At 49.0% G+C, this 70946-nt stretch overlaps 3 protein-coding genes across 16 annotated transcripts in view; 1 reads left to right on the forward strand and 2 right to left on the reverse strand.

The window, feature by feature from the left end:
• Positions 1 to 1492: 1492 nt before the first annotated feature.
• On the forward strand, positions 1493 to 3628 carry MYOG (myogenin; the record flags this gene model as incomplete). Its single annotated transcript, XM_082615544.1, has 3 exons — positions 1493 to 2038; positions 2812 to 2893; positions 3507 to 3628. The coding sequence occupies 3 exons, from the start codon at positions 1493 to 1495 to the stop codon at positions 3626 to 3628; spliced, it is 750 nt and encodes a 249-aa protein (XP_082471670.1).
• Positions 3629 to 11432: 7804 nt separating this feature from the next.
• On the reverse strand, positions 11433 to 47468 carry PPFIA4 (PTPRF interacting protein alpha 4; the record flags this gene model as incomplete). Of its 11 annotated transcripts, none has more annotated exons than XM_082613906.1 (29): positions 11433 to 11482; positions 12083 to 12260; positions 15799 to 15867; positions 18543 to 18718; positions 19468 to 19565; positions 23772 to 23947; positions 26115 to 26141; positions 26744 to 26806; positions 27511 to 27711; positions 28244 to 28325; positions 28819 to 28912; positions 30804 to 30970; positions 31273 to 31406; positions 31624 to 31659; positions 32128 to 32368; positions 34397 to 34605; positions 36165 to 36273; positions 38371 to 38462; positions 39153 to 39215; positions 39585 to 39716; positions 40026 to 40109; positions 41982 to 42089; positions 42386 to 42532; positions 42832 to 43023; positions 43822 to 43911; positions 44143 to 44217; positions 44532 to 44696; positions 45090 to 45191; positions 47235 to 47468. In XM_082613906.1, 29 exons carry the CDS (start codon positions 47466 to 47468, stop codon positions 11433 to 11435), a joined length of 3594 nt encoding a protein of 1197 aa, XP_082470032.1. The 11 variants fall into 11 exon arrangements, with proteins under 11 accessions (XP_082470032.1, XP_082470028.1, XP_082470037.1 ...); XM_082613902.1 differs by having other exon boundaries at positions 41982 to 42116; XM_082613911.1 differs by lacking the exon at positions 41982 to 42089.
• A 13203-nt stretch (positions 47469 to 60671) lies between these two features.
• Positions 60672 to 70946, reverse strand: part of TMEM183A (transmembrane protein 183A) — a 15132-nt gene continuing 4857 nt past the window's right edge. The window contains exons 4-8 of one of the 4 annotated variants that reach the window (XM_082616045.1): positions 69351 to 69507; positions 68282 to 68462; positions 65789 to 65869; positions 64027 to 64174; positions 60672 to 62677 (exon numbers count right to left, since the gene is read on the reverse strand). In XM_082616045.1, the coding sequence (XP_082472171.1) occupies positions 62583 to 62677; positions 64027 to 64174; positions 65789 to 65869; positions 68282 to 68462; positions 69351 to 69507 (662 nt within the window). In that variant the 3' untranslated portion in view covers positions 60672 to 62582. Of the gene's footprint in view, positions 62678 to 64026; positions 64183 to 65788; positions 65870 to 68281; positions 68463 to 69350; positions 69511 to 70946 lie in introns of all 4 variants that reach the window. The other 3 variants (XM_082616044.1, XM_082616042.1, XM_082616043.1) reach the window with 3 other exon arrangements.

The raw sequence follows: 70946 nt of genomic DNA on the forward strand, positions 1-70946 counted from the left end.
AGCCTCATCTGTCTTAGGAAGAGGAATCAGACACAGTCCAGAGTGCCCTAGGGAAAAAACTGGGACCACAGGATAGAAGATAGTAGAGGGAGCAGATCGCAGTTCAAAACCCAGAAGGCCTCCCTGCACATCAGTGGAATGGGCTGCCTTGTGAGGACAACAGATGTCAGACAATGGCCACCTGGGAAGGGGACTCGGGCATCAGGGGTTGGGTAGAACCAGGTGACCAGCAGGGTCTACCAGATGGTAAGGTCCTCAAGGGTAGAGACCCTGCCCTGAGCATCCCTGTAATCCTTCAGTCCCAAGACTGAGCCTTGTTCACTGCTGATTTCTGAGGCCCCCCTACTATATTGGGACCACTGTCCTCTCAGACCCCAAATCTTCTGCTGAGAGATGTCCGTGGACTAAGAAGCCCGAAGATTAAGTAGTTCCTTCTCCACCTGATATTTGAGATCTGCATGATATATATAAAGCTGATGGCTCAGAAGGGAAGACCAGAACAACCAAGCCAAGTGGTCAAGGAGAGGGCATATTTCAACTGAGTTTGAAGGTCTCTGCTTTCTCTCCTTTCTACCCCACCCACAGTGAGGAGCCAGGAAGATCCTGGTGTCTAAATGGGGCAGGAAACAAAGTTGAAGAGGTGACATGGGAGGACAGATAAATGATTCAGAGTGAGAAAGGGAGGAGACAAAGGGCTTAATAGGTCTTGACCTTGCCTCTGTGGGGAAGGTGGAGACATGTAGACTGTAAGTTCTCATCTCTGCTCTGACCCTGGCCAGCTGTATTAAAGAGAAAACTTCCACTGACACATACCAAAAAAGAAAAATAAGACCACAAGATTCCTTTTGCCTCAATGTATCCCCAATCACATGAGACTTAAGCGACATATGATGTCAAAGCTTCTTTGAAAACCCAGAAGTTGAATCCATCTGCCAATCCTTGTCACCTCGGACACTGAGTATCAATATATGCCCCCAATTTAAAGCACTCTCACCCTCTGGGAGGGGAATCTTTCTAAGAGTTTCATCTGACTGATACAGTCTGGGTAAGGTGTTGTGAGGAAGCAGGGGGATGAATCAGTTGACTTCTTAAGGCCCCTTCCAGCCTAAACCTACCCCCTCCATACTCCTCCCTCCACCCCCATCCCGCCTCTGTGGGACTAGAAGCAGGCAGGCCGCCCAGCTAGGAGTAATTGAAAGGAGCAGATGAGAGGAGAATGTGTCCTCCCCCACCTCCCCAGCCCCCATGGAGGCTGTTGAGAAATGAAAACTAGTCAAATTACACCCTATGGCCTCCCTACCCGTGCACAAGAGCCGGATGGGGGTAGGCTGGCTGGGGGCAGGGGTGGGGGTGTGCAGGGGGAGAGGGAAGGGGAATCACATCTAATCCACTGTAAACGTCTTGATGTGCAGCAACAGCTTAGAGGGGGGCTCAGGTTTCTGTGGCGTTGGCTATATTTATCTCTGGTTCCATGCCAGCGGGGAGGGTTTAAATGGCACCCAGCAGTTGGCGTGAGGGGCTGCAGGAGCTTGGGGGCTGGTGGCAGGAACAAGTCTTTTCTGACCCCATGGAGCTGTATGAGACATCCCCCTACTTCTACCAGGAACCCCACTTCTATGACGGGGAAAACTACCTGCCCGTCCACCTCCAGGGCTTCGAGCCACCGGGCTATGAGCGGACTGAGCTCAGCCTGAGCCCCGAGGCCCGAGTGCCCCTCGAAGACAAGGGGCTAGGGACCCCCGAGCACTGCCCAGGCCAGTGCCTGCCGTGGGCGTGTAAGGTGTGCAAGAGGAAGTCGGTGTCTGTGGACCGGCGGCGGGCAGCCACGCTGAGGGAGAAGCGCAGGCTCAAGAAGGTGAATGAGGCCTTTGAGGCCCTGAAGAGGAGCACCCTGCTCAACCCCAACCAGCGGCTGCCCAAGGTGGAGATCCTGCGCAGTGCCATCCAGTACATCGAGCGCCTGCAGGCCCTGCTCAGCTCCCTCAACCAGGAGGAGCGCGATCTCCGCTACCGAGGCGGGGGTGGACCCCAACCAGGGGTAAGTGGCCATCCCACCCACCTGCCCCAGGGGGAGGGGGGACAGGAGGCACCTGGACAGCCTTGGAGGACCCCGCGGTGGGGCTCAGTCAGATGGCTAGAGTAGGAGCCAGACAGGGTCTTAGGAGGCTGCAGGATGCCTTCCTTTGTTAGAGCTAGGCTGCCCAGCTGACCTCCTGTGTCTCTGTGTCCTTTCCAGACAATACAAAGGCAGTGGGGAGAAGAAGCATGTGGAGGGGGGTGGAACAGGACTGAAGGAGGGATCCAGGAGCGAGTCCAAAGTCAGCTGGATGAGGGGGAAGACAGGGCCTAAAAGTCAAGGCCAAGTGTACCTGAGAAGACTGCTTTGCCCCTCACCCGACCCCCTTCCTGGATATGGCTGAGCAGAGAGCAAACCCACTCAGTCTCTCTCAGGGAACCCCAACAGGCCTGCACAAAAGTGGCCCTGGTTGGGCCAGACCTTCTGCCTCCTTCACCCTTATCCCAGGGTCAAGAAAACCACAGACCCCCTTAGGCTGGGTGTCCTATGAGGGCAGAATCACCACGCAGGATGGATGCTAGGAATAGCCCTGAAGCAGGGGCTCTGTGGCCAGAGAAAGGCATGAAAGGAGGTGATTTTGAAGATTCTGGAACAGGGGGTGGGCCAGGCTGGAGGGCTGCAGCTTGTGGCCCACCCTCCAACCCCACCACAGGTACTTCTGCCCATTGGGACTGGACAGAGACACCACCAAGAATGGCGGTGCCCTGACCTTGGGCCTTTGCCCTGTCTTGCAGGTGCCCAGTGAATGCAGCTCCCATAGTACCTCCTGCAGTCCAGAGTGGGGCAGTGCACTGGAGTTTGGCCCCAACCCAGGGGGTAAGTGAGACCAGGACCCTGGTTACTTTGACTCAAATCCCACGGGCTATCTCTAAGCCCAGTTCTCCCCTCTTATCTTACTCCCTGCTCTAGTCCTCTTCCCTTGGCCTCTCTAGGGACCTTTTGAACCCAGGGCCCCAAACGGTGGGCTAGAAGGCCATGTGCCTCCCTGAAGTCTTGACCAGCTAAAGAGTTGTCTAGGCCTCCTGCAACTCCCCAGTTGGTGCCTGGTAGATGACCTTCCCCACGGAGAGGACAATGTCCCTGCCCCAAGGGTCCCTGGGAATTGCTGAGTCAGTGCTGCAAAACTGGGCCAGCAAAGGGCAGTTCTAGTCTCCCAGGATACACCATTCTGGCTCCACTTCGGAATAACTGCTTCCAAATTCTAACCCCACCAGGGGATATCAGAGAGGACACACTGGCGTTCACACACACATACGTACACACACGTGCACATAGCACTAGGAAAGGCATGGGCTGGGGAGTAGGACCCTGAGCTTTTCTCACCCATCTGTCCAGGAAAACCTGTGCCACTCCAAAGGGCTCAGCCCCTGTCTTGGGTCTTAAGACACTTTTATCACCCAGGTAACATCCTCCTACCTTCTTCTTACAGATCATCTGCTCACAGCTGACCCTACGGATGCCCACAATCTGCACTCCCTCACCTCCATCGTGGACAGCATCACAGTGGAGGATGTCGCTGTGGCCTTCCCAGATGAAACCATGCCCAATTGAGATTGTCTGCCAAAATGGGCAACCATGAGAGCCCCCCAAGCTGGCCACAGATGCCACCACTTCTGCAGCAGGGCTCTCCTAAGCCAGGCTGCCCTGATGCCAGGAAGCCAGCCTTGGGGCTGCCAAATGCCAGACTATCCCCCTCCTCATCCATATAAGGTTAACCCACCGCCCAGAGAGGGAATGGATGCTCTCATTTAGCTAACTCCTTAGAGCAGAGAGCAGTTCTGCTTCCAGGGAGATAAAGCAGGGGACCGGAGTGCCCCCTTGTGTAAGCCCCCTGGCTCAGGGGGCAACTCAGGAGCTTCCCTTTGATCATAATGCAGCCTCCAATTCCACCCCCTGAAAAGATACACTTTGAGAGACAAAGACAGTGTCCTGGCCTGGACAAACTATGTACATCTCCTGTTGTTGTCTCTTCCTATGCCAGGGTTAGGCTGGGCCTGCCCTGAATTGAGAGAAGGGAGAGGAACAATCCTCTGTTCCCAAGTCACTGGGGGGCCAAGCTTTTGCAGTGAATGCTGGGAACCTTCCAATGGTTTTATGTTTTGTTTTGTTTTGTGTGTTGTTTGTAAAGCTGCCATCTGACCAAGGTCTCTGTGCTGAAGTTGCCAGGGACAGGTGGGGGTGGGGGGTGGGCAGGGACTCCTGGGGTGATTTATTTTGTTAACTAAGCATCGTGTGGTTTTGCCATTGTTTTGTATATTTTTCTTTTTTGCTAACTTATTTGGATTTCTTTTTTAAAAAATGAATAAAGACTGGGTGCTAGAAGAGTGTCTGTGATGATATAGAGGGAGGAGATGACTAACGCTATAGCCTCTCCCACCTCAGTGGTCCAGACACGTGGCCGGGCCAGGGCTTGTGGAGCAGATGGGGCTCCAAAAGCGTCAGAGGTACCATGTTGCTGGTGGTCACTAGGCGCTGGGATCCCTGCTCTTTTTACCATTACAAAGGAGGCCAGGTCTGGTCCATTGGCTGGGCAAAGACAAGATTCTACAGAAATCCTTGTGGGACATGCAGGAAATTCCATTGAGCATTCTGTTGCACTCTGATTCACAGACACTGTTCACAGTCTACTGCACTCCATCTTATACCCCAATAGGTCCATTCCCTTCCAATTAACTGAGCATGTTCATATGTCTAGCACTCAGACCATAGCCAACAGACAGGGGTGTAGAGCTGGAATTTGTGGGTTTCCCCTCTCTAATCCCTGCCTCTCCTCTGGTGCCACATTAGCAGGAGTCCTGTGAGGAAGTGGGAGGTAATTCAATCAGGGTGATTAGGGTCAGACACTATCACTTTCTTCCAGGCCAACTAGCATGTCCCCTCACCACACCCTTCCATTCCTCCAGGCTGCAAGAGATTCTGGTCCCTGTCTACAGCTCAGAGGATGAAGGCAATTCTGCTGCGGGTAGGGGAAGGGGCTTACAAAGGAAACAAAGCTGGGGCTCTCCTCATATGGGATGCTATTTTCCAAAGACTGGCTTCCTGAGGGGGAGAAGGTGGGTGAAGAATTGGGGAGAAAGAATTTGGATAGAGATCGCATAATATTAACTGAGAAGGCATCAGGAGCTAGAATTTGAATGGACTAAAACCTTTATTAATTCCAACTGCTTCACGCTAAGCGTGTCTGATTTATTGCAACTTATAAGTTTTAGAATCATTACAGAAGTCAGGGGATTCAGAGTGTGGTACATTCCAGCCTGCATTCAATTCTTCAGGGCCCTTTATAAAACACTTAATGCAGTTTTATCAACCAGGCCCTGATACTCATTCTGCACTTGCTCTGGGCTCAGCTGGGCCGTCTCTACCACACCTGTCCTCTTGACCTGCTCCTGGAGAGGAGAGTCAACACACTGCTCCCAGAGGTTTCTCCAGAAACTCCATTTAAGCAAAAGGTGAAGTAGGCTCACAGAACTCAGGTGAGGGTGCAGAAGGGAGGGTCCCCCCCAGGGCATGCTCATCCTAAACCACCAGTCAGGGCTGGGCCTGTTGGGAATTATAAACTGGCCTAATCTGTCCCCGTCTGTGGGATTTTCTTCTTGGGTTTTTGTCATTGTGTTTACAGCTGTGGACAGGCAATGTTGCCTGCCATTCCAGTAAACAACAAATGTTGCCTGCCATCAAACTATCATCCACTGTAGTGGCAAGGTACTCCCTGAGGGGAATCCAGGATGGAGAAAAAACAGGAGGCATTATGTGCTTTGGATACTGGCCCTAGATTGTTAAGATGCATACCTAAGGAATAATTTCAATGAGCCTGGACTCTTGCATCTTCCCATACATAGAAAAGCACTAAAATCATTCGATATGCCTGTTTTTTGGGATTAGCAGTAATCTTTGACATCTGACTACATTTTTTTTTCAGCAAAAACTTCAATATATCCTGGCTCCTCCCTTAACTCTTCAGAACGGTTCCTCAGAGCTATCTGAGAGGCTGTCTCCTGGGCTATAGTCCTCAGGAAGTTCCCTGAGTAAAACATATCTTGCAACTTTTAGGTTGTGCATTTTTCTTCATTTGACACAGTTTTACCTTCTTGGAAAGGCTGGAGAGGAATACCTAGGTCACTGCCACAACTCTTAGCTCTCCCTGGCTCACTGCCCTTGGAGATGAGGAGAGTAACATGTGTAGATGCAACACCTTGGCTCTCCAATCTATACTCACTCCCTTATTATGCACCAATAATACTGAACTACCCATTCAAGGGGGATCTTCTCCCCTCGGGTTCATTTCCCCTGCCCCTGGTACCTCCCAAGCTCCTAGAGTAGATACAAGCCTGCTGCCTTCAGTTGCCCTCCTTCTTACTGTGGGCTTGGTCTGGCCAAGAGAAAGGCACTCATCTCTCCTAAGGAACTGATAGGCTCTCAGGTTGCTGGATATATTTTTTAAGTTTATTCCTCTTCAGTTACCATGTCAGTTGGAATCTGAGGTTCATATTCATAATCTGTTACGAATGAACAGTTCTAAGCAATGGCTATTAAGGTCGATTGTTCCTGCCCATTGTCAGGTGTAGTCATTGTCTGCTTATTTCTTTTTCAGTCTTTTAAGTCCTTAAGCCTCCAACCAGGAAGAAACAATTTGCTGGAACTTCACATGTGCGAATGGCAAACTTTGCCGAACTGGAGCCCAGCCTCACTCATTATTATTTTCACAGAAGAAACATTTGTCATCAAAGCACAGGGACTTTCTTAAATTAACAAATGCTTGACCTGCACAACTGAATTACAGATAAGACTCCAATTAATGAGTAATGAGTGACAGTTCTTTGGGGAAATTAGCTTAAATCTGGTCTCCAGTGGAAGCACATGCAATAAATCAAAGTTAAACAAATGTTGCCTAATAATGGACTTTAGGGAATCTGCTAGAATAAAAAGATAAGATTTGAAATTGACATACCAATTGTCAGTGTGTAGAGAGGAACTTCTTGGAGTGTTTAGATAATTAGTGTGAATTGCAGGATGCTTAAAGTACTATTTGCTGCACTCCACTAAACATCCTTAGGTATCTAACTTCTCAAAGTAACCTATTTGGCAGACTGAAAAACCTTTTTAAGTGCTGCAGGTATAGTAGTAGGAGGTTGGACCAACTGGAGAGGGAGGAAAAGGGGGTAAAACGGAGGGTGAGAGAAGAGGAGCCCCCTCAGCTCAGGTATCTGTTTCTTGGATAAGACCCACCATGTCACGTCCCCTGGACTTGTCTGAATTCCTGGTTTCTGGGCTCCAGGCTAGGGCAGAGATGCCTGGAGGTGAGCTAAAGCTCAGAAAGAACTGAAGGCTGTGAATTGGGCTAGGATCTTGGCTAAGGAGGCACCACCTAGGCCCAAATGGAATCCCCAAACCCCACAGCGATTCTGGCTGTCCCTCACTGCTCAGCCACAGGCAACCACCTGATCCAGATTCTCTGCCTCTCACTCTGCTGGGACCATTCCTAAGGAAGGCAAAGGAAAGTGTTCTAGGAAAGAAACCTAGAGTCTTCTTTTTTACAAATGCTGACAGAAACATGATGTTGGGGTCTCATCTCAAATGCAGCATGTCCAATATCAAGCTCACATTTTCACACAAGCCTGTTCCCTCTACATTCCCCACCCCAGTAGATGGCAACTCTGGGAAACTGTGGTTTTCCTGGATTCCTTCAGATCTCACTCCTGTAGCCAGCTGGTCACCAAGGCTGGTCAACTCTACCTTTGATCATTGAGAGGGTGGGAGGGGACCCCCAGAGGCTTGTAGGCACTAGGCCAGCATCTTCCCTTGCCTGTTTGGCCTCCCCGAGTCACAAGTTGCCTTGTCTTGCTCCCATCCTGCCATCTGTGCCCATGGACCCTGCCATCCTGTATCATCAGTGGGTCAGTTAGCCTTGGAGAGGATACAAGGCTGGACGGTGGATTATGCTGCCCTCAGGGAGTTCACCATTCAGATGAACAGAAGAAACAAGGCTCCATGAAAATCACAGGAGCCAAGTACCGCATGAGTGGTACAGATGTAAGAGTCTGAGAAAGGGAGCTGCGAGAGGCTTAACTTCAGGGCAGGGTCTTGGGCTCACTTAAAAGAGAAGCAAGTAATATCTGTTAAGCACTCCTGGAACTGGGCCAGAAGTTTTAACAAACATCTGCACATCTATCTTACCAGCTGCATGGTCTCAGCTTTAGAATTTCTTGTTCTGCAAAACGGTGATGATGATCCATCACAGGGTATGGAGGATTTAATGAGCTAATACATTTGGCATGCTTAGAACAGTGCCCGACACACAACAGTTCTCAATAATTTTTAGATTTATTTAATAATAATCCTTATAAAAACCCTCTGAGATAAGGTTGGTTCATTTATTCATTCAAGTATATACCTAACCCTAAAGGAGCTTCCCCACAGTCCAGTGGGAAACAGACAAAGAGAGGACAATGACTAGGCAGCATCACAGTGTGCACAGAGTGCCAGGGGCGCAAAAGGCTGCTGGTTATCTAATTCTTCTGAGGGGAGGCAGGCAATGCCTCCCAGGTGATGCTTGAAGTGGGTCTGGAAGGTTCACAGCTGCAAAGGCAAGGAAAGAAGTATTCTGTGCTGCCTTCTGGTGATGGGCCTGGGTAGACACAACATTTCTGAGTTAGGTGGACTCAAGACTGTTAGGAGGAGAGGGCACTAGAACAAGTCATGATGGCCTCTTGTCCTACACCGAGGAGTTGGACCTCAGTGGTGGGGAGCTGCTACAAAAGCGAACAGCAGCGTGGTATGACTAATGGGTGTTTAGCTTCAGTAACTCTTGCATCAGTATGAAAGTCTATGAGGATAGTGAAGCAGGTGTGTACAGAGGAAGAAAAAGAAATCCATCAATCCCAGCAGTCAGGACTCCTCACTCCTTTTCCTGTACTCCCTTGGCACAAGTAGCTCAAACACTGACCTATCAACCCATGGTTATGTGAGTAAACAGAAGGTTACTGACTACAAGTTTAAAAAACTCTGATATTTACTTTCCAGATTACAGCGGCCCTTAGGACTGTGGAATAAGCTAGATGTATCAGGTAAGCTCAAAGTTAAAAAAAAAAAAAAAGACCAAAGCCATATGTATGTTGTCTCAAAACCAGGTTATTTATTGGTATGTACACACACGCACTCACACTCATACACACCCATACACCCATTCCTGATGCACTGTGTCAGCAGTACGGTACTGAGAAGGGACCTGACAAGATACAGGAGGCTGGTGAGGGGGGATGGGTCACAAGTGACTCCCCAAATAAAAAGTATATTGACTGTGAGGCAAGGGATACACCAAGACAAGAGCCTTCCATCGCTGTATGCATCACCTCCCTGCAATAATCCCAAGATGCCCCGAACAGACCTGGGTCCTGCCAGCTGCTGCCTTATGACATGACTAATTAAGATAGGGTTGAGTTGTAGAGGAGAGGCTGGGGCTGAATTTCCCACTATGCTAGCCTATCAGAGTTCCCTGAAGGAGTCAGATGGCCTTGTGGTCTCCAACTTCACCAATCTTAGGAATCTGGGGTTTCTCCATAATCTTAACATCCATTACCCAGGGATAGGAGCTCTTTCTCTCCATCCAACTTATTTTCTGCTCAAGAACTCCTCCAGCTCCATTCCCAGTGGCCTGACAGACAGGAAGGGCAGGGAACAATGAGGGAGAGCAAGGGAAGTTGGATGCCTTGCCCATACCCATGGGAGCCCACCCAGCCCCACCACTGGTGGACCTCTCCTCTACTGAAAAGCAGCAGAAACCTGTAAGCCTGGTACTGCCCCAGGCTCCAGAACTCCTCCTGGACAGGGTGCTCTGACCCATCATCCCACCTGCTAGCCGAGCCACCACTCAGAATCCAAGTCATCAGCTTGCAAACCAGCTGCTCAGCCACCTGCAGGGTGGCACTTCACTGGCTCCTCTCCAGGAAACATGCTTCAGGCACTTTTCCTCTCCTTTCACTTGGATGAAACCTTAGGTTCCATCAGCTCACCCTGAACTTGGGTCCCAAACACTTCCAGGCACCTTGGCAGGATGAGTACATGGGTTAAGAAGAGGGATTTCTTGGAAATAACATTCTTACCAAAGCGGGACCTGTATCCCTCAGCCCTGGATGCTGCCGTGCTACCGGGGAAAGCAACTGAAACTGGGCAGGTCTCAGGAATTTCTGGACGAAGCAGTCCCTGCACACCGAAAGAGCCCTGAACAAGGGGGTAGTGGTTTGGGGACAAGCAGGAGAATGACAGTCTTCACCAACAGTGGATTTCCTGGACCTAGGATATGATTCACTACAGGGGAAGCTTTATTTTCTTCCTAGGAGATCAGAGGAAGGAAGCCTCAGATTACCTTTTTCCCAAACCAGACTTTAAGGTCAATGTATATACTCAACCCACCCATTAGGTATATTCTTATGGGGCTGGGATTATCAAAGAAGTGGGGCAGAGGGGGACAGAAAGGGAAGGAATATTGGGAGCATAGCTGGCAGTGCAAGGTTAGCTTGATCCAGAGCCAAGGTCCACACAGTTCCCTCTCCCCCCAGCCCAGCAGCAGCTCTACCCTACAGTTGGGGCAGGAGGCATTCCCGCTGCCATTTGGGCTTAAGGCCACCACAGGCCATTGGCTCTCCCTCTAGCTGACCTGCCTGCACCTCTCACTGGGCAGGAGGGCTGAGTTTCCCCATCCTTATTCTTGGTGTTTGGGATTCAACTTAAACCACGGCCTAGAATCTCCACCTCAGCCTTCCCTCTTCCCAGGTTCATCATCCTGAGGAAGAATGGGGCCTTCTACAGCCCTTCCCAGGCCCCAGGGAGGTCCTGGAGGTGAGGCAGGAGCTGCAGCTATGCAGATGAGTTGGGGGAGGGATAATGGCGAAGGTGCCAAGACCAGTTGTAGACTATCTAGTACAACCAAGAGGTGGACAGAAACCAGAAAGCCAAATAACCCAAGCAAGGCAGTCTGAAGTGCCATTTTCTTGGAAGGGCCATCCCCAGCCCTTGACGCTGTGTCCTGGTCTCTGGTGGAGTTTGCAGTCCAGACCAGCTAGATGCAGAAGAGGGAAGGTGGAGTCCATCCATCTTGGGCTGCCTTCCTCTCCCTCCCGCAGACCCACAAGCATGGACAACCTGGTTGCCTCCACAACACCAGGAAACCCAGCCGCATCCCAGAGAGCCTTACAAGGGACACACGTTGGACTTGGGGTAGAGGGATGGCTAGGGGGTAGACAGTATATTCTGAGATATGAGACTAGGAGCCGTGGGAGTAAGGGGACCGAGCAGGAGGGTGAAGGGCTCTCCGAGCCTGTGAAACCAAGCAGGAGGAAGCTGGCCTTGGGGGCTGTAGCTAGTCCCGGAAGGCGGAGAGCATGTGTCCGTAGAGATAGTGAGAGTGGGCTAAAAGAGAGAAAAGACAGGCATTGCGTGGTGAGCTGGCAGTGAGTCCCTGAGAGACGGGTTGCAAGGTATCTGCGGCGTGCTTGTAAGCTCCAAGCGCCCAAGGCCAAAGAAAGCAGGAAGGGCAAGCCGGGCAGTGGGCGCGAGCAGGGCTGGAGCGGCACGGCCAGCCGGAGGCCAGGGACAGGCGCGGGGAGGCCTTGAGCCGGCGGAGGGCGGGCCGAAGAGCGCCCGTGCCCAGGGCCTGGCCCACTTACCCCGAGCCACGGGCAAAGCCCCGTCAGACCCGGGGCGGGAGGCGGGGTCAGCAGGAGTAGGTCCGAACCGTGGAGGTCTCCAGTCTCTGCGCCCCCGCCGTCCCGGCTGGGAGGAGTCGGCAGCCGCGGGAGAACACAGAGCGGCGGGTTAGTGCGCGCACAGCTCGCCCGTGGGGCCTTCCCGGCCGCGCCTGCCCGCGGCGGCCATTAGTTAGTGCAGCGGCGGCGCGGGAGCTGTGCGCCCGCCTCGGCCTCGCCTGAGCGCCAGCGCCCGTCCCACTCCGCCGCCCGGGCACCTAGGTCCTGCTGGGCCGCGGCCATGCCCAGCCAGCCTGCCACTCACCTTCAGGCATGATCTTCTTTGGCGGGGCCGGTGGAGGCTGCAATGGCCCCAGGGTGGACACGCGGAAGCCTACCGGAAGCGTTTCGGCAGAGGCGCTGAGCACGGCGCTGCCGTGGTGGTCCCGCGGCCGGAAGCGTTTCCTCCAGGAGGGCGCGCGGCGGAACACCTTGTCCTCCCCCTGCACCGTGGGGACACGCAAAGGACCAGGGCTACCTTGGAACTGCCACCCTCACTCCCTGCCTGGGGTAGGACAGTCAATGGCTGGTTCTAGGGGTACCTTTCCCTTCGGAAAGAAGGGAGCAAGGTCACGTCCGCTTTTAGCCCCTCAGCTTTTCCTTGTGTAAAGTGAATGGGGCAAAGTGGATGACTCCGGGGAGCCCTTGTGACTCTGAAGTTCCCTGTCTTTAGGCGGGGTGGGGTTCCCCTGTTCGGATGTGGCATCCTACAGTTGAACTGTGTTTCTCTGCCCACCCCAATCATCTCAAACTGGGCTTGGGATGCCCATTGACCTTTAAAGTATTCCTCCTCTCAGGCTCATCCATGGGAAGTAGTCACCAGCCAGCCTCCATTCACTCCTCCCTGACTTTCTGGGCCCTCAGTATGGCTGCAGCACCGGTGTGCTGAAACAGCGCTGGGACAGGAGTCAGGAGACCTGGCTTCCATTTTATCAATACTAGCTATGTGGCCCTGAGCAAGTAACCTCTCTGAGCTTCAGTTTCCTTATCTGTAAATGTAAAATAGGAATAACATCATCTGCCCTACCTATTTCTCAGGCTGCCTATCCCTGAGGGGATCAGGGGAGAACATTGACCCACTGACAGTGATGGGTCAGGCAGATGGCCAATCAGCGGCAGGTTCCTCCAAAGGCTCCTGCTGTCTGCCCTCTCACCCATGCCAGCCAGGTCTCCAAAATAACTATCTCTGCCAGAGGGCACCCAGAGCCATAACTCTACAGGATGTCCCTCTGCACAAGCCTCCCACCCCACCCTTCAGAGCCCACATCCATCCTGCTTGGCAGCCATGCCTAATCCCCCTCAGCGCTTATGTTCTTGGAACTGGTGCAGGTAGAGTGCTAGCAGCAGGAATAAGAGACACGAACCCACCAGTTCTCACCTAAACAACCTCTCCCAACCCCATTAGGGTTTGTTGTTTGTGCCCTGAGTAGGCCAAATGCCCCCATCAGTTCTTAGCACCATGTATCTCTGTCATAGCATTCATCATAGCATTTTTAAATGTACTTATGGGATTATTTCATCAATTCCTTTCTCTCCCTCTCTTCCTCCCCCCACCCCACCCCTTTCAAATTCTATGCTTCATGGGACAGAGGTGATGATCTTTTTTGTTCCGACCAATATATCCGCAGACCTGAGTAGTGCCTGGGAACACCGTAGGCACTCAATAAATATTTGATAAATGGCAGCTGGCTCCCTATGCAGGCATCCCATCCCTGAGTTTATCAGGAACTTTCCTCATCATTTCTGTCTTCGCCATGATCCTATCTTTAACCTAATCTAGAGACCCTTCTCTTCTGCATGCTCTCTCTTTCTCTCCATTTCTATCTTCAGCCAACCCTAAGGACTTGTTTCTGTTTTTCTCCCCCGTCCCCTAATAGTCAGATGTTCTTTGTGTTCCTCATCTCCTCATTTCCCTTGAGTCCTGACATCCATGCATGGGAGAACCGGATATAGCCCTCCAGGGCCTTGAAGCTTGAGAGGGGAAACTGAGAACCAGAATTGTCAAAGGAAACAGTTGCAAGAGACAGCTCAAGGTTGCTGATGATGTGCTGGATGGCTGGACAGGAGGCAGTCTCTTGGATCTCCAACCTCCCACCTGCCACTCCCCCCACGCCCAAATCTCACCGTATTCCTAGGACCTGGCCTTCTACTTAAGCTTCCTTTTAAAGGATCAGTTCTCTCCAGCCCCACACCTAGCTGCATCCCAGAAAGCCCACTACATTGCCAAGATGATGTCACCTACTCAGTAACCACCCCAATGCCTGAAGCCTGATAGGACAGCTATCTCCACTTTTAGGAGGCAGCAGGAGGTAGGAAACAGAACACAGGAACCAGATACACTTTTGCTCCAGTCTGGCTCTGCCACATGTCAGCCTGTGACTGCAGGTAAGTTATCTGCGACAGCAAGTAAGTTACCTCTTTGAGCTTCAATGCCTCATCTGTAAGATGGCATAATAACCTGTCTCACATGATGATTGTTAGCATAAAATAAGATGTCTGTCATCACTGCACCACCATGCCTTGCCCAATGCCTGGCGCAGAGTAGGCATTCAAAGAATATTTTTGTAAGGATTGAAGGAGTAAAGAGCTTTCTAAATTAGAAAGCACCATTCAAAGATATACGGGAAAGCTGTATCAAAGAAAGCTTAGAACCTAGTGTGTGGGGAATAAGTAGGAGGGTCCACCTTGCAGGGGCATTGGGAAGATTCAGATCTCAGAGTGGGGACATCTGGTGGGGTCTGGCAGTTTCTCTCCTTGAGTGGAATACACACACACACACACACATACATATGTAATATGCATGTAATATATGTGTGTGTGTGTAAATAACACACTCCAAATTTCAAGGCAGCTCTGTGAAGAAAACACCCCTCCACAAATTCTGTATGTTTCTGAGTGTGTCCTATCTACCGAGGTGCAGTAGTCATTCCACAAAGGTGGGTTTTAGCCCTGTTAAACCCAACTAAGAAGAGACTAGTTGATAAGTAGATAACACTAATGGTGTCCCACAAGGAGGCCCAGAAGTCTAAACAGAGGCATTGGTAGAGGTAGGGGTGCTGCAGAGAAAATGGGGATCAGAAACAGTTCTGATTGAAGATGGAGAAGCTAAAAATAAACAGTCTGGGCTCTTTTTTAACTTGTTTGGAACCAAGGCAGCTAAGGCAGACCTGACAGTGAAGGCAGGCAAGGTTAATGGTAGGAAAGTGAGTAGAGAGGAGGGAGGGGAGAGGAGGCAGGGGCTGGGGAGGGGGCTGTGCCCTCAAGAAACACGTATGTTTTAGGAGGAGCATTGTGCTAGGAGCATCAATCTAGCATCCTAATGCTAGATTAGGAGCATCTCTAACAGGAGCATTATGGCTAGAACTTCGGAGTCTTCCAAGACATAGTCCAACCTAAACTCAAGGAGAAGGCCTGATGAAACTCAGTTGGAAGGGGCTGTTTCTTCAGTGACCTGGGGCATAAGAGTAAAACTAGAAAGGAAGCTGGGATGATAGAAGCCTGAGCCATGTGTTTAGCTGTGTCAAACTGCACTGAGGAACATGTGAGCAAACCTGTCATTTAATGACCTCAGAATAATGTCTACCTCCAAACAACCACACTACTGGATGGGTGGGAAACTTAGCAGGCTGGAGATATGCTGTGCTCACAGCACTGAAGAGAGGGGCTCTAAGAGATAAAGAAAAAGGTATGATCCCAAAGAGATGACCTTTGGGGGAAACCTCTGATCCTGTGTGGTTAGGAGGTTTAGGGCACAGAGCTGGAAGAGGCTAGAGGTACCCAGAAGGAGTTTCATAGAGACTTCTCCAGGCCTATTGCTAGGCCTGTTCCTTCCTCCCCAACCCCCTGATATCATGCCCATCCTCTATGGCTCTCCTCCCTTAGGCCACCCCACCAATCACCAAGGAAAGCAGAACTCATGAACTCCAACAAACCAACAGTGACCAGATCCTCAAGGTCCCCAGTTCACAGCCAGGTACTCACATCATCCAGCTTCCGGTCTGTGCCTAAGGCCAACAGGTTGTTGAACTCTCTCTCCATCACCTGGCGTGCCTGGAGTCCACAGGGTGAAAGAGGGAGAGAAGGGAGGGGCTATAGTTAATGAACTCTAATGCCATCTTTCACCTGTTTCCTAGGGGGTCCAAGGGCAGAGATGGGGTTTTCAGTGCATTTAACCCATTAGCCCTTGATGCCGCTCCTTTGAGCTAACCTCGGTGTCCTCTGAGAAGTCAAAATGTTAACCTTACGATTTCTTTCATATGGAGCAAATTAGAAAACTATAATTTTTTAAAAAGTAGGATCATAGAACACGTGGATGGACACACTTCACCTACTTGGGAAAAGACCCCCACAGTTTGTCTCTATAAGGGAATATCATGCCATACTATCTTTCTGGAAGGGTAAATAAGCATGTAGACCATGGATAATGAAGATTTAACTTATTTAGATTATATAAATGTATTTTATAAAGTTCCACATAAAAAATTAAACTTAGGGGGCTTCCCTGATGGTGCAGTGGTTGAGAGTCCGTCCGCCTGCCGATGCAGGGGACACGGGTTTGTGCCCCGGTCCGGGAAGATCCCACATGCCGCGGAGCGGCTGGGCCCGTGAGCCATGGCCGCTGAGCCTGCGCGTCCGGAGCCTGTGCTCCACAACGGGAGAGGCCACAACAGTGAGAGGCCCGTGTACCACCAAAAAAAAATTAAACTTAGGAAAACTGCTCAGTCATGGATATTGGTGGCCCTTGGGCTGAGTGGGGCATAAAGGCCTTGTCTATAGGCTTCCCAGCAATTTCTTGCTAGGAGATTTGAGAAATGTCAGAAAAAAGAAAATTTTCAAAATTACCACCTGATATTCTGAACCATTTTTAATGAACGATTCCATACTGGGTCAGATCCTACTTCCCCTAGTAGCTAAGCTAAATGAACGGGTCAGAAAAATAAGAACGGTTAGAGAGCAACAGAGAGTAGCCCTGCTACTCTTTACAGATGTACTGCTGTCCACAAAAACTGGATGTATTTAGAGATAGGAAATGAGAGAAAAACAAGCCCATTTCTGGGTAGATAATATTAACCATAGCATTCTGTGGGGACAGTCTTTGTTGGTATTGGGAACATAATATTTTTTTAAGTGATCAGAAAGGAGAAGCATAGTTAATTTTCAAGTATCCAGGTGACACTGTTCCTCTGGGTAATGAAAGGTGACTATGACATTTACAAACTTCAGAAACATTTCACAAAGTTGTATGAGTGGGCAAGAAAGCAGCTGATGGGGTTGGAGATGGGCAAGCATAGAAAAATTGCATTGGGATTTCCCTGGTGGCGCAGTGGTTAAGAATCTGCCTGCTAACGCAGGGGACATGGGTTCAATCTCTGGTCCGGGAAGATCTCACATGCCGTGGAGCAACTAAGCCTGTGTGCCACAACTACTGAGCCTGCACTCTAGAGCCCACGAGCCACAACTACTGAGCTCGCGTGCCATGCAGCCATACATAAATAAATAAATAAATAAAATTAAAAATGATTGCAGCTTGGGGGAAATCTCAGCTCTTCCTAGAGAGCGAGGGGAATCTGTGCTATCCATTCTGACTGGTTGGGATGGGTCATTGCAAAGAGACTGTAGGACGCCCTGGCCCTGTGTGCTGCCATCACCCCTAAAAGGCCAATACTCCACCCAAAATTACAAGACAACTCAGCCCTATCCTCACACAAGCGAAAATTCGTCTGCTCCCAGAATAGCTTGTGCAGCTCTGGTGGCTGAATTTCAAGAGATCTGACAGCTGCAAACAGTCCAGACAAGGGCAGCTAAAATGATCAGGGCATGGAGACAAGTCTATATGAGGAAAGGCTAAAAGAATTAAGACCACTCTGTCTGGAGAGACAAAGGCTTGGACCCAGAGGCAACACAATCAGAGTTTATGAAATCACAGAAGGTGAGAACTAGTCAAATACAAATATCCATACTAAATCGTAGACAATTAGGATAAGGCAATTCTCTTCCCTGGGGGGAGCCGACTGTGGGTACATTTAGGACAAATAAAATTAGGTAGTACTTTACACAACAGGTAGTAATTCTAGAGTCCATTACCCACAGGAAGTTAAAAAAGCCAAACATATAAATAGGTTCAAGAGAATTTAGATATATTCTTAGATGACAGCTCCATAATAATTATCAAATGTAATGGAAGGAGATGTCTAATCTTTTGAGCTGTTGACAGGGAGACAAAGCCCTGGCATGGAGAAGCTCTGGGCTGTGTTATTTGGTATATTTAGCTTTCTAAAACCTAGGGACCCAGGAACAGATCCTTGGGGGGGAAACAAAGGGGATATGGGTTCTCTGGTCCTTATGGGCCCCAGGGCTAGTTTTCTTCTATGAATAGTCAGGTCAGAGAAGCAAGTAGAGGAAAAGTCTCAGCTGTAAAGATGGGGCTGGGAGGAGATGGGGGTGCCCACTGCAGTGTGGGGATTAACACAGTATTCCAGGCCTGTGCTGAACGTGCTCTGTATGTGAAGGGCATTGGTTTCCTAGGGGGCTTGGTTATGCACAGGGACCACTTGGAGGTTTGAGGACATTTGTGATCCCCTCTAGAACAGGCCTCCAGAAAGCCCTCCCACCAATCCATAAACTTGCGCATATCAGAGGGAGAGAGAGCAAGAGAGTGGAGGAAAGGGAGAGACCAAGATTGAGACTGATGACCAAGATCAGACTGATTGAGACTTACAGCCTACCTGGGTATTCTGCGTGGGTATCTGGAGGACCAGGGCCAACGTGTTGTGGTCAAAGTTCTCGTCCAGGGCCAGCAGAGCACCATGCACACCACTCTCATGCAGGTTTCCTGCATAGTCCCGGAGCCCAATAGACTGGACCCAATGAACCACCTGGTCGTTGGTCCAGACCAGCACATCTGGAGGGCAGGGGAAGAAAAGGAGCAGAAAGAGACAGGTTTGGCCAAGGCCCCTCCAGGGACAGAAATAGAGGTCCCTAGACCCAGAGCCCCAGTCCACCCTGTTCTCTTGGCTCCAACCCCCCCCCACCCCCCTCAACTTTCCACATCTTCTTTCTGTCCTCCCTGGCACCTGGGCGCTTGGAGAACCAGCCCCATACCACTCCATTCTTGCCAGCCTGCGAGACTCAGGGTCATGCTAATACGCTTTCTCCCCAGAGCCCCTGTACCAGTCATCCACTGCCCCCAGGCGGGAATGGCCCTCTTCTTATTCTTTCTACCTTCAAGGTCTCTTCTAAGACTTGCCTTTCTTTCCTGTCCAGCCCCACCCAGATCACCAAGTTCCATGAGCACTTTCTCACGCCAGTCTATAGCACTATCCCAAGGGGATCATTGCATTTGTCTGGTTGGTGGCCATTGTCTAAGGTGTTGGGGAGGGGGATGTTGCAGCTGATCGGGCAGGGGCTATTTTTCCTCCACCAGATGGCAGCATCCTTTGGGCATGGATTGTGTCTCCCTCATCAGACTGGGAGCTCCCTGCTCCCTAAGGGCTGTCTTCCCTCTTAGATTTGGAGCTTCCCTGTGGCACAGAACGCCTCTTCTCCCTTCACTCAGCCCAAGGCAGGGATCAGTGAGGCAAGTCCCTGCTCCCCCAAGGCCGCTCCCACCACAACTTTCAGAGGAGGCTCCATTGAGCCTGACAAGCTTACCCTTGATCTCATGCTGGCTTTCTTCCCGCCTCTTCTCCAGCTCCTTCCGGTCATAATTCAGCCTCTTCAGACACATGATGCCATACTGAAGACTGGTTCTGCAGGCACACAGCCCCCCTGAGCCAGAGCCTCAGTGGGGCCACGTTTCTACCACATCTGCCCCATATCCAGCACCAACCACAGCCCATCAAGACCTATATCCTCCAGCACAAAGAGCATCCCAGCCCACTCCTTCTCCTCCTTCCCCCAGGGCTTAGACATAATCCATCACAAGGCCACCTCCCTCTCTCTGCCTATCCCAAGTCCTCCCTCTCAGCCAGGGTGTGGGGCTGATTGACAAAGGAAAGTTCTTTGAATGATAGCAACACATCCCTCCCTCTCCAGGCACTGGAATGACAAAGAACCCTACAGATATTCTTTTGTGTCCCCATTTCACTCAGAGTCCTTACAATGGCCTACAATGTGATACATGATCTGCCCTATACTGATAGCCCTGCTGTTCCTCAAACATGGCAGGAACGCTTGGCCTATGTGCCTTGGGGCCTTTGCAGTGGCTGCTCCTTCTGCCTGGAACACACCCCCTCCCTGCCCCCCAGTCTGCTACATGGCTTACCCCCTTGTCTCCTTTAAGTTTTTGCTCAAATGTTGTATTTTAAATTCAGTAGTTACCTTGTCCACCTGATTTAAAACTGCAATATCACCAGCACCACCAACCCCCCTTACTCTGGTCTAATTTTTTTTTCTACCACCTTTTAGCTATTAACATTCTATATATTTATAATTCCTTGTCTGTCTCTCCCAGTTACAATGTAAGCTCCACGAGGGCAAGGAGGTTTGTTTTGTTCACTGATGTATCTCAAACGCCTAGGATGGTGTCTGACACATTCTACAAATGTAAATACCATAAATGCTAAATGAATGATGTGAAATAATTCACATAAAGTACTAAAAGTACTTTAAACTGTACCAGGTGCATAGTAAGCACTCAATAAATAATTACTAAGCCAGGCCACAAACCAAAGAATCCGTAGGTTAGAAGGGACCCCACACACTCTCAGTCCAAGCTCCCCACCTAATGCAGGAGTCAGCTCTGTAACATCCTTTTGAGTATTATGAACACCTGTGCCTAAACGCCTCTGGTGACAGGGAACTACCTCTGGATGCAGCTCATTCCATCTTGGGCAGCTTTCCCTGTAGTGTTCTTCTTTAAACTTGAACACTACTCTGTCATTCAGCCTCTCTGGGTTTTGTCATCTACAAAGTGGAGGAATAGAATAGAAGGTCTCTCCCAATTCCAAATACTTTTGACTCTATCATGGAGGCCATTGCTTTGTGAGATTAAATTATGCTTGAGTGCTCCCTACTTCTCTCCCCTCAGTTCTACCCAGGTAGCCCATCTGCCTAGAACAAACCCTTATAGCTCAGAGACACCACTTCTAAGGAATCTGGCTCAAGGCCACTGGTTTAAGCCTTGGTCCCCTGGAGGGGGCAGATGCACACATACCTCCTAACTGGAAATGCCTTTAATTTCAATGTCACTTACTATAATTTTCAGTTCAGTTCCTATGACTTTCAAAGCTATTGCACAGCTTAGCAAAAATATAAAGGCCTGGGGCTTCTCTGGTGGCGCAGTGGTTGAGAGTCTGCCTGCCGATGCAGGGGACACGGGTTCGTGCCCCGGTCCGGGAGGATCCCACATGCCGCGGAGCGGCTGGGCCCGTGAGCCATGGCCGCTGAGTCTGCGCGTCCGGAGCCTGTGCTCCACAATGGGCGAGGCCACAACAGTGAGAGGCCTGCGTACCATAAATAAATAAATAAATAAATAAATAAATAAAGGCCTTAAAGTCAGATCAACCTGGATCTGAATGCCAGCTGTGCCACTTCCCAGTTGAGTGGCACTCAGCATATGTGAGATGGGGATCATCACTCTCCTGCAGAGTTACTGTGAGCATTCAAGGTGATCCTGTATGAAGGGGCTTAGACCAGCCCCTGAACATCAGAGGCATTCAGTAATGGTACCACTTTTGGAAGGACATTACTAATTATTGTGTGTGCTTTTTCTCCTATCAAAATAGGAGATTCTCATGGAAACCTGCTCAATAGAACACTATGGTCTAAGGAAAAGAGATCTGAGTTGGGTGTCAAGAAAGAAGGATGCTGGCCCCATTCTGCAACCACTTGGCTGAGTGACCTGGTGACACTCAATCTCTATTGGACTTGTTTTCCCCATCTGTGTAAGGAGAGTTTTTAAATAACTCTTTCTCATCGTTAAAAAAAAGTATGATTTAAAAGAATTTTTAAAGATATAAGAACATGCTTATGAAATATTAAGTGGAAAAAAAGCAGTTATACCTAATTGAGGTAAGGAATGTGGAAATGTTTTAGAAACTGTGAAGTACCCAAGATTTAGAGCTAAATCTTGAACTGTGTATATAGGCTGAGAGTCTCTCATGGGCAGTCGGGGGAGGACTTCCATAATGCTGTATAGGGTTGGGCTGCCTGATCCTCTAGCAGCCGAGGCACATCTCAGTTTGGTGGGGAATGGCCCTTCTCTCCCCAGCCCTATCAATCACTGAGGAGGGAACAGGTGCAGCTAGGCCTGGCAGCCTCCCAGATTGACAGAAACAAAAGATTCCCTTTCAGCCCCGGTGGTGAGGGAGGGGTGGTGCTCAGGGCAGACACAGCTGGGGGTTCCAGCATAGGCGGCTCTGCAACGTGGTGGCAAGAGAACTGGATTTCAGTCAGGAGACTTGCATTTTGCTAGCATCCCTGAGTGACCTCGGGCCGCTGCTCCTTCCCATGCCTCAGTTTCCTCACCCATAAAATATGGAGGCTAACTAGATCCCTTCCAAATATAACTTTCTGCTGTTTATGAGTTGGAGAGACCAAGGGACACCTGCAGAACCCTAAAAGAACCTTGAAAAGCCACACACTCCCAGCTCCACCCTTTGTCACATTAACTACTCAAGATAAAAGACCTGGCTCAAATAGCAGCCTGTGTGATTTGAAGTTGGATGTTAAAAAGGACTTCCTAGTGTGTTAGTCTGAGATTATGGAATAACTGTGCTTTGGAATATTTTGTGTAAGATTGGAATTGTTTGTTACCTTAATATTTAATAGAACTATTTAAATAATACAGCCATCTGGGCTTGATATTTTTATCCACTGCTTCAATAATCTCAGACTAACACACTCTTGACACCAAGCCTGACAAGAACATCATAAGAAATGTAGAGACCAGTATCATTCATGAATATAGATGCAAAACTCCTAAACAGTGGGGGAGGGAAGGACTGGAAGTTTGGGATTACCAGATGCAAACTAGTATATATACGATGGATAAACCACAAGATCCTACTGTACAGCATGGGGAACTATATTCAATATCCTGTGATAAACCATAATGGAAAAGGATATGAAAAAGAATATATAAATATATAACTAATCACTTTGCTGTATAGTAGAAATTAACACAACATTGGAAATCAACTGTACTTCAATAAAATTTTTAAAAATTAAAAAAAAAAAAAGGACTTCCTAAAAACTATCAACTCCTGGAACCATTACCGAAAACCTATGTCTTAGGAGGGCTGCCTCCCTAGCTCCAGCTGGTTGTTTCCATGCTGGCATGTGCCCATAGAGCTTTCTCTTTTTCAAGAGAAGCCAGACATCCAGAATTTTGCTTAACATTTCCTAGCGTTTAAATATTGGCAGCTAAGGTCATAATTTTAAAAATACAATGTAGGCCAAACAAATTACATGTGTGAGCCAAATTCTGCCCACAGGCTACCAGTTTGTGACCTCCACTGCAGATACTTTTGCACAGAAGACCTTTTCAACAAAGAGGAGGAGAACACTGGATGACTTCCTGTACAAAAGGATGTGTGTTTAAAACTGAGAGGCTCAGATCTGGGATGTTGGCAGGGCAAGCATCCAGAAAGAACGTTCCTCTCATCTTGTAAGGAATTAGACACCTAAAACAGATGCTGGGTTCAGTGTACATCTTCTCAGGGTAAATGTAGAGAATTCAGCAAGCTCAATGACAAGAAATAAAATTCATATCCAGGGGGAAAACTTTCTAAGTGAAGCTAAAGAGAAATGACTGTGTCTTAAGGGTTGGAGGTGAGAGGACTAAACCCTCAAACTGCAGGGGAGACAAAAATTTGGCTTTCCCCAAAGGGAGACCTGTTACCACCCAGAACAGGCAAAGAAAGAGATGGAAGCACCTCTATTCCTGGAGACAGACCCCCAGAGTTGGGGGAGAACTGTGTAGGGAGGTGGCCCCGGGTTCCAGGCTGGCTCACCGGTGGAAGCTGTCCACCATCTTCAGGTGGACCCGCAGGTCCTTCTTGGTGAGGTGATCCAGCATGCGAGCGTCAACAAGGCACTCCATGAAGTAGCTGCGGTACTGGGGGAGCCCCAGGCTGGGCAGCCACTGGTTCCCAATCCACTCGTGGTTCATGTCCCCATAGGCCAGGGTCTGGAGAACAAGATGGAGGAGGCTGGGGGCAAAGGCAGTGCCGGCAGGTTGCAGCTAGCAGTTCAATAAAATTTCAGCTTACTTTCACTGAGGGGCTGGTAGAGGCGGGAGGTGAAGATTTTAAATGGAGCTTTTTAAGATCCTGGAATGATATATTCCCACTCACTTATCAATTATCTACACTAATGAACAGAAGCAACCACCTAGGCAGCAAGTCATAGGAAATCCTTCCCATCGACTCTGAAATGCATTTGTGGTGTTGTAAGGCAGACTTGCCTTCCCGATTTTCAGTCAGCCTCAAGCCTGCTGAGCCCAGCGGATAGGCTGCATTACAGGGGGCCTGCAGAGTGACAAAGAAAGCCAGTCTCACTTGGGAAACTGGCCTCACAAGGTCCACAGGGAGTTACGTTTGGCTGAAGATATAAAAAAATGAAGTAAGGTGAACTGAGCCTGCCAGCGCTCTTCTCTAAGGCTTGGTTGTCTCTCCAGAGATTCTCTAGGTCCTTCGTGTGCCGCCTCCCCACCCCACCACACACCGTGCGCCCCACCTCCCACCCAGTCTGGTTCTGAGAGGCCTGCTCCACTTGGTCATTGCCTCCTGCCTTGCGGGCAGGGACCTCCCTAACCATCTATCCTTAGAACGAATTTTAATGGTAACCCTCCATCACTCTCTTTCCTTACCCAACTTGTTTTAGAATTGAAAATTTTGTTTTGTTATCTTTTAAAATAAAACGATTGATACATATAAAACATATGTAGCGTATGTTCATTACTAAGCATAAAAACGAAGTTAACATCCTTGGACACCATCCATGTTATCCACACTGTTGCATCCATCCTTACGTTCTTCTTCCCCATGTTATGCCCTACTGCCCCTCTAGAGGTAACCACCATGCTGAGTTTTCTGTCCATGATGCCCCTGCTTGAAAAAATGTTCTTATAGTCACCAAGGTCTATTCCTCTAAATAATATGATTAAATTTGCTTGTTTTTGAGTTTTAATAGAAAATCTTTGGGGACTTACACTTTTCACTTTACACTGTATGTCTGAGTCATCCATTCCCTTTGCTAAATAGTGTTTTACTGTGAGAATATACTATAACTGATCTGTCCAGTCTCCTGTTGATGGGGTTGCCCAACAAGTATAAACAGTGCTACATGCTTCTTTTTTTTTTTTTTTTTTTTTTTTGCAGTACACGGGCCTCTCACTGTTGTGGCCTCTCCCGTTGCGGAGCACAGGCTCCGGACGCGCAGGCTCAGCGGCCATGGCTCACGGGCCCAGCCGTTCTGCAGCATGCGGGATCCTCCCGGACCGGGGCACGAACCCGTGTCCCCTGCATCGGCAGGCGGACTCTCAACCACTGCGCCACCAGGGAAGCACTGTGCTTCATTTTTATTCATGGCACTTACATCTATCTGATATATTGTCCATTTATTTGTTTGTTTACTGTCTGTTTCTCCCCTAGAATATAAGCCCCATGAGGGCTAAGTTTGCTCACTTCTGTATCCAGAGGGCATAGAAAGGCCTAACACCTAGTAGCTGCTCAATAAATCCTTGCTCACCAAGTGAATGAATGAAAGCCCTTTGCTCAGTTCACCAGGGGTACCCCTGAGAGGGACAGGAAGAGGAAGAGGATTCATACTAATCTAAGTCTCATTACTCCTGGGAAGAGGGTTGAACTGAGGGGAAGAGGCAGGCATGCTGGGGGCACAGCCCTCCAAGGCTCCTCACCTGGCATGGTGAAAAACCAGAAGTAGCTAAAGGGGAATGAGGAAGAATGGAGGCGGGTGACTTCAGCGGAGGAGAGAACCTGTGCCCAGGACCCTTTGTGTGAAGAGGGACCTAAAAGACTGGGGCTCAGGGGCCTCCCTGGTGGCGCAGTGGTTGAGAGTCTGCCTGCCGATGCAGGAAACACGGGTTCGTGCCCCGGTCCGGGAGGATCCCGCATGCTGCGGAGCAGCTGAGCCCGTGAGCCATGGGCGCTGAGCCTGCGCGTCCAGAGCCTGTGCTCCGCAATGGGAGAGGCCACAACACTGAGAGTCCTACGTACCGTGAAAAAAAAACCAAAACCTGGGGCTCAGAGAGTCCTGCAGGGGAGCAAACCTGCTGGGAGAACACTACCCCAAACTGCTGAGAGTTGGTTCTGGACAAGGGGAGGGGGTCTTACCTGAGCCCAGCTGCCCTCCTCACTGTCCTAGGAATGAGTGCAGCATGTCAGGGGGAAACAGGCAAAGTCAAGAAACCTGGCAGCCTCCACCCAAGGTCCCACCAAGAAGGAGGAGCAGACACCCCAGTAGCTGGATGGGTGACTTGGGAAAGCTTGTTGGGAAGGTTAAGAGAGCACAGAAGGCTGGTGCACGTGCCTGTGTTTGCAGTGAGAGGGGATCAAATGTGTACGTGGCAGAAACACAGTCAGGCAAGGTGCCAGGTCCTCCCAACCCTCCCTGTTCCTCCACCAAGGATCAAGCACAAGGGTTAAGGACTCTGTGGCTTCATGACAATAGCAGGGCAAAACGCTCCCAAGCCCTGCCCTTCTTCACTGGAGTGTACCGGTAGCCCAGGGTGAGCTTGTGACCCCCTGGAATAGACCACCCCCACACACACACACAAGCTGTTCCTATTCTCACTTCTTTCCCACCCACCCACCACCCTGAGAAGAGAACTCCATCACACATCAGGGAAACCAATCTCGTATTAGATCAGCTACAAGCCCCTTTGACTTCCCACAACCTTTCCCTCATCCTCATGCAAGTCATCAGTCCTAACCCCAGGCCCAGGGCCCAGGGCCAGACTCACTGTTTTAGTGGATGTTGCCAGAGTTTCCATCTCTTCATGGGTGACCCAGACATTCCCAGAAGACTGTAGGCAGAGAGGAAATCTAGCTGGTCCTGCGTGTGAGCTCCTTGGCTCCCCATCAGGCTGGGAGCCCTAAGGACAAGACATAGCTCCCTTCCCCTGAGTCCTCCCACAGGCCCAGCCCAGAATTCTGCACATTGTCTAGCTCTGAGCAACTCTCTTTTATTACCATATCTGCACTGCTTAGCACAGTGCCTGGCACAGAGAAGTACCCAACAAATGTTCCCTGAATGAATATGAATAAATGGTGTGAATCTGGAATAAGGGCTGACCCCAATCACAGAGATGGACTACAGTGAAAGATTTTACCCTGGGGGTCCATGGAGAGGTTTACATTCTTGTGGAGAGGTTGGAGGACCAGGATTTACAAATGCCCCCTACTCCCTCTGCTACCCCAATCTGGCAAAAACACAGAACCCAGAAGTCCCGTCTTTGGAAACTCTGCCCAAAGATCTAAAATTACCGGCAGAGTAGGTATGGGGAGATGGAGCTCATGAGTGGTACGTGGGAGGCAGGGAACTAGGCCTGCTGGGATTCTGCTAGCAACAGTGTTACCTCCTCTTGGAGACCGGGTGGAACCCTTTGTGGGGATGGGAAGTAAGGGGCAGGACTCAAATGCTGCCATCTTCCCAATGACCAATATGAAACTCTGTAAACACTATTTCGGGGCTTCTGAAAATGTCCTGGGTGAGGGAGAGGTCACTCACAGTCCTGGAGGTGGGCGGGGCAGAAGGGCTGGTCAGCGACACCATCTCCTGGATAGCCAGCCGGAGCTTGAGCCGGTGCAGGGCATTGCTGATGCCAATTTCCCGCTGGATCTCTGTGTCCGAGAGGGCTGACATGATGGCACCACTCTTGACGTTGGCCCGGCAGGCTGCCACATACCAGGCAGGCATCCCCACCCAGAGCTGCAGATATGGGGCACAGAGGGTAAATTCAGCCCCTTTCCCAAGATCTGGGCTCCACTGCAAAAGTTTGGCAATACTGAGAGGCAAGGGCCAGGCCTCATCCATGGTCTCAGAACAGCAAATGAAGAGCAGAGGAATTTAGAAATGTGGAGATGACCATCATCAAATGCCTCTTTTTCCCATTTTACAGATGAAAAGTCTGAGGCCTGGGAAGGTGAAGGGATTTTACCAACATTGCATGGGTGATTAGCTCCTGGGGGCACCTATAGGAAGAATGAAACCACCTGTGAAAGTCTTAATGGCTCAGTGAGGATTAATTCCCCTTATCCAGACTTAGCTACTCGAGAGGCATGAGTATATAGCATCGATTCTGGCTAAGTGCTAGGTATGGCACTGTGCACTTGGCACGGGAGAAACATGCTGGGAAAATTCTAGGAATACCACCCCTTTGCCCAAGGAGTCCTTGTCCCAATCCACACATCCTTCCCACCAGACCCCTGAGTAGACTTAGACTCCCTTTGCCCATGTTTACCTCTAGCCAGGAGACCACAGTAGGGCCGTCCCACTGAGCAAAGGGCATTCCTCTTCTGCGGGCATCTTCAAGCAGCTGGTGTCTTGCAGGAAGAGGAACAACAGACTCACTAGTCCTTCCTTCTTTCTCAACCAAGCATACTCCCAGGGATCAGGGGCTGTGCCAAGAGTTGGACTCCCACTACCCCTTCTCCCCACCATTGGACTGCCACCCCTGCTCTATTCCTGAAGCAGTGTGACACCAAGACATGAAGCAGCAACACCTCTCCATTCCCAGAGGTGAGGGTTCTTGCTTTGTTTGCACATGGTCTGAAACACAGACATTCTACTCTGTTCTGCCAGAGATCCCCAGGTGCTAGGTCACTCTCCCACAGCACCCTTGTCTCCTTCTCACTCAGGTCATCCTAAGAACAACCTCCCAAACCCTGCTGTTTCCACTTAGACCAGGCCAACTCAGTCCAGAAAGGGCCTTGCTGGGCTCTGGCTGCCTGAGCTCAGTCCCATGGCAGTCCAGGGAAAAGACAGTGGGTGAGGGGTTGGACCCCACCCTGGCAGAGCCCGGCCGGTGGTTCTTACTTCTTCTTCAGCCGCCGGTCCTTTTCTGCCTGGGTCCCCAGCTTGGTAGGTAGCATGGGCTCCTGCAGACCGAGCTCAGAGTCTGTTAGCAGAACTAGAAGGGAAGGGATGGCATATCAGCTAGGCCCTCTCTGCTTCTCCTCCCTTGGCCTGGGCCAGGACTGGGGAGCAGACCAGCAGGAGGCTCCTCAGCATGTGACAACCCAAGGGTCTGATGGGATAACCCATTATTCCTGGAGCTTCCACATGACATCCCTACAAGCAGGCAGTCCTACAGTGGCATCAAGTGGGTCACCCCAAGCCCAGACAGCCTTCTCCTGGGAGCCCCAGCCCTGGAGGTGTTTTTCAGCCAGATGGATGGAAGTCGTTCCACTCTAACGGCAGCAGAATCCTAGACAGAACTTGTCCCTCCTCCAAACCAAGGGGAAAAGGAAACCCAGAGAGCCAGAGTGGGCTTCGAGGCTCAGACAGAATTATCCTGACCTGGGTTGAGGGTGGGGAAAGAGGCACGTTCAGAGATGTGTGTCTGGGCCTCTTTCTCAGGGCCACTCACTTGCACAAATCGCAAAAGGGAACATGCATAGCTCTGTCCTCTCCTGTTAAGGATCTCCTGAACTGATGCTAGAGCTCATGGCAGGGGCAGCATTTTACCATTCACTTAAGCCCTGGTCACTCCTCACAAGTGCATAGAGGACCGAGGGTGTTGGTAATCCAGAAGCCAAGCTGGGATGCTGTCTTAGGTTTAGGTGCCAGTGTGGTGTGGGGAACATAGGAAATCATAAGGCTTCAACATGAGATGCCTCTTCCACTGACCAGACCTTCTCAGCCCTGCCCCCTCCCATCTGTGGCTGGCTCCACAATATATTTTGCAAGGCCCTTATGAGCTGGCCCCAGCCTAGGGTCTAAACTCACCTCTTCTGCTCCCCCCACCCACTTCCCTCCCCACTCTGAATAGACTCAACTGCTTACAAAACTCTCACACCCATGAATCTTTGCCTTTCTCAGACCCCCCACACACACCCCGCTTCTTCCCCTCACACACACACACACACACACACATACACACACACTTCTTGACTTGGCTAATTCCCACTTAGCCTTCAAGCTTCTGCCCAGGTGTTGCCCAGCAGAGAAAGCTGCTCCTGTCGCTCCCACCACTCCATGGCTGACCTCTGAGTTCCAGAAGCACCCAGAGCATATTGCTATCTTAATATTGTTTTAGAATCATCTCTTTAGTTTTTCCTTTTCATTAGAAACTGAGCTCCTTGAAGGAATGCACTATTGACCCGAAACCTAATACTAAGCCTTGTTTACAGTAGTTACTCAATATATGTCTATTGAACAAATAACTGAATAGATGAGGGAAAGAGAAGGAGGAAGGGAGGGAAAGGAAGAAAGGAAAGAAGGAATAGGGGAAGGGAGAGGAAGACAGCTAACATTTACTGTGTACCTACCACACACCAGGCACACACTGGAACTTTATATCATCAGAGAGGTGTTAATAATGCTACCCTTGCCCAAGCACTTACTTGACTATCATGTCTACAAAGTCACGATGAGGCATTGTGATATTTTGAGTCCTGGAGGCAAGATGTACTAGGAATTAAGAACTGACTCTCTTAGAGAAAGAACTAAGAAATTTCTCCTGAAGGTCCTGAGCCCAGTACCTCAGAAAACCTCCAGATTGGAAGAAACCTCAGAGGTCCAGCCTCACACTGAATACAGGAACCCCTTCTACAGCATACCAAATAAACAGCCTGATACTGATGCCTGACTCTTCTCGTGGCAGGAGCTACCACCCCATGAGGTAGCCCCTCCCGCTGTGAAATAGCTCTAACAGAAAACTTCTTCTCCGGAGCTGAATCTCTGCGTCTGTGGCTTCTGCCCGCTGGTTGGTCCCTGGGAGGCAGGCAGAGAAGACTGCATCCAAGGATACCCTCCTGCTTCTGCCCTCTACTCGCACCCATTTACTAGGAGACAGAGACCATGGCCCGTGGCTCCGTCCTGGCTCAGCTGGATCAGCCTGCCTTTCTCCTTCTTCCCGAACAGGCGGCCGATGGATGATTTGATGCCCTTGCGCTTGGCGCCCTTGTGCAAGGAGTCCTGGCTGCTGTTGCTGCTGCTGGGGTTGCTGCCTGGATCCTCCAAAGCACTACAGGATGACAGCCAGGAGGGGGTGGAATGAGAAGAAACAGACTTAAATTACAGCATGAGAGATGGAAGTTAGACTTCAGGAAGAACTTACAGTAAGAGTCAGAGTTGGGAGGGTTAAGGGGACATGATCAGAGCATGTGACCAAAGGAGACATGGGACTGTCCTTCCCTGATGGTGTTTCAAAGACAAGTGAGATGTTCAGACACCTGGGACAAGTGAGATGCAGCCTGTGCAGAGGCAGAGAGAGGGACGGATAAACTTGGGAATGGAGAGGCTCGATATGGGGTCTGCTCCACTTACCTCTTGCCTTCTTCCTGGCTCAGGGCTGGGTGGCCAAGCTTCTCTAGCTGCAGCGTCCTGGGTGAGGAAGGAGGAGAAGTCTCACATTTTATGGTGGCTTTATCCTCTCGGTTCTCTTCCCGAGACACTGGTGACTGAACAGACAGTGAAGCTGTCAGGGGATAGAGGGAGAGATCTGGGGCCTGCCTACCCAGCCCAGACAGGCAGAGGAGCATGGAGAAAAGCAGAGGGGAGGCCCTAGGGGCCTCTCAGAGTTCAGACTCAGACTCAAGGGCCCAGTGGGGAGAAGCCAAAAGGGAAAGGCCTGGGAGAATTAACCTATTAGTACCTGGGTCATCAAGCAGCACTCACCAGCAGCTTCCTCCTATGCTTTCTTAAGTCACTGGGCTGGAAGAGAGAGTGAAGGATGAGCTTGGACTCACCCTTTGGTTGCTTGAAAGTCTAACCCAAGGGGAGCCCAGTGGTCTTAGGATGAGAAGATAGGATTTAGTGCCTCACACAGGCCTGAAGAGGATATCACAGCAAAGCAAAACAAAACAAACAAAACAACAACAACAGAAAAAAACTGGCTTGAAAAAATAACTCAGGGCTCCCTCTGGAAGAGAGAGAGGTACGGGCATTGGGTGACTTTCTTAAGCATTACCCAAGGGAGAGGGTAAGGAAGATACTACATAGCCCTTTCCAGACCCAGAAGGACATGCTGGTGACCTGGTATGCCAGGGTCTGCACACATCATGAGAAGAAGATGCTGGCGCCCAAATGAGAGAGAGTGAGCCCTGCTGTGCCTTGTCAATTCCCCTCGGCCAAGCCCAGTGACGACACAAGGTTGTTCATCAACTGCCGCAAGACTCTCACCAAGGTCATGACCCCCATTCGGTCCACGTCCTGGGTAGCACCGCGGGAAGTAAGCTTAGGTGTGGAGCGGCCGCTGAATGGAGGGGATGCGCTGGCCAGGGACAGGGCAGTCAGAGAGGTGGGGATGGAAGCACGTTTGCGCAGCTGGGTCAGGTTTAGGGCCTCCATGCTGCCACTAGTCACTCGTGTCTCAATCTCCTCAGCACGGAGCTCTGTGGACTCCTTCTCTTCCTGGATCATCCTGGGAGGCAGGCAAAACCAGATCTCATGATTAGCCCCAAAGAGGACCCAGCAGGAGGCAGATGTGGGCACTGCCTGCAGTCACCACCCAGTGACCCCAGGTAGAAGGCAATGGCCAGGTGTGCCCCATTGTTTTCGGCATTGCAGGGACATACAGGGCCTTGTGGGCAGAGTTGGTTCTATCCCACTGCAGCTTAGACAATTTTCTCTCTTTCTTGTGAACTGGCCTAAGGTAACAAAACTCCCTAATTTAACAAAAGCAGTTGCTGGGAAAGGAGGCAGTTTAGTCAGTGGAATATAAATCTTCATGGAAGTCAGAATTCTTGACCTACCACTATCTATAGGGCCTCAGTTTCCCAATATACCCAATGTCAGGAATGGTCTAGGTCAGTATTTCTCAAACACAGGACCTTCAATTGATACTGATCCCTGATGGAACTTTCCCTGTTCCATGGAAAAATGTATGAAGGGGGCACTCAGAGAGGAATGTGTGTATGCACACTCACACACACATACACACACGGTCTCTCTCTCTCACACACACACACACAAACTAATGTAAACATGCCAACTATCCTTTAGGAGCAGGACCTATCTTTATTCTCAGAGCATGTCTTTCCAACTTTAGGGATGTTAAAACATCCTTTCTTTTGTAGAATGGTTGTGATAGGAAATGGTAATTATCTTTAATGTTTCATTTTGCAGAATGAAAGTTGGCAGTCCTATGTTAGTACCCTTCTCTTTCTGTGTGTGTGTGTGTGTGTCTCTAGTGTTTTCTTCTTAGCTGGTCTGTGAAATCCAAAAGTGCGGGAACCATTGAACCAGATGACCCCTACAGCCCTGTAAAGCTCTGATGTTCTCTGGTTTGGATTTTCTCTTGCTGTTTGTCACAAACATTAATAAACTCTCTACAAAGGCAGGGTAAACAACCTAAGTGTCCATCATCGGATGAATGGATAAAGAAGATGTGGCACATATATACAATGGAATATTACTCAGCCATAAAAAGAAACGAAACTGAGCTATTTGTAATGAGGTGGATAGACCTAGAGTCTGTCATACAGAGTGAAGTAAGTCAGAAAGAGAAAGACAAATACCGTATGCTAACACACATATACGGAATTTAAAAAAAAAAAAATGGCATGAAGAACCTAGGGGTAAAACGGGAATAAAGACACAGACCTACTTGAGAATGGACTTGAGGATATGGGGAGGGGGAAGGGTAAGCTGTGACAAAGCGAAAGAGAGGCATGGACATATATACACTACCAAACGTGGGGTAGATAGATAGTGGGAAGCGGCCGCATGGCACAGGGAGATCAGCTCGGTGCTTTGTGACCGCCTGGAGGGGTGGGATGGGGAGGGTGGGAGGGAGGGAGATGCATGAGGGAAGGGATGTGGGAACAGATGTATGTGTATGACTGATTCACTTTGTTATAAAGCAGAAACTAATAAAAAAAAAAAAAAAAAAAAGGCAGGGTAAAGTGCAGGTCTTCATAACATTCCCTGTCAGTGGTTTCTGTTTGATGCCTCATTAGAGACCAGAGGCGTGACACAGTGCACTGAGTTCAGACCCGAGTTTGAATCCTGGCTCTGCCACTTACTGCATCGCTTTGGGCAAATCACTTAATCTCTCTGGTTTGTTTCCTTGTCTATAAAATGGAGATAATGCTGTCTCCTCCAGTGACTGTGATTAGACCGACAAAAGCCCTCACCCTGAGTTGGCCTCAGTATGTGGGAACTACACTCTTAATGGTTATGTTTAGCCTCAGGAGCTTCAGGAACACAGTCTCCATAGACCTGGGAGAGAAAAGGAAGCCTAAGAAGTCAATCTGAGGTCCTATCCCTCTCTGTCCAGCACTGGGCCAGAACGTTGCCTGATGCTCCACACAGGGTCCCTAAACTGTGGCACTCTAAGGTACAGCTGTAAGAGACAAGCAAACACATGTAGAATCTCTCCTGCAGTGACCAAACACAAAGAGCCTCTGTCCTTCAAGGAGCCTCCCAGACCCTCCACCCCTGCCCTAACCTGATCTCCTCGTTGATAGCATCCAGCTGTTCCTGCAGCATCATGGCCAGGGTCTGGGCGTCTGAGTGGCTGCTGGGGGAGACAACGTCCATGGAGCCCACCAGACCCCCTGGCTCATCCTCATCCACATCAGAGATCTCAGGGTCACTGTCAAAGGCAGGAGTGGCTGTGGGGACCAGCACCCCAGGCAGTGGAGATGGCTCCCAGTCCTTAGCAGAGAAGGAGGGTAGAGGAATAGTAATAAGACACACCAGGTGACTAAGGAGCAGGACCCTCCCAACCTATACCAGCAGCACTGGCATCTCCTAGGAGCTTGTTAGATATGCTAAATCTCTGGCCCCATCCCAGACCTACTAATTCAGAATCTGCCTTTTAACAAAATCCCTGGGTAACTTACTTGTATGTTAAAGTCTAAGAAATGCTACTCAAACTCAAGGAGCCAGATAGCAGAATGGTTAGGAACAGATTCCAGAGACTGCCTTGCTTTGAATCCTGGCTCCGCCAAATACAAGCTATGAGAGAGTTGTTTCACCTCTCTGTGCCTCAGTTTCTTCATCTGTAAAGTGGGAATAGTAATAGTACCTACTTCATAGGTAGCTCTGAGGATTAAATTAGGAAATGCATGTAAGGCACTTAGTACAGGGTCTGGCACCAAGTAAGCATTATGTAAAGGCTATCTGTTTCTACTCACACAAAAGGTGACTAGATATAGGGAACGAGAAAAAGCCAAGCAGGCCTGACTGTCTTGTGTCTCGGAGTTTCAGCACATTACAGGACCCTCTGATCAACCCTCAGGGGAGGTAGCTTCTCAGAAATCATTCTACAAACCCCTTCGGTAGACAAAGGCCCAGAGGCACAAAGAGCACAGAACTTGGCTGGGAGTGTGAGAAGAGCAGCGGAAGAAAAGGAAAGAGGCCATCTCTCACCCCATCCTGTATGACCCAAACCCCCAAGATCCCCTTAGGGCTCTTTTCCCGCTCCTGCAGCCTTTAGACTGAGGTCCTGGGCAGCTGCTGTGCTCTTATAAACAGAGGAAAGGGAGAGAGGGGAAAGAGAAAAAGAGATGACTCCAGACTTCAACTCCCCCCTCACACTAGGGGTTTCCTAATGGCAGAGATGAATCTTCCGCCATCAGACTAGAAGCTCCCTCCTTCTCCACCTATATCTTCTAGTGCCCTAGAGCATGTAGAGGATCTGGGCTCAAGACAGAGCATGGTTAACAATTATGGGGCTAGGAAGGAATCAGACTTCCCCAAAAGATTGAAGTCAGTCCTTTTCTGCCCCTCATCTTTCCTGTTCCCTCGAAATCTCCCTAGGCAGACTCCACATGAACTACACGCTTCTCAGAAAACTTCAGGTGCCGTCCCATGGCCAGTTAACCTGTCATCCTCTCTCACCTACCCATAAACCACAGCTTTTGTTCCAGAAAGCTTGCCAATTCCATCCCCCACCCTGCATCCCCCACCCCAACCACTAGAAATACGTGCCTGCACACCCAGGTACACATGCACAGGCTTCAGTGGGGCCTCAGGGACTCGCTGACCACCCACCAGCCTCTACCTCTTGCCCACCAGGAGGTCGAGGCGAGACACAGCTGTTGCAGCGATGGCCCCAACCCCAAGGCTGCAGCTGTCGTTGACATGGGGGAGGGTAGGGGGAGGATTTGCATCACACCAGCCGTCTGTGAAACTAGAGCAAGGCACGTGGCTGAACTGACCCCAAACTCCCCAGGGGAGACCCATCCACACTCACCCCTCCACCCCCTCACCTTGGCAGGCTCTTCCCGCAGTGCTGAGTAGGAACGATGAAGACCTTGAGGTGCGTGGGCGGTTGTGCTCAGGGAGAACCGCCCATCTGCTGCGCTGCCTATGTGCGCCCTTGAGTGGCGGATGGGGGAGAAAAGAGGAGCCCTGAGGACTGACAGCCCCAGCTTACACCCACTGGGCCCAAAGAGTTAAGGGATCTTCAGCTTGGAAAAGAGAAGTCTTAGCAGGACATGAGCTTTTGTTAATGACTTAAGGGCTGCCACGTAAACAAGAGATTAGGTTTATTCTCTGGTGCTCCAGGGATCAGTATGATCCAGGTGAGAAAGTTCTAGGGAGGCAGCTTTTCACTTAACACAAGAGGCACCTTCAAATAGCAAGAGTTGGCTTATGATGCAACTGGTAGCTTTAAAAAAAGCTGCACTCCCCTCAGAGAGGTATTCAGGTGGAGACTCTCTGGCCACCTGACAAGAATGTGTGGGAGGGATCATGGCACCAAGAGAAGTTGGAAGGGATGATCTCTATAAGTCCTTTGAACTCTGAGCGTCTTTGTGTCTTGGTCTTCCCCCTAGCAACTACCTCTGGTCTTCCTCTGGACTAAGTCCCTGGCCAAAATTCAAGCCAGGCATACTCCCTATCCCCAGGAAGCTTCAGGAGGCCCTGCCACTGTATCAGAGACATGGGCTAGAGAAAGCATTTTGACTGCCCCAAGGGTCTATCCCAACCCTGAAATTTTAGGATCACGGTAATGATCCTCTGGAATATCTGGAGCCTCCCCTACTGACATTTCTTCCCTATGCCTTCCCAGTTTAGAACTTGAGGGAGCCCAGAGCAAAGGGACAGGGTGAGCCTACAACAGGTTACACCAGGTATCTGGAGGGATGGGGGAGTTTCTGCTTATTCCCCCTTTTCCCTGCAACTCAGTCCCAATTCCGTGATGGGGCCAGTGCTTCTATAGTCAAAGCCAAGAACTCCCAAGCATTAAGGAAAGCAAGCAGTGCCAAATAGCTTGGCGTACTCTGGGCTATGCCTTTTTAATTGGCGTAGAGGGTTGGTCTCTTCTGAGCAACCTACAGGAAGGGAGAAGTAGGAGGAATTCCAACTACCATTTTCTGTCTCTATTCCCTGCTTCTCTCTACACTCCTATACAATAATTCCTAACAAACTTGAAATTGATACCCAAGTCTCTAACACCCCAGAAGCCCACAGGCTTCTCTTCTTCAAGTTCAACATCTCTTTCCCTAATTTAAGCCCTACCCCTCTGCGTATATACATGTACACTTTTCCTTTAACCTCTCTTCAAAGAAGCAGGTCCCTATTTCCCTAATATAACAAGAGCATGACCATAGGGAACCTTATGTGTTCTGATCTAAGAGACTTTGGTTTGGACAGAAAATATCCAGGAGCCATGAACCTTGAGTGGCATCATCTACTTCAGTCTCCTCGATTGTCAGCCTGCCTCTCTGGGCAAAGGACTGAGGGCAGGCTTGAGGTCTGAGTTCACTGCCAAATGCTTCACAAAATATGAAGAAAAACCCAGAAGTTCCCTAAAACATGGGCCTAATTTTTTTTTTTTTTTCTTTTTGCGGTATGCGGGCCTCTCACTGTTGTGGCCTCTCCCGTTGCGGAGCACAGGCTCCGGATGCGCAGGCCCAGCGGCCATGGCTCACGGGCCCAGCCGCTCCGCGGCATATGGGATCCTCCCAGACCGGGGCACGAACCCGTATCCCCTGCATCGGCAGGCGGACTCTCAACCACTGCGCCACCAGGGAGGCCATGGGCCTAATTTAAGCATTAGGTTCAGAGCCCTAAATAAGGTGTCTCAAAGTAACTAGAGTGAACCAGATACTCCCTGTGAGCAGGCCCTGTGGGACATGGGTGAGCACGTAACTCAGCAGACCCCTCTCAAGGGCGTGCTGTCTGTCAAGGAAGCAGGAATCATGCCCTGTGTCTCATGGCAGCGGGGAAGGATCATCCTGTGCTTTACTTGCCTCTCAGCATCCCTCAGAGGACAGGTGCTCCCTTCTAAACTGCCCAAGTGAGCTGGATGACTTTACAAAGTTCTCTAAGCCTCAGTGTCCCACCCTGAATATGAGGAGGACCCTGAGGTCCTGGGCGGTATTTTGGTGGGAGGAAGTCTCCTTCCCCAGGGTCCATCTAGGTCTGTCCAGGACTCCATCACAGCACACTCAGCCTCCTGAGCTCCCATACCTGGAGTGGATGCCATCCACAAATGGCCCTCCTCGACCCTTCAGCTGGTCCACCTCTTGGCGCAGCTTCTCAATCTCTTCAGACAGGCGGCCCTGTGCCAGGCAGAGCCATGGTGGGGGTAGGGGCAAGGGAGGGGAAGAGAGAGGAGAGAAGGACAAAGAGAACAGCAGAGTTGGGGAGAAGCAGAAGAATGCGCTGCAAAGTCCAAAGCCAGGGACCCAAGGCCAAGCCCACAGATGACACCAAAAAAGAAGAGGTCCAACTGGAAAGTGAGTAGAAGGGTTGGCAGGGGCAGGGCCAGAAGGAAGGTCTGTCTGGAAGGACTCTACCAGAACAGGCCTGCTGAGCCCTCACTAACAAGCAAATGCATGACAAATAAGGCTGGGCAGCAGAGGGGCCCTCAGTGAACTCCCAGACCTCCCAGACATTGCTAGCATAGGGATAGTGGCTAATCCGCCCCCAATCACCGGAAAGCAAGAGCTTCACCAGATCTGAGGCGCCACCAAATCCTTCTGTCGAGTCCTTCACAGCGTCCTGCCTCTCTGCTACCCACTCTCTGCTCTATGCTTAGGGCTAAGTTTCTTCTTTACAGGTGGGTGGCGGTGATGCATCTACTATGATAGGCTTTAGGGAGGATTAGTGAAATAATGTGTGTACGTGGACTAACAAACTGGCTAGCACGGTGCTGGGTTTTAGGGCAGCTGCTTGAAACACAGGCGTGTTCCTTCCTCACAGCAAGCTCAGCCCTCCCAGGCTGGCAGGGCTGGCCAGCAGCTGGGTACCTTGTGACGGTGCTGCTCTTCGATCTGCCGCTGGGAGCTCTCCAGCTCTTGGATCAGTGTGTTCTGGGGGAGGACAGCTGTGAGCCGGGAAGCCCCCTTCCCCTCCACCCCGGCTCCGGCCTTCCCCTTCCAGCAAGATCTGCTTCCCGGTCTGCTCTCCCAGCCCTACCTCTCCTTGCCAGACCGCCCCACCTCCAGCCCAGGCTGCTCCACTCCACACCCCTCCGCAGTCCCCGCCTCGCCCAGCCCCCTACCCACGCCCGCAGTCCCCGCCTCGCTCAGCCCCCACCCCCGCCCGCTCCCGACTAAGCTCTCACGTCCCAACCATTCCTGCTCGCCCGGCTCCACCCACACCTTTACCCACCCCGCCCCTTTCCGCCAGCGCCGTCCTTCCGGGCAGCCCTGCCCATCCAGGCCCGCCCTCCGCAGCACCTTCTCCTCCAGGGCCGCCATGCGCTCCTTGAGGTGGAGCTGCAGGCGCTCATTCGACTCGCTAAGCAGTCGGTCCACGGTGTCTGACAGTCGCTTGTTGTGGTCCTCGTTCATCTTCTCCCGCTGGCGCACCTGCATAACCAGACCACCTTGCACCAAGCCACCCCAGGGCCATCTCACTGCAATCCCAGGGAGCCACTCGTTCCTGCTGTGGTTCCAGCCCACTCACCTGTCCCCTTCTTATCCTCTGGGGACCCCTGCCTGCAGCTTTCCTGACCACCTCCTCCCACCCCTCTGTGGCTCTGTCTCGGTCCCTAGCCAGGTCCTTCCCTAGCTCTCACTCTTCCTCCTTTCCCCTATCCACAGACCATCCTGGGATGCCGCCCTGGGGTTGAGAGGAGGGTTGAGAAGAGGCTCGAGAGTCTGGCCCAGTAAGCTCACCCTTGCCAGCTCTTGGTTCTTTTCCTGCAGCTGTCCTTCCAGCTGCCGCAGGTGCTTCTCAGTGTTGCCATGTCGCTCTTCAGCCTGGAGGGAGGAATGGGTCAGTGCAGCCTGAAGATCATCTGCCTTCCTGCTCAGACCTTGTGTCCCATGCACCCAGGTGCCAGAGCGGCACCTTGGGAATCAGGGCCTCAGGGACCAATGAAGCCAAGCTCTCCACTTACCATCTTGGAGCATAATTGCCACCCCCATTGCCTTTCTTCCCAAGTACCCCAACCCTGCCGCTTTCCCCCCACCCATACCCTCTCCTTCCTGCTCAGGGCTAGCCTTGAAACATCCCAGAGCTGGCAGCTCAAGAGGCTAAATTCTCCCTACGCTTCCAGAAAAAAACTCCACTTGAAAGTATGAGCGACCATAAATCTCTATGCCTCCAGATAGATGGAATTGCCCTCAAGAGCATGGACTCAAACCAGACTGGTTCAAATCCTGGCTCCCTCCCTTCCCAGCTGTGTGACCTTGGGCAAGTTACTGAACCTCTCTTGAGCCTTTATCTCCTCAGTAGTAATAACAGCACCTGTGCCCATTGCAAGGACTAAAGGTGATAATCCATGGCAAACACTTAGGACACAATAAGCACTCAATAAATGTTAGCCGTGGTGATTACCTTTGTTATTAAAGCAGCCTGGGTAGAGTGGTCTCCCCTCCCGTTCATGCATCTTCAGAGATGGAGACCCCCCTGCCTCTTCTGACAAGGTATTCCAGACTATCACACATCTTACAGTCAGGAAATCCCTCCTTAAAGCCCTTCTCCTATGACTCCCTTGAACATATTAATCTTCAGTCCATCCCTTTCTGTCAGTTTTGAGAGTTACTAAACCTGACTGCTCAGCACCCCACACATAACGTCTTCTGCTGCACTTTAAGCTCTGCCCTTCATTCCTAGGGGCCTGAGAGGCCTTAGAGACGACCAGATTCAACCCCATCATTATAGAGATGATGACATCATCACAGAGACAATGACACAGACACCCAATTAGGGAGGGAGTGACTTTTCCCAGGTCACAGAGCAAGTCAGTGGCAGAAGCAAACGTGGTCCTGAGTCTACCGAGGTACAGCCAGGCTGCAGGTTCCATCCCCAGAGCCCCCAAGCTGCCACACTGGCACAATGGCCAGCCTCTATCCTCCAGAGGCTCTGGGGTCTGATGCTTATTAAATATTGGTTTTCTTCTCTCCGTTGCTTGAGTGGGTAGCTATGGTGATCCCACATGAGGCACCCCTGAAAGCCTCCGACCCACTGTAAACACTCCTAAATTCTCTTGATTAAGCCACCACATGTAGATGTCCATGCATTTACATAGCTCTTCCAGACCTAGGATGTTTTCAGCCTGCATACCTCCATAAAGTTAACTATCCATTCGGTAAAGTTATATTCCCTTTTATTTGCCCCAAAGCTGAAGCCTTCAAACAGCTAGGGATGGTCCCTAGATCTAGAATGCTTCCATTTGACAGAAAAAATAAAAAAGATATGCTCAGCCTAAACTCCCACCCCATTCAGAGATGTATAAACTTTGATCATATTTCCTCTCAGGTTTCACCTTTCCAGAAATGAAAGTCCTATTTTTTCCACTTCAGACACCCCCCAAAGGAAGTATTAACTACAATGGTGTAAATGATAATAAAAAAATTTTGCAGCAGCACAGTTTCTTCTACTTATTAAAGTACTCTTACATCCCTTCTTATGGGACTGTCACATCCCTGTGGGGTGATGAGGGCAGGGATTACTCTTCCATCTGACAGACACAACAACAAAGTGTGTTTCCTGGAGTCACGCAATGAGAAGCAGTTTCCTGGCCCCCAGCCCAACGTGCCTCCCACTCTCTCCATTCACTGCCTGGCTACATAAGAGCTCAGGAAGCAGGGAACAGAGGAAGATTCCCAGGCCCTTGGCCCGCTTGCCTTGGTGAGGGCTGCAATCCTCTGGGCCAGCTCAGCCTCCACCTCTGGCAGCGTCTCAGCCTTGCGCATCGTCTGCTGCAGTTTCTGCTCTGCTACCTCCAGTAGCTCCTGCAGACGTTGGGCTTTCTCCTCACACTAGCAAAGTGGGGGGTGGGGAGAAGAGTCAAGAGGGAGCACTGAAGCTTCCCCCACCCCCTGGCCCATCCTCAGTAGAGAGCAAGTGATAGGTCAGAAGCCACAGGGAGCAATCTTGATTCTTGGCTACCCAGAGACACCTGACTTTCCCTTTCCCAAGGTGACCAGCACCTCAGGGTCTCCTGGGCCACCAAGGGGAGGTTCCAGCATGATCATTAGGACCTCCAGGGTCAAGTACAGTGTCCCCCAACCCCATCTGCAGGAGTCACCTGGCGGTGCAGGGACTCCTTATTGGCCAGCTCATTCTCCAGTTTGTCGTTGAGGTCATGAATCGATGTAGCCTCACGCTGAGCAGCCAGGTAGCGCTTCTCCAGTGTGGTTATTCGCTCCTCCATGTCCTCCTTCTGGGCTAGAGCCTGAGCGGTACAGGAGAGGATGAGATGAAGGTCATCAGCTTTTTCCTGCCCTCATCCTGTCCGCACCTCCCCACCAAATCTGGCTGGCTATATCTCCTCCACATTACCCTATCAGTTTCTGACCTTGACCCATCCCTCCCACCACTCCTCCGCACATTGGACCCTACCAAGTGTTCAGTCTTACACTCCTCAGCCCTTGCCTGGCTCTCCCTCTACACCCAGGACATCCAGCAGCTACCTTCCTGAGTGCCAAATACCTGCACCCAGAAAGATAGGGTCAGGCCCAGGCCCTTGCTCACTTCCCGGAGGTCCCGCTGATGTTTGCTGCTCAGCTCCTCCGACTTGATAAGGTCCCGGCGGGCCGTGCCCAGGTCCTCCTCAAGTTCGGCCACGGTTGCTGTCAGGATGACCAGTCGCTCCTGGGCCTGGCTCAACTCAAAGTTCTGCTTCTCCAGGAGCTCCTGCAGCTCTTCTACCTGGCCCGCGTCATGCTCCAGAGACAGTGAACTATCAGTCAGTCATCAGAGCCTTGGGCATCCCATTCCCCTGCCCTGCCCTGGGGAGGTGGGAAGAGGGACAGCACAACCAGAGCAGATCACAGCTGTGCCCCCAATTTTAGAGCACACCTCCAGGTACACCCTTCTTCCTCTGGCCTCCGGAAGCCCATTCCAGACAATGACCAAACACTCTCACTCTCCTGTGTATCTCTTGAAAAATAATCATGTCTAGTTTTTTTTTTTTTTTTTTTGCTGTACGCGGGCCTCTCACTGCTGTGGCCTCTCCCGTTGCGGAGCACAGGCTCCGGACACACAGGCTCCGCGGCCATGGCTCGCGGGCCCAGCCGCTCCGCGGCATGTGGGATCTTCCGGGATCGGGGCACGAACCCGTGTCCCCTGCATCGGCAGGCGGACTCTCAACCACTGCGCCACCAGGGAAGCCCTCATGTCTAGTTTTACCTGCTCTTTCAGCCTCTTGTAACCTAGAAAGGGGCGTGACTAGGGGAACGGAGGCTCAGAAAGAGAAGTGATCTCTTAGGTACATGGCACCTAACAATTCAGGTGAACAAACACATTATATGCTTAGCAGTCTATGTACTGGGCACTAAAACAAAAATCTGTAGAGTTCTTTGCAGATGGGGTAGGGAGAAGAAGGAAAGAGAGATGGTACCATTGGAGAAAAAGCTCCAAATTTAATTCAAGCAGTTGCTCTACTGTACTAAGGCAGGGCAGGGCCCCCATCTCCTGTCTGGGGTAAGACATGTCCCCTCTATGCAGCTCCCCATGACCCACCTTCCACAGGCATTTCGGTCCCAGTTCCACAGCCCCCTCCTCTTCTGCCACTCCATCCTGAACCCCTGCCTCCTGCTGTAGGGCAGACACCTGTAGGGCACAGTCCCCAGGGCAGTGAGTCAAAGAGAAGAGAACCTCTTCTACATTCCAGACCCTTCCAAGTCTCCCACCTCCTAGAGAGAGATGTCTCCTGTTGGCTAACAGTCTCCAGTTAAGACAGAGGGGAGAAATCTGATGAGGAACAGAGTGGGGAAAAGGGGTAAACCAGCCTTGGCTTCCAGGAGCTGCAGTCTACAGATGGAGGGAGGGCAAGCAGCTTACCTGCTGGTGGGCACCCGCCAACTGCTCTTCCAAGGTGGTCACTCTCTCCAGGGCCACCCGGAGCCGCTCTCGCACCTGTCCAAGATAAAAGGGGAGATGAAGAAAGAAACAGGGACCCCGCTGGACTCAAGTTGGAGAAGCCCGGGCTTGGTCTACCACCACTGAGCATAAGGCAAAGAGAAGGACCTGCCAAGAGGCAAATTTCTGAGAGGGAACCTAATAGGAGGATCTGGAAATTGGATTAATGGTAGGAGGGAGCCAGTTATGAAGCTAGAAGGCAGTTTTCCCTAAACACAGGATTCAGAAATCTCAGAGAAGGGATGCACGGAGGCTCTGGGGAAGCCTGGCTGGATTGGGGGTGAAGGCAGGCTGTGGGCCAGCCCAGGTACCTTCTCATCCAGGGCCTTGTGGTGCTCAAACAGTGACTTGAGAGCCTTCAGCACCTCCACCTCACTGGAAACCCCTGAAGGTGACTGAGCCTGACGCTTCACCACAGTCATCCTCAGTGACCGCTCATGACGGGACACTAGGCACTCCAGATGTTCCAGAAGCAACTGGCAGAGAGAAGGGGAGGGCAAGAGGAAGGGCTGTGAGCCTACGCCCCAGGGGCTATAAGCAGGGTCCACATGAACACCCAGCAGACACGAGTACTGCCACGGGTACCATTGTTAGAATGGTGAAATACTTCCATGTGGGTAAACAGCTGCTGCCCCAACTGAATAATACCTGCCCTAGCCTCTCTCCCAAGACCCCGACCTTTCCCATGACCCCGAACTAGAGGTGAAAAGCCTAGCACGGATGGTTGGACAAACTGACTCTCACCCCAGAATATAAGGCAGGAGGAGGTTAGGACAGGGCTGGGGATGTGCTGGCCCTGGCCATGCCTGCTCCCTTGGTCATACCCCCCACCCCCAAAGCACAAACCCACGCCAGGTCACCCCACTTACCCTCGTGTTATTCCGCTCTGCCTTCAGCTCTGATATCTCTTCCTCCCTCTCTAGAAGCTGCTCCCGAAACATACTCAGCTCCCGGGTTAAGGTGGCAAATTCCTGAAAACCCCCAAGGCCCCTCAGTGCTTGGGGATCCACCACCTAAGCAGTATCCTGCACGCCCAAGTCAGTGGTGGGGTCCTCTCACTCGTCCCTTACTTCCACCAACTGTCCCCAGAAAAATCCCTATCCATCCATACTACTAGCATGTGCTTCTCCAGAGGGGAAGCATTCCAAGTATGTGGTAGGGTGCAAGGGAATACAGTTGGATATAAGAGTGAGAAAGTCTCCGAGTCTGCTCTGCGGCCCCTTCCCCCTCCAGCCACCAATATAACCTGCTTATGTCCTCCCTCCCATTTTGTACTTCTGTTTCTCCAACAATCCAGTGACATTTCCCTTTAGAAGTGGATGGAGGGGAGTTTCCCTTCTGGTTTGGTATTAGTAACGTCCCTCCCCAACTCTAAGCCCTCTGACACACTGCTGCCAGGGTCATCTCCCAAAGCACAGTGTTGTTTTCACCATTAAATACAAGCTTATTATCCTGGTTTCCAGCTTCTCTCTCACAGTTCCTTTCCATACACCCTAAGACCTGGTCCACCTGGGTAACCGCTGTTTACAGTCACTAGTAAACTTCTTAATTCCACCCCTTTGCTCAGTGGGCTCCCCCGGACCCCTGAAAGCCCAATCTTCTGTCAGCACCTGATCTGTCAAAGTCCATCTCAAAGGACACACCTCCTTGGGACCTTTCCAGACTTCCCAGCGGAAAGCTTTCTCCCTCCTCTGTAAACTGTTACGGACACAGGCACGGTGGGCACCTACCATGTACCAGCTCCTGCGCTGGTCACTGGAAACACAGTAACAGAAAAGACATGATCCCTGCCCTCAGGAAGCTCCCAGTGAGGGGTTGAGATCAAATCTCAGGTCGGCCAGTTTGTGACCTTGGACAAGACACCTAACCCCTTGGAACCTCGAATCCGAAAGACAATCCTCCCTCAAGTGTTGCTCTGAGGATCAATTATCTGGCAGCTCTTTGAGGTATTGACACTGTTTTAAGCAATCCTTCGGGGGCCCCTCTTCTCTTTCTCCACATTTTCTTCCTATCTTTTGGGCTCTTGTCTATCTCCTTTCTAGTGTTCGAGCTCCCTGGGGGCAGGGACTGGCTCCTTCATCCTGGGGCTTGTTCAGGGCTCCGAACACAGTGGGGTAGGATGGGCCCATCTCCCACCCCAATTCCTCACCAGGGCTCCATATTCCTATCTACCAAGCATCACAAGACTCTGCCCCCCGAACCCTTCTGGACCCTGGGTAGGAAACTCAGCCACTCTGGTTCTTCTCCCCACACGTGGGGAGAGGGCCTGGAGCTGAGTCCTGAGCTGTGTGGCCCCTCAGGGCTGCCTCCCTAACCCTTGCAGCACCCCCACAGGCAGGGTGGCCATGAGCAGTTTACCAATCTCCCCAAGTCTCAGCTTCATCAGTTGAAAAATAGAGATGATGGCGATAACAACACTAACTTCATCACTGTGGAATGTAGTGAAGGAAATCCCAGTCAGAGTGCTTAGCACACAGAAAACACAACAAAGGGTGACCATTATTGCTAGCAGTCATGTTGATTGAGGAGAATAAGAGGGGTATCACAGCCCTGCCTATAATTCTCCATGTGATGCCTCTTGTTTTTTTCATCTGTGCAATGAGAGGCGGACTAGATAAACCTCTAAGGCTTCTCCCATCTCCGTTCTCTGGGGTTCGCCACCCACCACTTCCAAGAATAGGACACTGTTGAGGAGCAGCCAAGGTGGAGGTGTCTTTCCAGTATAGCCTGCCACCTTCTGGCTGCATGGGTTCACTGCAGTTGGCAACTAAGGCTGTGTTTTCTTCCTGCATCAAAGTCCATCCTTTTCTCCAGGTGGAGACGATTTCAGCCGGAGGAGCTTGGGAGTAACAGGGAAAAGTATTCTGAAGCAAGGCGAAGGAGAGTAAATGCTCTGTGAATTCCATTTGTTGAGATGCTAATAGACGAAGAGAGCTGAGGGCCCAGAAGCTGAGGGCTCTGAGAGGCTGGGTGAGGGGAAGGGGATGAGGGAGATGCAGACTATCGGGCCTTACCTGGGGAAGGGCAGAGTTAAGGTGGCACTGGAGCTGGTCTCGCTCATGCAGGGCATCCTGGAGCCGGCTCTGTGTCGCCGCCAAAGTCTCCTGACTCTCCCGAAGGGACTCTAGCAACTTCTCCCGCTCATCCAGCATGTTCACCATCAGCTGCTCAAAGTTGGCGTCAGCATCCGTTCCATGGGGAGGCCCCAGGGGGTCCCCCTCGTTAATTGTGGGCATCACTTCACACATGGTGGGGGTGGGCGGGGCCTTCTCAGTGTCAGGGCACAGGGGAGGGGTTCACAGGGTTGGCACCTCCAGGGCGACCCGTGTAGGGGTCTCAGAGCAGGCAGTGCCAGGTGAGTGAACAGATGGGCAGGGGCTTCTCCCATGGCATCAGTTGCTCTCGGTCTGAAAGGGGTCTGGTGCCCAGAGTGCCCCTGTGAAACGGAGGGAGAGGGCCTGGTTTAACCTCTCAGCGCTGGGGCTGGGTGCCCTATGTCCCCAGGCAAGCAGGCAGCGGCTGAGTGTGGCCATGACAGGCAGGGAGAGCAGGGCTGGAAGAGGGCCCTTTCCTTAGACTGCGCACTGGAGCCTGGCGGAGTCCCAGCTGGGTCCAGCGACAACCATCGTTTCTGGAGGGCAGTGATCTGTTGGAGAAGAGACTGCTGTGAGAAACAGCTGAGCAGAGAAGGGCATCCAGGAGGTGGGTGAGGGGAGAGGAGGCAGGAACCTGGCCCAGAACGTGGGGGAAGAGGGTGAGGAGTTGGTGCATGCCCCTTCTCCGGGCTTACTCACTCAGATGGTGCCTTCCTTAGTTCTCCCAAGAAATGCACATGCCCACTGCTGTAGTCTCTGTCACCAGCTTCCCCCACCCACAGCTGTCAGAAGTGCAGCCGCAGTGGAGTGGTTCCCCCACCCACGTGGCTTGCTGGCCAAATATACAAATAATTCAGTAAGCGGCAAGGGAGCAGCCGGAAGGCTGCCCAGAGTCCTCCTGAGACCCGGGGCTGTGAGAGTGGGAGGAGAGGAAATAGGGTCCCTGCCCCACCCCATAGGTTTCTCCCCCACATTCAGGCTAAGGCAAGCACAGAAGGGGTTAAAGGGCTCTTAGTGGGTGTGAGTCCCATACAGGATGGACTACTGACCACTACCCTGACCACTGGCACAACATGGCTCCTTGAAAAGGCACAGGCTGGACACTGGGGCAGGCAGACAGCCCTGACCTGCTCCATGCCCATCATTCAGGGAGGAGGCTCTGGCTCAAGTCATCCCCTACCCCTGAAACCTGGCAGACAGCAGGCTTCTATTCTGAACTCATGGCCTACCACCTCTGGGTTGGAGCGGAGACAGAACGATGCAAAGGGTTGATGTTGGTAGGTGGGGGAGATGTTACTCTCCTAGGGCAGGGCTTCCATGTGGGGCCCCTGCTCGTGTCTGGGAATCTTCTCCCTCCATGTAACTGCCCAATGCTGGCACTGTCAGAAGTCACCAGCTAGGGTGGTTAGCATGTGCACAGTCTGGCAGTAACGCCTTGAGCCTGGCACAGGGAAGCCCAGTGGTCAGAGCAAAGGAAGGTGAACCGAGGAAGGCAGCAATGCAGCTAAGGATTTCTGCCTGCCATCAGCTTCCAACCTCCCTGCTCACTGCTGGAAGGCTACCACCTTAATCAGTTTTCAGAGGGAGCTGTCTTCAGAGCTCCTGTTTTATGAGAGATGGGATGTGAGACACCCAGCACAGCAATGAGCACTCAGAGAAGCCCCGTAAATGGTGCTTTCCTTCCTTCCCTACCCCAGCCCCATTTGGGAGACACAGGGACAGCTTCCTGTTCACCCCTCAGGTAGCAGACTGGGGAATAGGCAGACTGGGAGGGTCAGGGAGAGGACAGGCGGCATCTGGACCCAGTGTGAGGTGAAAAGTCAGACACAGGGAACCTCTGGCCTGTGGCAGGGTTGAACCTAGCAGGGGAACCAAAAACGGGTCATGTCTCTTCTACCTGAACCCCCTTGTCATCCCCTTATCCCCTCCCCCAGAAATGGGGGATAGCCAAGGTGAGGCTGGGGAGGAACTTGGGTCTGGATAAGATAAAAGTTAGAGTGCCAGCTTGAGAACTCCCAAGCTCATACCCACAGCCATTCCCAGAGGGTCCAGTAGTTCAGGCAGCAGGTGGGCGTGCCCACACATGCACACAGGGAGACACAGGAACTTGGAGACTTAGGACATACACATGTTCCCAGACACAGAAACTAGATACACACTCTGATCCAGGGATCCATTCCCCAAGCCGGACAGCCACCGTAAAGGGCAGGGTTCCAAGAGGTGGAAAGTAGCACCTTGGTCTGCACCCTACCTTACCCCAACATCGCTGCCCCACAGAGCAGCTGGGAGCAGGTAGGAGGGGCTGCTACCCCAGTCTTGCCAGAGGTGCCATCTCACTAATGCTAATAAGAGCAAGTCCTCTGATTCTCCTACCCACTTCACCCTAAAGCTCCAATCTGTGAGGTTTAAAGGCTACATTGGCCCCACCATACCTCTCCAAGCTCATCAACAGCCAGGCCCTCATCCCTTCCCACTCCCCTACCCCCATCCCAAGAAGAAATGAGAAGCAGAAGAGAAGGGCAGTCTGGGGAAAGGGCCCCCTATGGCAGAGGCTGTCTTTTGGAGAAGAGTATAGTGTGCTCAGGAGCTCAGGGACTCAGTCCAACAGATCTCCAGGCAGCCTGCAGTGCAATATAGAGGAAGGAGCCCAGAGCGGGGACTCTGGAGACCTGAGCTGCAGTTCTGCCACAGACCAGCTGAGTGACCTTGGGCTTGCCATGACCTACTAAGGCCTCTACTGTAAGACAGAACCCACAACCCTTATTTAGTCCACCTCAGAGGGATGAGATCATGGATAAAGAGTTTGGAAAAGCAGAAAACACCCCACAATTGTAGGGGAGTATGAATTACCTTAGTAGTGGGCAAAGGCGGGCCTGTGGGTGGGTTTTACCTCTCACTGTTGTGGCCTCTCCCGTTGCAGAGCACAGGCTCCAGACGCGCAGGCTCAGCGGCCACGGCTCACGGGCCCAGCCGCTCTGCGGCATGTGGGATCTTCCCGGACCGGGGCACGAACCCGTGTCCCCTGCATCGGCAGGCGGACTCTCAACCACTGAGCCACCAGGGAAGCCCTGTGGGTGGGTTTTTTATGGTTCCTTATAGGAAAGAGGTTGGGAAGTTCTCAGGAAGGAAACATAGGACCTCAGGCTGCCTACAGTGATGTGCTGGCTATTTGGTCTCACTTGGCCTCCTCAAATCCTCCTAGTCATTCTGGTGACTGAGAAGCTGGCTTCAGTGCCATCAGCCCTTTCCCAGCCTCCTTCCAAACCAAGAGCCAGGTAGCGACTCCACTTACCCTAGTGAACTGGCATCATGTAGAGCAGGTTGAAGATGAGCCCAGAGATGTATGCCAGACAGATGCCCCTGAGATGACTGTCCAGGACTTCCTCTCCCTGTCCCCACAAACTGCAAAAGCATGGTGAGCAGAAGGGAGCTTGAAGACAGCCACGCCGGGACACCTGGCTCTTTCTGGTTCCATCGCCATCTTTAAATAGCACAATTATCATCTCAGCCTAACAGAAGCCTTCTCAACTCCTGCATAATTTCTAAGTAACACTCACAAGTCCTGATTCAGAGGCGAAAGCTACCAGCCCCCAAAGCAAACATATGTGAGGGGTTTTGCCAAGTGATGAGTGTGGGCAGGCTGTGACACAACAGAGAAGGGCTCCAGACTGAGCTGATGTGTGTGTGAGGAGGGAGGGGTCAGATGAAAACCAGGCCTCTGGGCTTTTAAACACAGAAGAGGCAGACTCTGAGGCCTCTTTGGCTCCCCCAAAATCACCCCCATCTTTTCCTAACAAACAGGAGGGATGGGCACTTGGGTCTGATGCTCTAGCTGGCCACACGCACACACAGACAGGCTGGCTCCCCACTGCCCTGCCAGATGGCAAGCCCCACCATGGTGAGACAGCTCAGCAAAGGCAAAGCTACCAGCTCCCATAGAAGCCAAAGGGCCAGGGCAAAGCTTCCAGGAGCTGTGCTCAAGTCTAAGTGGGCCATGACCCACACAAAGAGGGTGCTTTGAGGTAAAGAGGTAAAAGAGGAAGGTCAGATACCCACCCAATTGGAAGAAGGGTGAAGACCTGAGGAAATGGGGAGGGAAGTGGTCATCTAGGAAAATAATAACAATTATAATAGCAACTATGATTTATTCAATATTTACCATGTGCCAGACACTGTGTTGTCAGTGGACATATATTAACTTACTTTAATCCTCACAATTCCTTGCAAGGAAGACACAATTCTTCTTCTCATTTCATAGATGTGAGAATTGGGACTTAAGTCATGTAATCAAGCCTATACAGCTAGTAAGAGGAAGAGCTAGGATTCAATTCCAGTCTGTCTGACTCCAAAGAGGGGTAGGGGATGGAGGAAGAGGGAGTAGACATGACTCCTGCAGGCATCGTGTTTCTTCCAAGAGGCCAAGGCACTTGGGCCCCGGCCCTTCTCACCTTCATCCAGGGAGATGGCAGCCTAGGGATAGCTCACCTCAGCCCTCCTCCACTGATCCTCCTCTAGCTTGAGTGAAGGCCTCTGTGTAGCAGGCATCATGGTCATGAGGCAGCCACTTCCCCATTGGAAGTGACCTGTCTCCAAAGCATCATCTATCACCTATCCAATTCTCTCTCTCTACCGCCTAGCTGGCTCCATACTGAGTTGTAAGGAGACAGCCTGAGTTCCCCATACCATACCACATTCCCACAGGAACTACAGAAACACTTTCTTCTGAGCCCTCAGCCCCCCTCACCCTGGGGGGTTTTCAGATACCATCCCCCAAGTAGAATGAAGTCTCACTCCCCACCTCTCTTTCCCTCTAATCCAGAAGCTTCTCCTCCTCCCTTGTCCCTCTCCCTATCCAGCTCAACACCCCAAGAAGACTTGCCCTCACTCATCCTCTTCTCCAAAGCCCCAGTCAAGCCCTTTCTCCCCTGCTACTCCCTAGCTCTGCCCACTGTCCTGCTCCCAGAGCCCACCTATTGCTCACGAGCGTCTAGCACCTCAGCTGGTCTGCCTCAGTCTTCCTTTCCATGTTAGTCTAAGGAACTCCTGATCACCCTTCTAAGCTCATCTTAAATACCACCTTCTCTATGGAGCCTTTCCTGATTCCCCCCCATACATAAGATCGGCTCTTCCACTGACCCAGCACAGCCTTTCCCTCTGTTTGTGCAACATAGACTCATCTGAAGACTCTAAGGTGAGAACCATAACCTAATTATCTTTGGATGCTCCAACACTTACCATGGTCCTAACATACAAGGAGCTGAATGGATACATGTGACAGAGTCATTCTGGGAAGTGCATCTCTGACCAGCTTCAAAGAAGGGGAACTCTAAAATAGAAAAAACTGACTCAAGGCCTGGGAATAGGTTCATTTGTCTTCCCCTCTGAAAAATTAAAACTTCTTTACAGCAAGATGGAGGCCACTCCTGCCTTGAAAGGAAGACTCCGGAGCAGGTTGATGGGCTGGCTCCTCCACTGACATGTGACTCTGGAAAGATACCTAATCTCTCTGAGCCTCCGTTCTTCATCTGTGAAATGGAGATGACAATAATATTCACCTCACATAGCTGATGTGAGGATTACTAGAGTTAACATATGCAAAGTGTTGACATCAGTGTCCAGCCAACACTCAGTAAGTGTTAACTCTTAGCACCCCAGTCTCCTGAAGCACCTCAAGGCTGGGCCCACTCCGATTACAATAAGAAAGCTAAAAATCTATATTAGCTACAGGAAGCCTTCCAAGAGAAAAACCCTCTTGGAAAAGCTTTATTGACAGTTTCTGACTGTTGGCCACAAATCACTTCTAAGTCATCCAGTTCCCTGCGCCCCTAAAAGGCCAGCAGTTAGACTTTCTCTGGGCATCAGGTTCCCAAATCTGGAAAATGAAGGTCGTAACACACAACATGATACAGTGATCTTACAGGGTGTCATGAGGGTCAAAGGAGTTAAGAGACATGAAACTGTTCTGAAAAGTATAAAATGCTACCCAAGCACAGGTTAGCACTGACTGCCAGCCCAGATACTCAACTTCCGAACGTCGGCACATTCTGTTGATTCAGGAAGAGGCCTCTCTATCTGACAGGTTCCTCTGGGCCCGTATCTGTGAAGCCCGTCCCTCCAGCTGCTCCCCAGGAGTTATGAACCACCTCTTGCTAAGACATGGCCTATCATTTGGGTAAGCAAACAACTTTCGTCCAAACCAGGATAGTAAATGGAGGCACCGTTAACAATCACACCGGGACACAGATATAAACTGCAGCTGCCCCGGGCATGCCTAGCCGTATGGTTACTCGCACTCTCACCACCCCAGGAGGACTAATGTCAAAGGCTAGTGGGGAAAGGAGGACTGCAAGTCTCTGTGCACCTCCAAAATAGTTCTGCTTCTAAAATAAACAAAATTACAGCCATCACAACTACATCTTTAAATTAAGCCAGGGATTTGCAAACTGGGCTTTATGATAGGGTACCTCTGGGGCAGCCCGGGATGAAAAAAGGGGAAAGAGGTGAGACAGACACAAAGGGCTCTGAACTCTCTTTCCTTTCTTTAATCTCATCAACTCCAAGTCTGTCCATTTTACTGGACATGTGATTAAGGTTTCATTTGTATAAAAGGGTTCCAAGCCTAAAAAGAGGCTAGAAGATCCCTGGTAAGTATTGTCTACAGAGACCTCTGCTAAAATAAATACATGTTCTCTCAGAGAGGCGGCACATCAATGCAACAGAGAAAAAAACCCGGGAAGGCTACACAGGTGACACTGGGGGCCCACATCCTAAATGTCTAGTAGAGATCATTTATTTACAAAAGCTAAGATAGGCAGGACCTGGCTTTCGCTGAACTTACATCAGTAAGTACAGTAACCCTAACCATCTTCTGCTAATCAGAGCCATTGATTAACATTTATAGATGTCCTCAAATAATGTTTGCAAAAGAAGAAACAAAGTAATAAATGTCATTTATTTGGAGGATAAAAATCTTTCAAACTAGAGGTCTGTGTGGGACGAATATGGGTCCTCTGGCATTCACAAAAAACTGCTCAGAAGTTTCTGCGTTAGTAGGCCAGCCCATCAGATTAGAGAGCTGTCACATAGCAGAAAACAGAACTGCTCAGAGGTAATTAGGAACACCAGAAGGGAGTGCTGCCAGGTGCTGGGGTGTGAAAGGTCCAGAGTACACAGAACTACCCAGAGCAATGTAGGCACCACAAAAAGTGTGTATGTGTATGTGGTCACAAAAGTATGGGGGCTATATGTGGTTATGACACAGAGAGAACGTGGGGGAAGGCATGTATATTCACACAACAGAGTGTGTAAGTGCATAGTCATGAGAATTTGTGGTGTAAATGTGCAATCATCAAAGAGAAGCATGTGTGTGTGTGTGTGTGTATAAGAGTATGGTCATGAGAATGGGGTCCTGAGTACATGTGCGTGAGAGAGCATGAGTGGCTATGTATAACAGTGAGATTGTGTGTGGATGTGTGTGGTCATAAGTGTATGTCAGGGCTCATGATGGTATACGACTGTGGTCGTGAGAATGCATGTGTGTGTGCAGTCATGAGAATGCATCTGGGAGTCATGAAATCATGTATGTTCATAAGAGCTCACGGGTGCCGTGAAAGCTTTGTGGGTGTGCATGATCATGAAAGCATATCACTGGTCATGAAAGAGTGTAAGTGTATATGTGGTCTTGAATTTCTGTGGGAAGGTATGAGAGGGGAAGGAGGGAAGGATGAGGATAATAATGAAGGAATGAAAATTCCACTTGTGCCATGTGCTCTGTGCCAAACAAGGGCCAAAATTTTGGGGTACTCCACAACTGGCCTAGTGTGAGCTGAGGTCAAGGAACTGGGCCCAGCCCACCCTTCTACTTACCACCATCCATCAGAGCTCCACTGCCTAATCTCCCGAGCCCAGGGCTCCGTGTGCATTAGAGATGGCGGTGGTCACCCCCTAAGTCTCCCAGAATGCTCACTCTTCATGGAACAGTCAACGCCAAGCTCCTGGCCTGGCCACACTTCCCAGGCCCTCCTCTCAGCAGCTATCCTCTAAGCCAGCGGTCCGCAACCTTTTTGGCACCAGGGACTGGTTTCGTAGAAGACAATTTTTCCACGGACGGGGTTGGCGGGGCCATTGTTCAGGTGGTAATGTGAGAGATGGGGGGCGATGGGAAGCAGCAGATGAAGGTTCGCTCGCCTCCTGCTGTGCCGCCTGGTTCCTAACAGGCCTTGGACTGGTACCTGTCTGCGGCCTGGGGGTGGGGGACCCCTGCTCTAAGCCAAACACAGGAAAATCCTCTTCTGTAGGAGCCGTCAAGAACTTCTATCATCCAGTGCCGACCCCCACCCCTGCCCGTACTTGGAACTGCAGATTCCTGCTTGAAAGGTTTTCTGACGTCATGCAGGCTAACCTCCCACCCTGGGAGGGAGCTCCTTCCACAACATCCCTGACAGTTCAGTCTTTACTTGATTATCCTTCAGGAATAAGGAGCTCACTACTAAATGAGGAATCCCTCATTGTCCTAAGGAAGTTTTTCTTAACTTAAATGGAAACCTATCTCTCCTTTAAAATGACAGTTATCTATCTGAAGACAGTGGCCATGAAGTCACATCAGACATGCATTTAATTTATGAGAATAAATTTATGAGAATAAATAAAATTCCGCTGGCTGGGCAAAGTGAGCAATAAAGGTCTCTAAATGCAAACCAGCTATTTCATCTGACACTTAACTACAAAATTATACTTGTACTTAAATACTCTTTTAAATCATTGTATACATTATGTATTTTTATAATTACTATATAATATATACTATATCTGTACATTAGTATTATTATTCAGAGTTATAAACCTAAACCACATACCATGGCTTTTTGGGAGATTTAGGAATTTTCACTTCACTGCCTATAGAATCTAATTCCCCCCCTGGTGTAATACCACCGTATTGGGTCCCCAGAGGACCCTCTGCTCCTGGTTAAATATTTCTAGTTGCAAGGAGGTGTCATTGAACCCAGGGGATTTGAAGACAGATCTCTTTAACTCAATCCAACGATTACTGTGAATAGACTTCCTATGCTGTAGTAGATTACTTACTTAGCTAGGAATTGTTATGGATACAAAAGGCAAGTAAGATACAATCTTTACCCTTAACAAGTTCACAGTCTACCTGAAAGAACTTAAGATATACAAGTAATCATTTGGGAGCAATAAGGAGTAGCATGTGATCAAATATTCAGTCTCTCTCTGGCACAGCCTGGGGGTCAGCACTGAGCACCACTTGGAGTATGACCAACTGAATTAACTGCTGATAGTTTCTCCTCCAGCTCTTTGAGAATGAAGCAACCCCAGCCAAGGCCTCTCAGCCCGTGACTGACAGGCAAGAAGCTGCTCTGGATTAGAACTGACTTCACCTGGGGAAACAGAAGACACTTGAGGGAGGTGGGGGGCTGCAGCTCCCAATGCTCTCTGAAAGCAGAGCAATAAGCTGGGCAGCAGTCATGCTTCTTGTGTGACTGGTGAGCCAGCGGCCAGGAGATAAGAGGGGAGTCCTCAGGCTCTGCCAGTCCTGGAGTTTCATACCATCCTGGCTTAGAGCTCCTTCTCCCACTGCTATTTCCCCATGACATTCTCAGCTCCTAACAGGCCACTCCCAATTCAGCAAAGGTCCCCTAGAAACACCCCCTCTCAGAGTTCGCCCAGCACCAGCACCTCTCTGAGTACTCTTTACTCTGCTGGCCATCCCAAGTGCCACACTCCTGTGAGCCAGCACCACATGCCCTCCAGAGCTAATTATAGCTCAGTGAGCAAGCAGGCCAGAGGGGGGACATATGGTGACTTCACGTGGCTACAGTACACACTCATCCCTCCCTCTGACCCCACTCCCTCCCCTCCATTTCTCCCACTTCCCTACCTGGGACCTAGACTCAGGCAGCTTTCACTCGGTCCTCCCTGCTCCATACCAACTCCTCCTCTCCAGCACACACACACCACACACAACTCCCTGCCACTCAGAAACCACACGTTGTTTCTATGTCAACCCATCCAAGGGCCTAAAGCCCCAGAGTAGAGTATCCCTGGCATAGAAAGACCTCAGCTATCTCCCCCATATCCTAAAGCCCCATTGGCCCCCACCTCCCAGCCCTGCTCCTCTCCCTAGCTCTCACCCTGCTATCCTCAGAGGCTCTCTCTGAAAGGATCCACAAGCAATCCCTGACAGCTCTTTCCAGCTCTAAGATTTCAGCAGTCTCCTAGAGAGGAGACCCAGCAGCCTGTCTGCCTGCCCTGCCCGGCCCCTCCAATCCCTCCTTAGCACCCAGCTGCCAGACCTTCCTTATACATGCCACAGTTCTGGCATCATGACGTGCTCAGCTGCACATGCCCAGATACCACTGGACGAGATTTCCCTTTCACATCCCCCCACCCCCACTCTTCTATCTTCCAGAGATGGTGTCTGCCATTGTGCTGGGTGTCTAGTGCATTCTTGGCCCCCGGTAACCATTGTGCCATTCATTGCTTCATTTTATCTTGAGATACCTTTTATCCCAGGCAGCCTCCTCACACCTCAGGACAAAGTCCTAGAAAATAGCCAAAGGAAATCATTCAAACTGTTCCTTTTGCTAAGGTAGTTTTCCTTGGGACTGCCCGCTAATTAATAGTGATAGGGGGTGGATGGGTTGGAATCCAGTTCAGACAGTTATTTGAAAGGATGTGGACAGGGCTCTGGCTTTTTCTAATCCAATAGCAATGTAACAAAATTGGGGCTGGTGGAGGGCGGGGAGGGGGGGCTGGCGGTGTGCAGAGCTGTTAACGGAGTGTCTACTGTGTGTACCTTTCAGGTGCTCTATAGCCCTAAATTGCCTTCAGAAGACTTAGCACCTAGCATGGTGTCTGGCATTATAGTAGGTGCCCAACAAATGTTTGTTGGATGTCAAACAAAGTGCTAGGTACCAGTTCCAATGGGGAAGACTGGGGGAAGAAACTGAAACGTGGCTACTGGAGGAGCTCCTTAAGCTAAGCAGAGTCTCCTCCTTAACCACTTGCTCACCACATACGACAGCAGCCCCAATTCCCCCACCCCTCTACCAGCATACCTCTCCTCAAAGGTGACTTTAGCACCTGGTGGCACCTTGTCCTCAATCCCTCCTCCTCAAAACAAAAAACCCAGCCACACCTCGTTTCCAAGTCCTTCAACCGGACCTCTCTCTTCCCACCCACCACCAAACTAAACGGTACGGGGAAAACATCCCTACTGCGTGGTCGAAAGTCAGTTCCCCACTCCCACCCTCCCAGCTCAGGAATCTGTATTCCAGCACTCTTTTATGGTTGCGCCCACACTCAACCCCACCTTCACCAGACCTCGGATTGGCCGCTCCTTCCACCCCACCGCCCTGGCACTGAAGAGATGGGGGCATCTCTGGCACAGCCTGAGGCTGGCAGTTCGAGGAATGGAGAGCTAGCAATATTAAGAACGGGTGATATGAGCAACGTGGGAAGGAATAAGACCCCCGGGAAGAGCGAAGACCTCAGCACCTCTTGTGCCAAAGGAGCGGAGCTGGCCCAGGCGCTTCTTTTCTGACTCTGCTGGAGGGGAAATGGGGGCGCAGTCCATCCAGTTCCCACCGGGAGAGTTGCCAACTCAGCCCCCCCTCCCCCAAGCTGATGGAGCTGAAGGCGAACTCCACGCCCTCCCCGCAAATCGGGCATCGTCCCCCCCATTCTCACCTCCAAGGGCACAGGGCACTGCAAAGGCTGGTGAGGGGCGGCAGAAGAAGCAGTAGCGAAGTCTAAAGTAGCGTCTCTAAAGGAGACGACACATTTGAGTAAAAAGGTGCTGTTTCCCAAGAACCGCTAGACTGAGACCCCCCTCCCCAAACTGTGAGGGGAGCTGGAAGTGGGAAAAAGAGGCATCCTTCCCCAACCCGGGCTCTGGACGCTCACCTGCCTGCAATCACTGAAGGCCGGGCAGCTCGTATCCGAGCAAGAAGCCACCCCGGACCACGGGAGCCCGACGCGTCCTAGGGAGCCGAGCAGGCGCGGACGTAGCTGCAGCCTCCACCAGCGCAGTGGCGCCCCTCCTCAAGGTCCTGCCCCCTCCTTCTGCTGACAGTCCCTGGCCCCACCTCAAGGGCGGGACCTGACCGACCCCCTCGAGGCCACGCCTCCGCCCCGGCGCTCCCTCACACGTGACACCGGAGCCTCTTTGTCGCTGCGCGCCATCTTGGTTCTGCCAGGAGGGTCCTTTACGAGGTGGCGGAGAGCCGAGGTTTTTACCCAACGCCAGTTAAGTTTCAGAGCCCCCCGGAGTCCTGCCTCCTTCCCAGTGGGGTGCAGCACATATCCCTTTGAACTTACCTTTGTCTCTAACCACCTGCTCTCTAAATTGGCCTCAGTACTGGCCTTGTAATTGTTTGCCAATGGTTTGTCACCTTTCACACTCTCTTGCGCCCATTTACTACTTTTACTCTGGTTGTACCCATTTTTTAAGTGGAGAAACTTAATCCAGATACATTTCCATAGGGTGCACGTCAGTGAATTGTGTCGCTTGCCTGAATTCAGGTATTTGGCTATGCTAACACTTACTATAAAATGAAATGTTTGTCTATTATATATACATAGTATGAAGACAGTCTCAATGCCAAAATTCCTGAGAAATTTTGGTTAAATCTGTACATTTTCTTGAATTGCTCCTTACCCTGTCACCTGTGGCTATTAATGCGTCTTTCCCATCTGGTTTGTGAAGTATCATCAGTGCCTACTCAATCCTTTACAATACCCAGTACACACTGCTAGAAGTGTGAAGGATTTTTATATACATGCCATGTGTACAGACTTAGACACACACGTTCTATATCAGCAACAAATGCTGTAGTTGAGATCAGTGGCACATATAACCATTAATTAATTATTTTTTTTCTTTCCCGCAATATATTCACGTTTTGGCTTAGTTTCCTTGTATCTTTGGTAGAAGGCAGGAAAATCTGAGTAATTCTGATTTATTTGAGGGGTAAGAAATGAAGCTAAATATTTTGTTTGTCTGACCCTTAGAGCAAAATCAAGGTACATATTTAAGGAAGTGACCAGTACAAAGCAGTTTTTACAAAAGCAGTTCAGAAAGTTCCAACTCTTCTCCAGGTAGTTTCAGGTTCTCATCAAAAGGAAATCCCTGAGACACTTCATATCCTTTCACTAATAAAACAGGAATCATCCTAGAAAGGGCAACTCAGTCAGTGCAGAGGGACGGCTGAAGCCATGATAACCTTTGACAACATACTTTACCAAGTGTTTGTCAATATTATACTGAGAGAACAGCTGAGGCAATATCATCATACCATGGAGTTTCATACAAAAACTAGGAAGATCAGTCAATAAATTATTAAGCAAAATTTATTTCACTCCCCTTCTAAAGTAACTCCTAAATGGGGGACACAAAATCCACCAGGACAACTCCCTTCTGCTCCATGGCATCTTTAATTCAGGGAACTAGGGACTGTGTGCTTCTCTCCTCTTGCCTCGAAGAGGCAACTTCTGACTGTAGAGATGGTGCTTATTGTTCAGGGGTTTTTTATTTTTACCATTTAACTGCCCAAATTCTGGTTTTCGCTGACCCAGGCTCACTTTCTATGTGAACAGCTTTAGTACCACCCTCAGTGCAGGGTAAGGTTAGCTGTTAGCAGCTGTATTAAGCAGGTGCTTCCTAAGAACATTCTTTAAATAGCAGGGGGTAGGGAGAATGGTAAGGAAAAAACAACACACTAACTTAGCAGTCAAGCTCATGATAATAACTACCCCTATGAGATTTTCATGTTTAAAGAATATGATCGTAATGCCCACCTCTAGCTAATATCCAGCTCCCTAGCTAATTTGGGTGGGGGGCAGGTGGGAGGAGACGAACAGCAAACTTATCTTGTTAGCAGGAACAAAACAAAAACATGATCCTCTTCTCAGAGTACACAAGCTATAGCAGGTCCTCTCACCAAGAGGACGTGAGCATTTCTGCAGGGATAAAAGGCCAAACTCTCATAGGCAGCACAGGGCAGAGCAGAGCAAAGGAGTCACTAAATTCTTATAGTGCAGAAGTCTGGTTTCAATATGAGAATGCAATTGTTTAATGACCTTCATACTAAATACCTTTCTAACAATTCAATGAAAATATCACTATCCTTCCTGCAATAACTGTCTTGATTTGTTTTACATTTTACTTGGAAACACATATTTAAAAGATTCTTTCATCAATCTTATATACCTTTTAGGCTGATTAGGGATAAGGTATACCACAATCAACTTTTTACTCACCCTTTCACTCTTTCTACCTATGTACACTCTGCCTACTCCCCTGTGCCACCATCTACCACAAGAATAATGAGACTGACCTTTTTAATTGTGGCACAGCAAAAGGACCTGGGTCAGAATTCTGGCTCTGCCACTTATTGGATAGTATAGCCTTGGGTAAGTCACTGATTCAGCTTTTTCAGCCAGAGAATGGGAATAGTATCACCTACCTTGCAGGATTGTGAGAACTAGAGATATTATGAAAAGTTCCTAGTGTAGCACAAAATCATTATCATTACTATCAGCTTCATGCAAAAAAAAAAAAACACCTAAAATCCAAAACTGGCAAAAAAATATTTATGTGACAAATATTTTTAAAGAAAGATACACAAGTCAATCTCATAAGTTTATGAAAACCCTGTCACCTGCTTTATTTCTAGAGAGGAGTAAAGGGAGAAGAGGAAATATTCACTTGAATTTGAGGGGCAGCTAAATTGGAAGCAACAGTAGCAACAATTTTAAGCCTCTAAGGTTACTCTGATCCATAAGGGAATGCTGAAATTTCCTTGTTCGGAGATTTAAGAGTTTAATTTTCCCCTAAAGCGAGATCATCCACTTTGGCTGGGATAAAAGAATAAAGAACAACAAACTCAGTAGCACCAAATGGGGTTTAACACAGAAAATAGGGCCAGGTTTCACCTTTCAAATGCAAAATTTTACATTAAAATATGTTTATGAATCATAATGTTTTTACTCCTGATTCAATCCTTCTCCTTCCCCTAGCAGGAGCCCCAGAAACCTGAAGAGCATGTGTATTACTGACCAGACAAACAATCCAGCTGCCCCTTCCAAACTGGAATCTGATTACAAATGGACTGGCCTAGCTCAGGGCTGCCCTCAGTGATGGGAAGCAGTATCTATGCTCTCAGGGAGAATGGATACTGAGGATGCCACCAGTCAAAAAGTCGAATGCTGTGCACTGGGTCCAGGATGACTTGCACACCCTGTTCACTGCGCAGTTTCCGGCCTCCATGGACAGGAGAATCTTGGAACACCAGTCTCACTCGATGATGCCGCATGTCTGTGCTCACATTGATAGTAAACTGGGAGGGAAAAATACATTCAGTACTCAAATTAAACAACCTTGTTTTCCTATGACTCACTCTAAAATGAGACAATCTAGACAACTGACATGAACTAGGCCAGAAAATAATCTCTAAGTTATACCAACAGCACTATACTATCTTTTTTTGCAAAGATATTAAAAATTAAGGGTGATTTTTATAAGTTTTTCTTAGCTTCATATATTTAAACTGTGCTAAAGAAAGCCTCTCAAATGGCTTAACAAATTAGGATACATGCACACAGACTACCTTAATGACAATTTAAAAAAATTGGATTAGAGCTATAAGAGATGATTTGAAGGGATTCTGATGAGCTATTGTTGAGCAAGTTAAGCAAGATGCATGAAACTGATCTGATCACATTGTTTTGGAAAATAAACCACAAAATCTCTAAATATGTTTATGTATACATAAATCTGTATAGAATTCTGAGTAGGAAGTATATGGAGTATAAGTATATAAATAAGTCATTAATGTGGCTTAATGAGAGATGCCTACAATAAAAACAGATATATGACATAATCTCAATTATACAAAATTATTTAAGAGAGTGGGTGTATACATGTATTGAATATATATTAACAGATATATTAAAGAACAGTTCCCCAAAAGTTAACTGTAGTTATAGGATAGCGGAAGTCTAAGTCACCTTCACTGTTCTCAATGTGTTTATGTATTATTTAAATTCTTCACATGAAGTATGAATTATTTATTTTACCATTAAAAAAAGAATAAAGCTTTTTTCAATGTGGAGGGGGAAACATATCTCTGAACATAAGCTTAAAATACAGAGAAGATAAATTACGTGAACTCTCCAGTTGCCAATCCAGTTAAAAATGTTAAAAACATGGAAAATACACCAGAAGCATATTTGTTGTTTACTAATCTAATTCTTAGCTAAAATCTAATTCTTAGCTAAACCTTGAATAGTCAGAGCATCACACAAAAGACAGAGCTGGTAACCCTACATTTTAATATTCCATTTATGATACCACATGCATGCCTCAGGTCCTGACATACAGTGTTCACGTATAAGCTTCATCATTAACCTTAACGGGATAATGTTTCTCAAACATTAATGGGCACCACACAGGAGATGCAAAAACATTCTGTTCACTATAGGGAAGGAACCAGAAGTAAAATATTCTCAGACATAATTAACTTCACAAATATGTCTGTTCCTAGTATATAAGGCTGCTTTCAGACTTTGTTTAAAATTATTCTTCAAAGATTTCTTCCTCAATGGTTAAATTTACAAATTTCTTTCAAACCCTAAGTATAGTGAGAGTCTATGAAAGAGCTGAGGATGACATCCTGTCTCCACTTACCAGGGTAAATATCATTCCCATGACAATTGGAATAAAGATGAAATTGAGGGTGGTGACCTGCAGTAGGCAGCAGTCCTGGTCTGGGTTGGTATGAACATCTTCGTACTGAATGGGAGGCTGCAATCCTCCCATACACTTGCTCTTTAATCTAGGGGACTGAAGAGAGTTAAGAATTACTCTAATGGGTTAGAGGAAATGTTTATGGCTCTAAGACTCCACCAATGAAAATGCTATGGCTTAACTAAAGCTGCTGAGATCCATTTTTCTGTTATCTCTTCTCTCTTTAATATACATATCAGTTTCTATACAGATCAAGGAAAATCTGATCTTTGAAAGACGTGGAAACACATTTGGATGAGAAATGTGACAGTGGGTGCTTCATTTAGATGGTGTTTCCTACCATCTGGCAAGAAACGGAAACTTCTAGCTCTATCAGAGGCTCTCCAATGTTTGAGAGATCACAAATTCCTTGTGACTTGTCAGACTCCAAAGAACATCTGCTGCACAAAAAGGGATGGAAGCAGAAGTGACCATCTAATTCCAGGCATCATAAAACAAGAGTCACAACTCTCAGAGCTAGAGGAAATCTTAGCACTCACTTTCCTGCAGCAGTTCTGGTCTTAGCTTGTATACACTGTGAAGACTGCCCCTCAGTTCCCTCCCAGAAAGGTGCTATGGTGGACTTTCTACCAACATCTAATGGATATCATAGATTGTGGACATCTTATTAAAAGCAAATGATCAGAGCCAAAATTCGTCCCTAGAACCGTGTTTTTGAAAAATCAATGTAAAAATATGATTTACTTTAAATACAAACTTATCTGGAAGACACTTGTCATCAAGTGAGGGATAACTGCAATTTTATTTGTAATGTGTCACCTCAGTGAGATACTAAGTAAGGGAGACAATGGAGGAAATGAGGCTACTGAGGACAAGAAGTAAAGACATGCAGAACAGATCCTCACTGTAGCCAAGATCTCAGGTACAGTCCAAGAAAAAGGCAGAGACAAAGGTGCAATAGTATCTACTCTTCTTATAAATAGACTCTTGGCAGTCCCTCTCCCCATGGCTTGCCCAAACTGCCTCAGATATAAAACCGTATGAATTATTGTTGTTTACAAATACATTTGCTTTGAAAAACAAAAAAATTCTTTGTCAAATAACCTCAGTACATTGTTATAACAAGTTGTTCCCTTTTCCCCACTTTTAAAGTCTTCAAATATATAGAAAAGTTAACAAAACCGTGCAATAAACTCCTGTATACCCTTTACCATTGGATATTTTGCCACGTTTGTTTTCTCTCCCCCTCACCTCTCATTTTATATATAGTCACATATTAAGAAAAAAAACACATGAACTCTTGGGGTGGGGGAGGCAAAGCCATTTGAAAGTAACACTGGCATTCCATCCTTATTCAACATGAATAAAGATACATATATAACCTCAATAACATTATCACATCTAAGAAAATTAACAATAATTTCATATAATCTAATATCCAGAGTGTACTCAAATTTCTTTAATTGTACCAAAAATGTCTTTTATTGATCTTTGTTCATTAATCCAGGATCCACTCAAGGTTTACTCTTTGCATTAAGCTATTAAATCTTTGTGCCTCTTTCATATAAAAACAGTTCTTTCTTTTCTTTTTATGACATTATGTTTTAATGTGTATTATCTGATTTTAATGAGGCAATTTTATGTCTAGTAAAATGAGAGCAAGATATTACCTGAAAAACAAAGAGATGATAAAAGCACACACCTGCTTTTTGAACTTGAAGTTGAATTCCCACATTGGCTCCTGTCTGTTCCCAACAATCTTTCTGCACCAGAAAAGTAAGCACTGTAAGAAAATAAAAATAACCTTTCTGTTTGCTAGCTCTAAAGCCAGCCACGGTCCCAATGCTGAGATTTTACTTTGGCACGGATAGAAACCCCCACCTCCCCCACACCACCACTACAATTTGACACTGGTGCAACATGAAAAGAGACAATCCCAAGACTATTCAGTAAAGAGAAGAGGTACCAATATAAGTCAACCTCAGATGCTATTGAGGTCAACCCCTATTGTTCTCATCTTTAAAGACAGAAACATGGTCTCTAGAGACTGGGGCATTATCTGATTCAGCAGGCCACTCCTCTATGTTAAAATATAAGGGCAGCCAGTAGCCACCAGACAAGATGATAACAAAGCCATAAGGCAGGCAGAGACAGCCAGCCCTGTACGTGATAGGAGCAAACCACTCAGGACCTTCTGGGAGCAGACAGCCGGTATGGAAACTGCAGAGGTGAGCTGAATTCAGTCTAGAGTAAGCCCCTCGAGGAAAGTCAGGCTACAGCTAGGGTTAACACAAGAAGTTAAGTACCTCCCAGGGGATAAGGGGTGGGTCGTCCGCCGTGCCAGCTGTCTTGCCCTTCAGACATGCCCTGTAGGTCCTGCTGTTCCATCAAAAATAATGGGCTTGGCTTTAAGGGGCAAACACTTCTGCTGCCAACACAACGGCTCCAGTGTCCCACACAAGCTATGCTACTGAAAAGAGAGAGAGGGAGAATCAAATACGAAAAGGTGGAGTCCAGGAACATGGGACAACTTCCTTTAGGCATGCTGGCAACTTCCTGAATGCCATGCGATGTGGTTATACTAGCAAGGCCATGCATGGAACACCTGCCACTGCAGGTCCCACATCCTCTTCCAAAGATCTCTAACAACAGGTACAAAAGCAGCAGACAAGTGGCCTAGCCTTCCTGTCTGGATTAAGACCTTAGTTACCACCACCTTGACTTTTAGCCACTTAAAAGTCACTTTTTTAGTCTGCTTGAAAAACTTAATATACAATCACAAGAATATGAAGACATGGGTATTTTAGATGTAGGCAGTAGCACTTGCACTGTGCACTGGAGCCGCAAGGATGTGTCAAGCATGAGGCGTTTGCCCAATGCTGCTCTGCTCCCAACAACTGGTTCACCCCTAGCATGGTTATAGCTTTGGGATGATCCCCACCTCACCTGATATGATCAAATGTTTTTTGGGGGAGAAAAACTATAAATGTGAAATGATACACTGTCCACTCATATTACAAGGAGAAGGAATGAAATTCTACTCACCCAGCATTCTAATCCTGCCCTAAATCCATCAGCTAGGGTGACATTAAATTGGCTCAGCCAATGGCCCTGACCACCTCAGTTTGCAACCCTGGGGGGAACCATGATGATCTTGAAATCAACAGTACCCTTTTAATCAATATGTATCTGGTAGAATGTTATCACACTAGAGCTGAACTAGGGGAAAAGAATCATTATGTAACATCCAAAGCATAAAAACAAAACAGAAGAGAATAGGAAGTGCTACAGAACACCAGACTTTGGGTAGGAACAGAGTACTAAAAATTATTAACAAACGCAAAAGATACAAAATTTAGACAATAGTATTAGTTGAATGAGAAAAACGCCGAGACATCAACTTGCCTAAATAATCATATATGCTATACTAGTCTAGCTTGGCAAAGGTGTGTTCACTAGATATTTCATTATGGCAAAAAAAGGGAGAGAATGGACCAAAGGCTTATAGACCTACTTGCAAATCAGAAGAATGCCAGAACCTTGAATACAATGTACAAATATAAACTACTGGGGAAATTCCAAGATATAAGGAATGGCCTAGAACACAGTAAGAATTTTAGAGGGCTAAAGTCTATGAGTGGAAGTATCTTATAGTCTCTGAAACAACCCACCCCTGAGCCTGGCAATAGTGGGCACTTTGCAAATGCCAAAGAAGTCTACAACAGAATCTTTTAAGGTTAACAAGAAAGTGGAAATCCAGATGTCAAGGTCACATTAGAAAAAGAAAATTAGTAAGCTGTTTTATATCTTTGTATCATGATTTAAAGCACCTTTTAAGAATTATAGTTTCCATCTACCATTTGAGTTGTGTTCTTCCTAGCCCAAACCATCAAACCATCTAAACCATCTAAAGTGGCCCAATGTATAAGGCACGAAGATAAATTAAAATAAAGAGAGTAAGGAATATGCTAAAAGCACAAGAAAGCTTGAAGATAAAGATAACGAGCCAACCCAGCACAGCAGGAATGTCTTGGAGAAGAGATACCCACGAGCCCTGAAAGTTTACATTCGTCCCTTAGCAGCCTGGTACCTATGGCCCTAGACCACCCCATCAAGGAAGCTGGAAACAAGCCATGATAACAGGCCCATTATACAAAAGTCCATTTGTTAAACCCCAACACTAATTGCCACTTACTTTGGAATTCTTTAATGTGCTAGGAGTGCTTTCTGGAATGGCTGGATTCTTGGAGATTCGAGCAGCAAATGGCTCATACATATGGTACAGAGATCGGATCACACATGCCCGGAGACAGCGCAGCTTCTCCATTGACTCTGGTCGCAGGCGCAAAGGCAGAGAGGCATCCAGCGTGTAGTGCCTAAAACATGACACATTACTCCTACCAATAAGTGACCTCTCTCTTCTGCTCTAGGCCAGTCTCCTAGGACTCCTGGGCTCAGTACAAATTTTACTATACTATTCCACTGGCCAGTAGTTAGTTTGTCCCTAGTGCTCTCACATACACACACACAAATCACTATCTCCTTCACTTCTTAGATACTTTTGCGTCTTTGCTATGCAAAACCCAATTCAAATATACCTTGTAATCCTGCACTTCTCTATTCATTTAAAAATTTTAAATCCTCACTACTTCACTTTAAAAAAGGGGCAAGTCTCTGACTTTATACCAGTACAATATACTTCAGCTGCTCAAAAAGAACCTGCACTGGGGAAGATCCACCAAGTTCTCTTGTCACATGTCTCAGAAAGTTCTCTATTCCCTGATACCTCACCATCCCCTTCCACCACATTTTTACTGATGGTTTATAATCTTCACTACACTTCTAACCCAGCATCAAAGGTCCACCCTCTTACTAATCACATCATTCACGCCCTCTTCACCACTACAACTATACACAGAGCAGTATAACTACAAAGACTATATGATACTTCAAGATGACTAGCAAATCTAAGAAACAACAAATCCAGCTGCAAAGATAAGCAGATGGGCATCTATAACTTCTGAAAATTCTAGCTAAGATAAACCGCTGAAGAAAAGTGGGTAACCATAGGGAAGACAATTACCAGATGAATTAATAATATCAATTTTAAATTAAAGAGGAGCTCAAGGAATTCAAAGCTAGGTTCATGCCCAGGCAAGCAGTAGAGAAAGTGAAAAGAGATCACCATCCAGGGAGTAGCTCCAAATCAAAAACAACAAGAAATAAGCTACACAGATAACACAGTGAGCTCTCTGTGGTCGCACCTTCGGTACAACCTGGTCCAAAAGGCAGCAGTGCAAGTGACAGTCCAGGCATTCTTACAAATCAGGGAAAAATTCACAATGTCCTCCGGACGGATATAGGAGGCCAGCAAGAGCCAAATATCCATGGGATACTCTTCTCCTCCAGCCCCATCCAGATCTTCTGAAACAGAAAAAAGAACTATAACTTTTGACCTTCTATTATATGCACATATAAAGATTCCCAATCATTTCAATTCTCCCAGGGCTTGCACAGTTAAGAAAATGGTTTAAATAGGTCCAAGGAAGCCTCTCAAACTCATCATTTCCTGCTTATTCTAGATGCTGAAAACGTTTGTCTCCCAATGCCCAAGTGAACAGGTCTTGTTCTTAAGGCCTTTATTTAACCACTATTTACATACTATTTTGAAGTTTTCAAAGTACCTTTGCATACATTATATCATTCAACTATAATAATTTTCCAGTGAAAATAAGGAAAATATTATTGTGTCCATTTTACTATAAGAAAACAGAACGTTGCACGTATTCAAGGTAAACAGAACCCAGTTTTCTCCAAAGTCCAGCTTTTCACTATAAATTCTGCCCTTGATTTCCCTTGCAGTCCCCATCCACCAAACATTTTCTTCAATTCAGTCATTTAAAAAATAAAACTGATTTTAAGATGGTATGAGGAAACCTCAAGTACAAACTAAATAAAAAGCTAAATAAAAAAACCAAGTAAGTTACAGTGTACTTTCATTACTCAGTAATTGCCTTAGATATGTTTCTTCTGGTTTCTTCTTGTTTCATTGTCAGCTTGATCTACAATTCTGGCCACAAGCATCCAGTATTCAAGGATACCCTGTGATGATGTATCCCCACCTCTTCCTCCTTCAGACCTCATTAGTGTTAACTCTCTTGACCCTGAGGTCCACTATACATGTCAGTTTCAAATAAAAATTCACACTCCACAGAGATACCAGAATCTGGGCTAACCATAATCTTTAATTGAGACTTAGTTATATAGCTATCCAAAACACAGCTTTTTTCTTTCTGTTTCCTGAGCAAAAAGCCCCTACAACTACCTCCCTGAAGCTGCCTCTGCTTTTCTAGTTGCTTCCTGCAGCTCTATGACTCAATCAGGTTCTTGCATTAGGTTCTTCATAACAGAGACCAATGCTTCTAAAACAACATCGTCTTTTTTGGTTCTTATGCTTCTTGAAATCTCCAGTAACCATTTAAGGCTCAGCCTACCACATTTGGGGCCCCCTTCTCCCACATTAAATCTCTCTCTAAAAGAGAAGGCAAACAACTATCAGAATTTCCTCCACTGAGACCCATGAGGACTTTTACAAAGCAGAGTACTATTAAAATTTTTCTGTTTTTAGGGACAAAACTCAGTAATTATAAAAATTCCCAATGTTTTACACACAATTATTAAGAAATTTCAAAACGTAGGAAATGGAATCAGTAAAGGAAAGCTTCATGGAGATGTTATGAAGGACAAAAATTTTGATATTCATAGGTTAAGGGGAAAAGTATTCCAAGTGAAATAAACAGCTAACATGAAGCCTGGATATTTAAAAAAACAAAACGCATGTGAGGGCAATAAAGAGACAA

The sequence above is a fragment of the Mesoplodon mirus genome (genome assembly GCF_964341445.2).
Source record: "Mesoplodon mirus genome assembly, chromosome: 3".
Taxonomy (NCBI): Eukaryota; Metazoa; Chordata; class Mammalia; order Artiodactyla; family Ziphiidae; genus Mesoplodon; species Mesoplodon mirus.